At 43.1% G+C, this 72,089-nt stretch overlaps 1 long non-coding RNA gene across 1 annotated transcript; it reads right to left on the bottom strand.

Moving 5' to 3' along the window:
* Positions 1 to 21,590: 21,590 nt before the first annotated feature.
* On the bottom strand, positions 21,591 to 48,404 carry LOC140726585 (uncharacterized). Its single transcript, XR_012098673.1, has 2 exons — positions 48,256 to 48,404; positions 21,591 to 25,483 (listed from the first exon to the last, which is right to left on the bottom strand). It is a non-coding gene; the product is annotated as an uncharacterized lncRNA (long non-coding RNA).
* Positions 48,405 to 72,089: the final 23,685 nt, after the last annotated feature.

Genomic DNA, 72,089 nt, shown 5'->3' with positions numbered 1-72,089 from the left:
GGTTAGGAGTATTTAAAGTTATATCTTCATTTGCAATAATACCAAACAAGGCAGTAAGGGGATTTGGGTCAAATTGAACCCTAAAAAGTTGTGAGAAGGTATGAAATACTTCCCGCCAAAACTTTTCAATTGTAGGGCAAAACCAAAACTTATGAATTAAAGAGGCATCAGCAGAGTTGCATTTATTACAAAGTGGAGAAACATTCGGATAAAAGCTGGACAGCTTCTGTTTAGAAATGTAAGCTCTATGAACCACTTTAAATTGTAGAAGAGAATGACGAGCACAGAAAGATGATTTATTAACCCGTTTAAGAATTTTATTCCATCTATCATCAGAAATCTGACAATTTTAGGTCATTCTCCCAAGCTTTTTTTATTTTATCTAAAAAGTCTTGTCTAGAATCAATCAACAAGTTATAGATACCAGTAATAGAACCATTAACAAAAGGTTTTAAATTTAAAAGATCGTCCAGTAAATTTTTATCAGGACCTATAGGAAAAGTAACTAATTGGAAACGTAGAAAATCTCCAATTTGAAGGTATCTGTAAAAATGTGTTTTTGGGACTGCAAATTTATTTGACAATTGGTCAAATGAAGCAAGAGATCCTGAGATAAACAGGTCCCAAAAACAGTTAATACCGAGTTCATCCAAATCTTTAAAGACTGTATCAGTCATGGAAGGGATAAAAAAAATAATTAAGGAGAATGGGAGATGAAATGAAAAATTCGCTAAACCAAAAAAATTTCTAAATTGAGACCAGATCCTTAAAGTTTGCTTAACAATTATGTTACCTTGTGGCGACCCACTTTCTGCGCAGGTGAACCGGCTCACAAATAGCCAGCGCGCGGGGGGAGACTTTAGTAATGTACCTCCGACGTCATTTCCGCCTGGAGAGGGCGGGCGCTAGGGATTTAAATACCAGCACCGCGAAGTTTGGATAAACTAGTCTCGAAACGACTTACCGACTGCGTGTAGCACATCGCTACATTGGTGACCCCGACGGTCCAAATGAGATTTGGACCAAAGATGACCGACTCTTCATCTGTTCACGCAGTTTCGCTAAAACTGCCGACTTTCTGGACGCTGCGACCAAGCGTGTGGTTTAGCCAAGTAGAAGCCCAGTTCCAGATTCGGCAGATATCCTCTGATTCCACGCGTTACTACCACGTGGTAAGCGCCCTTGACCAGCTTGGCCGCCCTGGTTGCGGATTTAATACATTCGCCCCCGGAAGAAGGCAAATATGAAGCATTCAAGGCGCTGCTCATTGGGACCTTTGGCCTCTCACGGCGTGAGCGGGGTGCCCGCCTGCTTCACCTGGATGGTTTGGGAGACAGACTGCCGTCAGCATTGATAAACGAGATGCTGTTCCTAGCTGACGGACACAAGCCCTGCCTCATGTTCGAGCAAGCGTTCCTGGAGCAACTGCCCGAGGACATACATCTGCTGCTGGCCGACGCAGATTTCAGCGACCCCCGGAAGGTGGCGGCCCGGGCAGACGTGCTGTGGAAAGCCAAGACGGAGAACGTGGCGTCCGTCGGTCAGATTACCAGACCAGGCCCAGCAGGGGGGCGCACAGAACACAGAGGCAGGAGTGAGGAGGCCAGTGAACAGTGGTGTTTCTACCACCAGCGGTGGGGCACAAAAGCCCGCCGTTGTCGCCCGCCCTGCCAGGGCCAGCTGCCGCTAATGACTATGGCGGCTGGCCACCAGGACAGCCTCTTGTACGTCTGGGACAAACAGTCGGGACGCCGCTTCTAGGTCGACACCGGAGCGGAGATCAGCGTCTTGCCCCCGACGGGGTACGACACCCGCAACAGGAAGCCAGGACCCACCCTGAGGGCCGCAAACGGCAGTACGATACGGACCTACGGCACCCGCACAGTGCAGCTGCAGTTCGGCGCCAGCCGGTTCACGTGGGACTTCACACTGGCCACGGTGGCCCAACCACTCCTGAGGGCGGACTTCTTGCGAGCTCGCAGCCTGCTGGTCGACTTGCAAGGGAAAAGACTGGTACATGCCGAGACTTTCCAGACGTTCTCCCTGGGTGAAGCCAAGTTGCCGGCCCCACACCTGGACTCCATCACGCTGTCGGACAACGAATTCACCAGAATCCTGGCGGACTTCCCATCTATTCTGGCACCGCAGTTCACGGCAGCCATGCCCAGACACGGGGTACAGCACCACATTCCGACCCAGGGACCACTCCTTCACGCCCGCGCACGAAGGCTCCTCCCGGAAAAGCTCTGCCTGACGAAGGAGGAATTCAAGCGGATGCAGGAATTGGGGATCATACGGTGGTCCGACAGCCCATGGGCCTCCCCCCTGCACATGGTGCCCAAAGCAACAGGGGGCTGGAGACCATGCGGCGACTACCGCAGTCTGAACGAGGCTACAACACCGGACCGCTACCCTGTGCCACACATTCAGGTCTTTGCAGCAAACCTGCACGGCGCACGGATGACTACAGATGCTTGATAGAGGAGGAGGCTGAAGATTATTGGAAGGCAACACTCACAGGGGTGATGGCAGAAAAGTAATGATGGGATGTTCTGGGAGCAATTTGGAAGTAAAATACGAGGGTACGCTACCCAATCATATAAAACTGGATACAAAATAGATTTTTTTGGATATATAAAAAGCAAAAGAGAAGTGGCAGTGGGCATTGAAGCACTAGAAATGTTGCTGGAGAGGTAGTAATGGTGGACAAAGAAAGGATGGATGAACTGAAAATGTATTTTCTTTCTATTTTCACAATGGAAGACAGTATAGCAGAAATTCGAGTGTCAGGGGTCAGAGTGAGTGTGGGTGCCTCAAACAGCATATATGAATTTGCCGATTGCACAGCTGTTTTTGGCAGAAGTTTAATGTTGATGAGCTGGTGCGCAGGAGTGAGGTAGAACAGCTAATTGTGTGCTACCTAAACAACAACATTGGACTTAACATCAGTAAGATGAAGGAATTGCCTGTGGACATCAGGAGGGGAAGTCAAGGGAATTCATATCAGCTTTCCCTGAGGGATCAGCAGTGGAAAGGGTGAGTAGTTTCAAGTACCTAGATGTCAAGATCTCTGAAGATCTATCCTGGGCCAAGCATTAATGAAATTGCAAAGAAGGTATTACAGTAGCTGTAATATTACAGTAGACAGACATATTGTCAGTCTGAGGAGACTTGATATGTCACCAAAGATGCACTCAAATTTATACAGTTGTACAGCAGAGAGCATTCTAACTGGCTGTAGCACCATCAGGTATAGTATTGGGGGGGGGGGGGGGCACTGTACTGGTTCAGAAAAAGCTGCAGAAAGTTGCCAACAGCCTGCTCCCTCTAAGCTGCTAGCCTCCTCAACAGGGAGGACATCTTGAACAGGCGGTGCCTCAGAAAGGCAGCATCCAGCATTAAGGACTCCATCACACAGGACATGCCTTCTCATTGCTACCACCATGGAGGAGGTACAGGAGCTTGAAGCCACACACTCAATGTTTTAGGAAAAGCTTTTTCCCCACCACCCACCAGCATCAGAGTTATGAATGGACAATGTACTCACAACTCAACTTGTTTGCTTTTTCATTTGTTTGGGCTCTTTTTTTGCATTACCATATAACAATTAGTGCACGGAAACATGCCATCTCAGCCCTCCCAGACCGTGCTGAACGCTTACTCTCACCTAGTCCCACTGACCTGCACTCAGCCCATGACTCTCCATACCTTTCCTGTCCATATACCTATCCAATATTTTTTTAAAATGACAACATCGAACCTGCCTCTACCACTTTTACTGGAAGCTCGTTCCACACAGCTACCACTCTCCGAGTAAAGAAGTTCCTCCTTGTGTTACCCCTAAACTTTTGTCCCTTAACTCTCAACTCATGTCCTCTTGTTTGAATCTTCCCTACTCTCAATGGAAAAAGCCTATCCCCGTCAACTCTATCTATCCCCCTCATAATTTTAAATATCTCTATCAAGTCCCCCTCAACCTTCTACGCTCTAAAGAATAAAGACCTAACTTGTTCAACCTTTCTCTGTAACTTAGGTGCTGAAACCCAGGTAACATTCTAGTAAATCTCCACTGTACTCTCTCTATTTTATTGACATCTTTCCAATCATTAGGTGACCAAAACTGTACACAATACTCCAAATCTGGCCTCACCAATGCCTTGTACAATCTTAACATTACATCCCAACTCCTATACTCAATGCTCTGATTTATAAAAGCCAGCATAATAAAAGCTTTCTTCATCACCCTATCCACATGAGAGTCCACCTTCAGGGAACTATGCACCATTATTTCTAGATCACTCTGTTCTACTGCATTCCTCAATGCCCTACCATTTACCATGTATGTCCTATTTTGATTAGTCCTACCAAAATGTAGCACCTCACACTTATTGGCATTAAACTCCATCTGCCATCTTTCAGCCCACTCTTCTAACTGGCCTAAATCTCTTTGCAAGCATTGAAAACCTACTTCATTAACCACAACACCACCTATTTTAGAATCATCTGCATACTTACGAATCCAATTTACCACCCCATCATCCAGATTATTAATGTATATGACAAACAACATTGGACCCAGCACAGATCCCTGAGGCACACCATTAGTCACCGGCCTCCAACCTGACGAACAGTTACCCACTACTACTCTTTAGCTTCTCCAAACCAGCCACTGTTGAATCCATTTTATTACTTCAATATTAATACCTAATGTTTGAAACTTCCTAACTAACCAAGAGTGTGGAACCTTGTCAAAGGCCTTACTGAATTCCATATAGACAACATCTACTGCTTTACCCTCCTCAACTTTCCTAGTAACCTCTTCAAAAAATTCATTGAGATGTCAAACATGACCTTCCATGCACAAATCCATGTTGATTGTTCCTAATCGGACCCTGTCTATCCAGATAATTATATATACCATCTCTAAGAATACTTAAGAATAAGAATTAATTTACCCACCATGGAGGTCAAACTTAATTTGCTTAATTTGCTTGGTTTACTCTTAAAACCCTTTTATAACAATGGAGCCACACGAGCAATATGCCAATCCTCCAGCACCATCCCCGTTTCTAATGACATTTGAAGTATTTCTACCAGAGCCCCTGCTATTTCTACACTAACTTCCCTCAATGTCCTAGGGAATATCCTGTCAAGAACCGGAGATTTATCCACTTTTATATTCCTTAAAAGCGCCAGTACTTCCTCCTCTTTAATCATCATAGTTTCCATAACTTCCCTACTCGTTTCCCTTATGTTACACAATTCAATATCCTTCTCCTGAGTGAATACCGAAGAAAAAAAAAAGTTCAAAATTTCCTCCATCTCTTTTGTCTCCACACATAGCTGTCCACTCTGATTCTCTAAGGGACCAATTTTATCCCTCACTATCCTTTTGCTATTAATATAACTGTAGAACCCCTTTGGATTTATTTTCACATTGCTTGCCAAAGCAACCTTATATCTTTTAGCTTTTCTAATTTCTTTCTTAAGATTCTTTTTGCATTCTTTATATTTCTCAAGCACCTCATTTACTCCATGCTGCCTATATTTATTGTAGATATCTCTCTTTTTCTGAACCAAGTTTCCAATATCCCATGAAAACCACGCCTCTCTATAACTTTTAACCTTTCTTTTCAACCTAACAGGAACATAAAGATTCTGTACCTTCAAAATTTCACCTTTAAATGACCTCCATTTCTCTATTACATCCTTCCCATAAAATAAATAGTCCCAATCCACTCCTTCCAAATCCTTTCGCACCACCTCAAAGTTAGCCTTTCTCCAATCAAAAATCTCAACCCTGGGTCCAGACCTATCCTTCTCCTGAATTATATTGAAACTAATGGCATTGTGATCACTGGACCCGAAGTGCTCCCCAACGCATACCTCTGACAAGCAATGTAACACCTCCCCCTCTTGCCCCTCCGATTCTGTCACACCTGAAGCAATGAAAGCCAGGAATATTTAGTTGCCAATCACACATCTCCTGCAACCATGTTTCACTAATAGCTCAACATCATATTTCCAGGTATCAATCCATGCTCTAAGCTCATCCACCTTTCTTACAATGCTCCTAGCATTAAAATGGATGCATTTCAGAAATTCTCTACCTCTTACTTTCTGGTTATCCCTAACGTTGCAAACAACTTTACTATCTCTTTCTTCCTTCTCCCCTACATCTTCGTTCTGAGCACTCCCCTTCTCTATCACCTGCCTATCTCCCTCACACACTGTCTACAAGCTTTCTCTATTTGTTAACTAACCTCCTCTCTCCTAGTCTCTTCAATTTGATTCCCACCCCCAACCATTCTAGTTTAAAGTCTCCCCAGTAGCCTTAGCAAATCTCCCTGCCAGGATATTGGTCCCCCACGGATTCTGTTATGGTCATGTCTGAAGTCCGCGTTCTGGTTCTTGATCCGGTCTTCGGACTCCGGGTTCTTTGACCGCCCCTTGTTTTGCCTTGAACTCAAGCAGTCACACCTGAGGATCATCTCATCTTGGTTGGGCTCAAGGAGGTGCACCTGATGCCTATCGGTTGGCTGTAAATATAAGGGGCTCTGGGAGTAAGTATAGCTGTGGGGGGTGGGGGGGGGGTCGTCTTGTCCATCCCGACTTGGAGTACCACCATTAACGACCAGTTCTGTGAGTGAGTTATGCTCTGGGCTGCTCCGTAGCCCACCTGAGTCTTCCGGCTGCAGTGAGTCTTGAAGTCAACCTGGACCGACCTCCCTTCCTATCCCTTGCCTCTGTTGGGTAAGTCAGGCCAGATTGCCATTCTCTGTCGGAGGACTCTGCCCCTTTCCTATCCCTCACCTCTGACGGGTTGTGCCGCGTGACCTGTCCAGGCCCTTGTGTCCTGCCTGAGAGTTCTGGGCCCTGCTAAGGTGTTCTGCAGCCCATCCAGAGGGCTGTCCTCCCAGCATTCCTAGTCCCAAGAACCCATCCTCAAGACCCCTGCCTCTAGCTAAGACTCAAGACCCCAGCCTCTAGCTAAGACTCAAGACCTCAGCCTCTAGCTAAGACTCAAGACCTCAGCCTCAAGCAAGCCTCAAGACAAGCCTCTAGACCCCAACCCCTAGCCAAGTCTCTAGACCCCTGCCTCTAGCCAAGCCTTGAGAGCTTCTCTGAACTCTAGGATCCTCCCTGAACTCCAGGATTCTCTTTGAACTCCACGGTATCCACGAAAGCCACAGTCTCCATTAGCGCCGTGGTCTCCTCACCTTGTCCTATCCTTTAGCTTGTCCCGTCCTGCCCCCAGTACTTCAGTGCCTGTGTCCTGCATTTGGGTCCAGTCTCACGTCCTCTTATGACAGATTCAAGTGCAACCCATCCTTTTTGTACAGGTCACACCTGCCGCAAAAGAGATCCCAATGATCCAGAAACTTGAATCCCTGATCCTTGCTCCAATCCCTCAGCCATGCATTTATCCTCCACCTCATTCCATTCCTACTCTCACTGTTGCGTGGCACAGGCAGTAATCCCGAGATTACTACCTTTGCGGTCCGTCTTCTCAACTCCCTTCCTAAATCCCTATATTCTCCTTTCAGGACATCTTCCCTTTTCCTACCTGTGTCATTGGTATTTATATGTACCACGAGCTCTGGCTCCTCACCCTCCCACTTCAGGGTATCGTGGACATGATCAGAAACATCCCGGACCCTGGCACCTGGGAGACAAACTACCATCCGGGTCTCCTGTCTGCGTCCACAGAATCACCTATCTGACCCCCTAACTATCGAGTCCCCTATTACTACTACCTTCCTCTTCCTTTCCTTACCCTTCTGAGCTATAGGGCCAGACTCTGTGCCGGAGGCACAGCCACTGTTGCATCCCCCAGGTAGGCTGTTTCCCCCCCCCCCCCAAACAGTACTCAAACAGGAGTACTTATTGTCAAGGGGTACAGCCACTGGGATACTCTCTAGTACCTGACTCTTCCCCTTCCCTCTCCTAACTGTGACCCACTTGTCTGCCTCCCGTGGCCCTGGTGTGTACACCTGCCTGTAACTCCTCTCTATCAACTTCTCACTCTCCCTGACGAGACGAAGGTCAGTTCCCTAACACGGTCCCTTAGGAGCTGCAGCTCGGTGCACCTGGCACAGATATTGACCTCTGGGAGGCTAGGAGACTCCAGCACCACCAACATCCGACTCCGAGAACAACAAGCTGCCTTCACACTCATAATTCCGCCTTTCCTCAAATAACAGAAAAAAATGAAAACTAAACCTACCTTGCCTCGCCCGTTTCTGCCTAAGCCAATTGAGCCAAAGCCCTTAAGCCTTCACTCTGTTCCTGGCTTACTCCGCTACCCGCTGTAGAAGGTTGTGTTCCTTTTAAATCTTCCGCTCTTCACTGCCCGACGTCACACGCCTGCGCAGTCCCGCCTTTCTTAACCCCCGATGAGAAGAAAAAATCAAAATGGCTCCTGCAGCTCTCCCGTTCCGATTCTCAGACCACATCCTCCAAATTAATAAATTCAATTACTGCTGTAGCATCCCACAAGATCTGAGGGACCTCTATGTATTAATTAAGGAAATACTCCTGAACACATCTGACCTATCTCATCTAGTCCTTTTGCACTAGAGGCATCCCAGTCAATATGTGGAAAGTTAAAATCACCTACTATCACAACCTTATGTTACTTGTCACAGTCTGTGATCTCTACAAATTTATTCCTTAAATCCAGTTTCCTATTGAGTAATTTGTAATCTAATCCCATTAATATGGTCACTACATTTCTTATTCCTTAGTTCCACCCATATATCCTTAGTCGTCGAACTCTCCCATCCTGTCCTGTTGGAACAGTGCCGTGATATTTTCCCTGACTAGTAATGCCACCGAGACTCTATGTGCCACCTAGGCACTAAGGGTTCAGACGACAATGATGTAAAGCCACCACTCCCCCTTAAATCCCCATTACTCTGTCCTGTCTAAAACAATAGATCCATGGAATATTGAGCAGCCTGTCCTGCCTCTCCTGCAACGAAGTCCCACTAATGGCTACAGAGTCATTATTTCACATGCTGGTCCATGTCCTGAGCTCACCTGCTTCTCCTATAGTACTTCTTGCATTGAAATTAAAATTGAAATGTATAGAACCCAGAACATCAAACTTTCATGCTGAACCTTTTTTTTCCCTGACTGCATATTGTATCCAGAGAGCCGTGCCTGTCACGTGACAGCACTGCCCTCACCTGGTCGGATGGCACACCACATGGCAGTCAACATTTTACCCCTCCCAACTAATCAATGCACATTTAACCATTGGCTACCTTAATTAGATTAACCCGTCTAGCATCAAGCCATTGGCTCCCCGGTGAATCACCTGGGCTGGACCCTGCAGCCCCCTGACCTATAAAGGATGCTACATGTGCTTGGCTCGCTCCCTTTTTGCCATCCTGCTTCACTCCAGGCTGAAGACTGCAGAACAGCGCTGGAGACACGTGGTGAGCTGAGCATTAAATAGGGTTTTGGAAGCATTTATTTTTATCCCTGTAGCAGAGAGCTGTGCCTGTCCTTAGTCAAGGGTTGGCGGGTATCGTAGTTACTTTTCCCTTGCTTGTATGTGTACCTGTACTCTGTCTCCACACCATTTTCCCATGTATTGCATGCCAACCCAACTTTTCCCATGCTTGTCTACTTTAACCGCGTTTGTGCGAATATTGTAGCCGCTTGTGTTGTTTCCAAGCTTTTCTCCCCTTGTAAATAAACTCATTATTAAAACTGTGTGTCCTAAGTCCTTGCCTTTGAGACCCAAAGAGTCTGTCTCATTTCCATCACAACACATATGTAGGCTTAACAATATCTTTCCCCACAACCTCCACTATGTGAGCCATTGTTCTGGTTCCCATCGCCCTGCAACTCGAGTTTAAACTCCAGCACCTCCACACAGCCCCTCCCCCCCCCCCCCACCTCGTGCAGAAGCACTAGCAAACTTTCCCACCATCTCATCAAATTCCGGAATGTCTCGACCTTCCCCACTCACTTCTTTTGAAATCCGTCTCCTGCTACACAACTGAACATTTCCTCAGAAACTGTGGTATGCTGAATGCCGTTAGAGGTGCAAACGCACCTGGAAATCCTTGTGGTTAAATTCCAAGTTGAACTGATGGTAAGGAACTTAAATCCAATATTAGCATTTATTTAGAGGACTAAAGTATCAAAGCAAGGATGTAACACTGAGGTTTTATAAGGTATTTATTGGACTGCATTTTGTCAGTAGCTTTGGGACCCTTACCTAAGAAAGGACGTGCTGGTATTGAAAAGTGTCCACAGAAGATTAATGAGAATGATTCTGTGAGTAAAAGGGTTCAAGTACACCAGAGGAGCATTTGTTGGCTCTATGTCCGTACTCACTGGAGTTTAGAAGAATGGAGGGGGGTTGAGGAGAAATTTATTTTGCTATGTGGTGGTAAATCTGTGGAATTCTGTGTCATAAATTGCTGGAAAGATCAAGTCTGTTGGTATAGATACAGCAGAGATTAATAGGTTGTTGATTAGTAAGGGTTCAAATGTTACAGGGAGATGCAAGAGAATGGGGTTGAAAGGGGCAAAAAATCAGCAGTGATATTATGGCAGAGCAGATCAATGAGCCAAATGGTCTAATTCTGTCTGAAAGCTTTATGGAAAAATAACAAGAGTTCAGAAGTTCCCATCAATGTAAGAACCAAATTTAACAAGTACAGGCAACCTAAGATGGTGAGGGGAATGTCAAGAGTTAGGTAGAGAGAAGAAAAAAATTTCATAGATACAGAAAGTATAAAAAGTATAGGGAGTTGCTAAAAAGGAAATTGGGATGGCAAGGAGAAAATCTAAATTTGAGAAAAACAAATTTTGATGGCATCAGACGGGATTTTCTAGATGTGGGTTTGACAGGGTAGAGAAGCCTGGCAGTTGGGAGGCTTTCAAAAGTGTATAGAATCTGTATGCTCCTATTAGAATAAAAGACAAAGCTGACAGATTTAGGGTACTTCTGTTATTGAGAGATAATGAGGGCCTGGTAAAGCAAAAGGAGACATAAATAAGGTGTACGCAGTTCAGTGTTCAAAGTTCATTGTAAATCCCTTATCAGAGTACAGATATGTTGCACATACAACCCCGAGATTCATTTTCTTGCGGGCAATCACAGTAAATACAGAAACATGATAGAATCAATGAGAGACTACACCCAATGGGTTGGTCAAAGCATGCAAATACAAAAAGATAAAAGGATCTAATGATTAATTAATTATTTATTACACAATAAATATCAAGATCATGAGATGAAGAATCCTTGAAAGGGAATCCATTGGTTGTGGGAACAGTTCATTGATGAGGCAAGGAGTAATAACTGTTCCTCAAACTGGTGAAGTGAGTCCTGAGGCTCCTGTACCTGTTTCCTGATAGCAGCAGTGAGTGGAGAAGCTAGTCTGGATGGTGGGGTTCCTTGGTGATAGATATTGCTTGCCTGTGAAAGAGGAGAGTTAGAAGAGGACATGATGTTTCTCTGCCAGACAAGGTAAAAGAGAATCCCAGTGACTTCTAAAGATACATTGAGAGTAAAAAGAGAGCAACGGCCAAAACTGGTCTTCTTAAAAATCACCGTGGTCATCTATGAATGGAGCCAGATCCAGACACAAACTCTGAAGAACTGCGGCTAAAGAGTAGTAAGGTCGTGAACGAAATCCAGATTACAGAGGAGGAGGAGGTGTTAGCTGTTTTAAGGCCTGTCAAGATGTCCCTTCAGCCTTTGTGGAAGGCTTGTGTAGAAGTTGCAGGGGTCCTGTTAGAGATTTCAAATATTCTTCGCCAAGGGAGTGTGCCAGAGGATCAGAGGATAGCTAATGATGTTCCATTGTTCAAGAAAGCCTCTAAGAATAAGCCAGGAAATTATAGGCCATTGAGCCTGACATCAGTAGTGGGTGAATTATTAGTTGATTTTGCAAAGAACAGGATATATAAGTATTTGGATAAAGAGGGTTGATTAGAGATTATCAACAAGGCTTTGTGCAAGGCAGGTCATATTTAACTGAATGTACTGGGTTTCTTGTGTAGGTTGCCAAGAGGTTGATGAAGGAAAGGTGATGGGTATTTTTTATGTGGACCTTGACAAGACTTTTTGCAACTTCCCACATTGGGAGGTTGGTCAGGAGGTTAATTTGCTTGGCATTCCAAATGACGTAGTCCATTAGACTTGACATTGTATTAGCGGGAGCGGCCAGAGAGTGGTAGTGTGTTGGTTGTCTCTCCAACTAGAAGCCTGTGGCTAGTGGTGCCAATGGGGGTCAGTGCTGAGTACGTTGTTTGTCATCTGTAACAACAATCCGGATGATAATGTGGTAAACTGGATCGCAATGTTGCCACTGACGTCAAGATTGTGGGTTTAATGGGCAACAAGAAAGGCTATCAATGCTTGCAGAAGATCTGGAGCATCTGAGAAAATGGGCTGAAAAGGGGCAGGCTGAATTTATTGCAGATAAGGGTGAAATGTTACAATTTGGGAGGACAAACCAGGATAAGACTTACATATTGAATGTTAGGGCTCTGAGCTGTATGAACCTGGAAATACAGATTCATTTCCTTGAAAGCAGCCTCACAGGCAGATACAGTTCAAAATAGAGCTTTAGGTATAATGGCCCTCATAAATCAGGGCAATGAGTACAAGACTTGTGATGTTATGTTCAGGTTGTAAATGATGTTAGTGTAGCAGATTTCAAAGTAATGTGTGCAGAAAGGAAAGATATTAAATTGAAAGAGCTGAGAGAAAATTTACGAGGATCTGAATTACAAGAAAAGTTTGAATACATTAGGAATTTATTAACTGCTGATTAGTGGGAAAGATTAAATATTTAAGAGGAACCTGAGTGCAGACTTCACTCAGAGGGTGGTGTGAGAGGAATAAGCTTCCAAGAGAAGTGGTAGAGATAAATTCAATTGTAACATTTTGGAAAAGTTTGAATAGGTGGGTGAGGTGGAAGATCATGGATGAGAGATATATGGTCTGGTGCAGGTAGATGGGACTAGGGAGAAGTCCTGGGCTGGCATGGGCTGAAGTTCCTGTTTCTATGCTGTTGTGCTCCATGACTCTTTGACCAATTCCACCCCCCCCCCCAACTCAGACAATAAATGTCAACCTGCCAGTTGCCTTCATAACTACTGCTGCCTCTTCCTGCAGTCTGAGATAAACACCCTATGGTGGACCAGTGTGACTACACTCTTACTTCTATATAAAAGTCTTTGCATCTTTCATAAAATTTTCTCTATCTCAGTTACAGGCCCTGAACACAGTCCACTCCGTGGTACTGATCCATTGCCAACCTGACTGGAGGTTTATCCCCGCGTCTACTCCCACTAATGTGTGCCGTCCATTACAGATGATATATAGCTTCCACTCAACAATACTGACCCATTATAAACTTGACAACTGTTATTCTGTGACTATTTTGTCTCCAGCACCTGCGTCCATTCCCGTTCCTCTGCTCAATACTGACCAATCACTGAACCCATGGTTGTTAGAGGAAACTGACTGACAGAGAACAATAGGCTTTTCATTGCAGAGGCTCAGAATAGATGATGCTTGTTTGCTTTGCATACTTTCCCCAAACATACATCAACTGTTGCACTGCCCAGCTCAGACTTCATTGCTTCGAGAAGCTAATGCGGGAAGTAGTCGACCTGTCGCTGAGCCTGACATCACTCACAGCAGCGAGTGAGGAGGTTGTAGGTGGTCCCATCTCTTTCCAGTCCACACCCCAACACCTCATTGGGAGTCATACGTGAGTAGACATCCCCAAACCAGCTAGAACTTGAAATTCGTCTTGTGCTCTGTTTACATATGTGTATGTTGCACACGGACAGTGTGTGGCGGTGGGGGAAGAGAGAGTGCAAATAAATTAAAGCTGATGGACCTCCTCTGTCTCATCCATCTGTGAGGTTTCAGGAAGCAATTTCTCACCTTTGTCTAGAGTCTCAATGAGGGAGATTTCAACTCTGTCCATGTGAGGGAGATCTCACCTCCACTGTGGCATCCCAGTGAGGGAGAAAAGGAGACAAAACCTCTTACTGTGGGGTCTCAGTGAAAGAGATCTCACCTTTGTCATGGAGTCTCAATGAAGGAGAAAATGAGATCCATCTCTGCTTGAGGGGTTTCAGTGAGGGAGGGATATATCTATCCCACTTCAGATGGAAACCAATTTGATCTTCATCTGTATCTACACTTTGTCCTCAGCCCTAGCGTATCATTTCTCACTGAGATAATTCCAGTCTTTCATTTCCAGAATGTTACCAGCTGAACTGATCATTTTGCTGTTGATCCTGGGTTCTCTGGGTGAGTAATGTCTTGGAGGGACAAATTGCATGCTGTGGAGGAAGTAGATGTTATTTATTGTTTCTGTAGCTGAGCAGAGACAGCCTGTATTTAATGGGGAAAAGTTTTGAAGGACATGGGGAACATTATGAATCCAATTTGACACTGGAACATATGACATTAAAGTTGGTTATCAGAGGCATCCAGATACCCAGTTCGGTAAATCAACATTAGGGAGTGGAGAGAGATGGGGAATCAGAGATCTTTCAGCAGAGAATTTCAGGCCAAGAAGGCATGGCTGACAATGCAGTGATTGTGAGAGGATGGGACTGGAGGAAGTGTTGAGGCTGGAGGATATTACCCTGGGAGGAAGTGGTGAGGCTATGTTGAATGTGAAAGCAAAGTTGAATTTTTATTACTCAAACAGACTGGTGAACATGGGGATGGTGGGAAAAGAGGCATTGGGCAATCTGAGGCGCAGCCAGCAGAGTTTGTGTAGAGAAGAGGGCAGGGCTGCAAGATGGATGGAGGTGTGACTGAGAGATGGACTGAGGGAGAGGTGGAGCAGGGTGACGTTACAGAGGCAGACTTGGGTGATGTCACAGAGGTGAGTGTCCTGGTGGGGCAGAGGTGTGACTGAAGCCAGATCAATGACAGCACCAGACCCGCTGGCTGGGGGAGAAGCCTGGGGAAGAGAGGTACCAGCGATCCTGGCCACGGTTTGAGGAAATAAAACACATTTAAATATTTGATCCTTCAAAGTTTGAAAATTCTTAAACTTCCCACTAATTTTTGCTTAATTATATGCTCTCTCTGTTGCTTTTATGCTGTTTTTAATGCTGTTGCTTTTATGCTGTTGGTACGTATCACAAGTCCTGGTTTTGCAACCATTGATGCCGAACAGGGAATCTCTGAAGAGGATTGATGCTGGCTGCGGTCAGCATCTTGTAAAGACACTGCCCAGAAGAAGGCAATGGCAAACCACTTCTGCCAAAAAAAATTGTGAATAACAATCATGGACAAACCGTGACTGGCCATGACGTACAACATGGCACACAATAATTTAAAAAATGTAATTGAAATCAGGTGTGTTTGGTAGGTATTTTTTGGTAGAAGAGGTGGTGAATGGTGCAGAAACGATAACTCCCCAAGGGTACAGTCTGAACCTGATGGGCTGAATTGTTCCCTTCTGCTATTTAGTATGTACATCAATGTGGATGATGTTTTAGAATGAGTCATACAGGGAAGTGAGAGATGTCACTTCTTTGGGGGGGAGGCAGAGTGAGGGTACAGAGAAGAGGAAACTCCCACATTCATCTGTGAGGAAATGGTGATTCACACAATAATTTGGATGGGGCAGAGGACAAATGGAGTTTCCTGTGATCTGATCAGAGCTGGCAGCGTCTGGATATAATAGACTACAGCTCCTGGTCTGGGACTGACTCTCTGATCTTTGTTTCAGTCATGGCAATGTCAAAATTTGCGAGACTACGGTTCCATTCTTTCACTGCACTGCGTGGAGGCCAGGCTGGTTAAAAAGTAGGTTTACAAGAACTTGGCACAGTGATTATTGAGTCTGGTAGGATTTAGAATCTCAGTCTCAAAGAGCTATGTTGGCTGGAGTCAGGGCTTTAGTTGGCTGCAGTAGGGTAAGCAGGAAGCTCGTGCAGACACAGACAGGAGTTCACGGAGGGGCTTCTTTACAGTCTTCAGTCAGTGTGCAGTCCACTCGTAGATGTTCATGGAGTTCAGACAAGGGGCGGGTTTGCAGGAGTATTCTGGCAGTTGTGCTGTGGATCAGCCTACTGAGCCCCTTACAGTTGGAATATAGCTCCTCTTCCCAAAGTGCTTCTTTGGTTCTTTTTTGCCCATCATGCCACTAGTGTTTAGGGCAGCAATGAAGGCTGTCCATCACCACACATGTAGGATTCTTCATTGCAGGATGGTTAGCTCTGAGCTATTCTCCTGAACCTGGATGACCAGTGGACCACCTTATTCTGGCCTCTGCCGTTTGACCTGTCAGGCATGGGTCACCCTACCAAGAGCCAAAACATAAAGCCCTGACTCCAGCCAAAGAGGCTCTCTGGGTCATTGCAGTATTCCAGCCTACAAGCCACGGCAGGTTTGTGGTCCTCATGGAGCTATTAATTGCAAGTGTATTGATAGTACTTTGTATACTAGAACTAACAGGAATGTTAGATGACTTTAGCCCTCGAGTCTAAGAGATGTGGCACATGTCCATGAGCATGTGAATGACTGGAAGATTTAGTCAGTCAGAATGTTACAGCAAATTTAAATTTAAAAAACTGCAGATACTGTAAACCTAAGATAAAGCATTCTAGTTATGTGACAGTTCCCCACACAACTCCATTCTCCGACCTTTCACAAGTTTATCACCTTTTAATAATTCCATTTCTCCAGAATTCCCAAACCCCTGGAGTAGATAATTCGGTGTAATCACTGCCTTCGGTAAGAAGAGGGAAAAAAGTCTTCTTGAACAGCTCTGTAGCAGGTCAAACAGCACGAGCCTTTCCATCCTCACCTGAGCCTTTCCCGGCTTGTCTGACATGTTGTCTCCTCTCCTTCCCTCCCCAAACCCTCTCTTTGATTTTAGAGCCTGCTGCTCTGCTCTCTCTACACCCACAACTGTATGGCCTGTCAGAGATACAGTCTGGGCTCGGTGCCTCACTTGAGCTGGAACAGACAAACTAAAACCTGCCCAGTTCTCACACCCACTCCTCCTGCTGTATTGTCATGCCTTGAGATGACATTGAACAGCACGGTGCACATGTCCGGGCATTTGTGGCCACTGAAGGAGCACTGTGGATATGTTCCAGCCTGGGAACCAGATGGTTAACAGCATTCCCACCATCTGTAAACTGTGTGGAGCCTTTATTGTCCTTTATGCATACTTGTTCCTTTCCCATTCAGCTAACAGCTTCTTCCACTGGAAATAAAAACTGCTCTCACTTTGAGTCAGAATGATTCCACTTTTACCCCAGTCTGAGCCCTTAGCCTCCCTCTAAGGCCTTGCCATGCCGCCTTTCACCTCTTTCAGTGTCCCACTGATGCCTTGTGCCACAGTCATCCCTTCCTTCTCCACAGACCCAGCGTCACCCCCTCCTTAATGTTGCCTCTTGCTGAAGTAACATCTGCTCACTGAAAATCAACAGTGGAGCACCTGAAGGATGTGTGCATAACCCACTGTTCGACTCTCTCTGCACCATCGACTGAATGGCTAGGCACAGCTGAAGCACCAAGGCAGAATTTCAGATGGTGACGAAGGGGTGTATAAGAGTGAGATATGTTTGCTGGTTGAGTGGTGTTGCAGCAACAACCTTGCACCCAATGCCACTAAGAACAAGGAATTGATTGTAGCTCTTCAGGAAGGGCAAGGTGAGAGAACATACACCAGTCCCTTCGAGGGATCCGAAAGGGAAACTGTGATCAGTTTCAAGTCCTGAGTGTCAGCATCTCTGAAGATCTATCCTTGTCTCAATATAGAGGTAGCATCCATCATTAAGAACCTCCATCACCCAGGACATGCCCTCTTTGCATGGCATTAAGGAGGAGGTGCAGAAGCCTGAAGTTGAAGTCACACTCACCATTTCAGAAACAGAATTTTTTTTGCACCAACAGATTTCTGACTGGACATTTAACTTATGAACACTTCATCAGTATTTTATGCATTTTGGACTACTTATTTAATTTATTTGTTATACTGTTTTTTTCTTGCTGTAATTGATAGTTTTTATTACTATATATTGCAATGTGCTACAGCAGCAAAACAGCAACTTTCACAACACCTGCTGTTGATTTTAAAACTGATTGATTCCTTCATCTTGCCTCCCCTGGGGCCCAGATGTCCCGTCTTTCGCATCAACTCCACCAAGGATCCTCCATGGCCCCTATCACAACCATCCATTCCCTCAATCAAGACATCAACCATTTCCTTGCTCCACCTTGCAAAATATTCACTCTTTCCCTTCCAAGAGGTTGACATCACTCTTCTAGGTCCCAATCTGCCATCTCTTTCACTTGCTCCCCACATCCATGGTTACAAACGTTAACTTCTCTTCCATCCCCACTCAGATAGATCTCTAACAAATCTTCGTTCAGTCTCTGCACTCCATTGAAAACAACACAAATTTATCCAGCCTCTCATGATGGCACATGCCCTCTAAACTAAGCAGCAACCTGGTAAACCTCTTCTGCCCCCTCTGCAAAGCCTCAACATCGTTACTATAGTGGAGCGATCAGAACCATATGCATTACTCCAGATGTGGCCTGAACAGAGTTTTATTAATTTGCAAGATAACCTCCTGACTTTTGAACTCAATTCCTTGTCTAATGAAAGCAATCTGTCCATAAGCTACCTCAATCACCTCATTGACCTGGGTAGGGAGCTATTTTCAAGAAGTTATGAACTGAGATCGCAAGATCTGTCTGCTCAGTGACAATGCTAAGGACCTTGCCCTTAACAGTGTAATGCCAGTGCATTTTCAGTTAGTTTCTATGTTTCAGATATTGACAACTTGTGAAAAATTAAATCAAGCTGAGTTACATCAGCTTTGCTGAATTGTGTTTAACACAGTTAAAACTCTGCAAACACTCCAGCAGAAAACATCAAAGGAGGATGGTTATTTGGCAGGAAATTTGTCCTAATATCCAATGTGCACTAACAGTTACACTAGGAGAGGTTGGCTGTTCCCTACAGGGCTTCCCACATCCTACAGAGCTCCCACATTGAAACACAAAATCTGAATGCAGATCTTGTTTTCTGGTGTGGAAGATGATGGTCAGAGTGAACAGACATAATGGGAGCTAAAGCAGAGGTTGTTCTGTGAGTCTAGTGGACACTATAGGACAGTAAGATATAGGAACAGAAATAGGCAATTTGATCTGTCGAATGTACTCCATAATTTTATCATGGCTGATCCATATCTCTCTCAGCTGCAATCTCCTTTCTTCATGTTCTAACTAATAATCTATCACCCTCTGCCTAAAACCCTCCACAGCCATCTTAGGCACCAAATTGCTCAGATTCACCACTTTCTAGGCTAAAGAATTTGCTCCCCCTCTCCATTCTAAATTGATTTCCCTGTATTCTGAGGCTGTGTCCTCTAATCCAGACTCCCCACCACAGAAAACATCTTGTTTGCATCCACTGCACACCCTCAGTGAGACAGGGGATATGGTGACATTACTGGCAATGTTTACTTTACTGTTTCAGCATTGTTATAGTTCTCTTTTATTGACGAGCGGTGGGTTGCTATGGTGCATTTGAACACTAATTACATTGACGAGTTATAGAGTCATGTGGAAGGGACACTGGCCTTTTGGTCTATTCAGAAAGAACAGCCCCATTCTCACTAATGCTACAGAGAATGGCTGGGGCTGTTCTTTCTGTTATCCATCAGTTTATAAATGGTGTGAGTTTGTGGGCCTGGTGGACTAAGTGCAATGGAGCCAGGGTTTGGAATGAGGCAAAGTTTCAGAACAAGACTGTTGCTCATCCTCTGGGGATGGTGGAAACGGGCTGGGTATATAAGAGGTTGCATGGTATCAGGTGATGCTTAAATTAATCCTCGTCACCCTGTCCCTCAGTTATAGACTCCACACTGGGTGCTCCTTGTGTAAATTACAACATCTTGGATCAGCCCTGGAGGAGTACGAATTCGCCCAGCACAAGTGGACAATGTACGTCTGACACAAGTCTTGAACAAGGATGGTACAGATTCAGCAGGTAATGAGGAAATAATGACTTCAAACCAAGCATGAAGGGAGATTGAGGGTGTGGGAAGGGGAAATACTGGGTGACCAGTATAAAATACTGGGTGCAACAAATGGGTTTCAGATTGTCATCACAATGGGACAGCGGACAACTGTAGGGATAAGTTGCTGACACATTCTGCACAGTGCCTGAGTGACAGAGAAAGAGAGAAAAGGAAGATAGAAATGGAGAATAACAAAAGAAAATTAGCTGGCATTGGGAGAAGATTGAAAGCAGACAGGCTGCAAATAGGGTTCAATTCTCTCAGTGAATAAGTTGCCTCAGTTTACGAAGCTGTTCTCCAATTGTTATTTCAGTTACAGCAAATGGAAGATTCCCAAAGAAGAGGTTCCAGTGGGTTGCTGCTGCGGAAAGAGCCCAGGTTGGTTAGAAGGTAGGCTTAGTGTTCACAATAGTAAGGATTTCCTTTCTTTTTAAGTAGGGTCAGACTGATGACCCAGGTCCCTGCACAACATGGACACTAATCTCCAAGTCCATGAAAGATGCTTCCCACAGTCACTGAAACCATACACTGGCTCTGAACCCTCATTGAGTCTGGCAGTGGAGTGCCACGTTTCTGGGCTGTGGTGCTGTGGGCCTGCCTGCTGACCACACTGAGGCTATGGACTGCAACAAATGAGTTCCTGATTCGGCTGAGGACTCACTTTTGTGAACTGCGGGTCTCAGTGCTTTCTACTTACTCTGATTGTTTGCACAATTTTTTTTCAATTACAAGCTGGACATTCAGAATTACTTTAAGTACTGCAGGTCTATTTCATCAGCATGTTGATGCTTCGTGGAGGAGCTGAACTTGTTGAGGTCCGTGTAACTGCCTGCTACAGAAAGCTGTTGGAGTTGGTGTGCGAAGGTGGTGTGCAGTCTAACAACCTGTGACTGTTTTGGTCATTTCCCTTAATGATCGCAAGGCCCTATTGGACATTGGTAATATAGTCTCCTACAAGTCTGGTTCACTGGTTTTATTGGTGGTATCAAAGGTGGTGGGGCTGCATAGCCTCAGCTGGTATGGTTGAATGACTATTAAACTTATTCCAATTTCCCATCCCACTGTGACAGAGGGGGAGGTGAAGAAAAGGGTTTGCTTCACCAGGAATGGAAACATCATACCTGGATCTGGCATGAGGACAAATGGTGTAAGTCAAAGCAACACCACGTGCCTGGATATCAAGATCAAAAATTGCATTGGCTACTTTGTGTATCTGTTGAAGCCGACACCTAGTGATCACGCTGTGTACTGTACAGGTATGTCACTGCTCTCATTCACACAGGTATAAGGGGTGAGGGGAAATTCCGGGATGTCCTGAATCATCAGTACCAGTAGTGCATCTGTCCCTCTGAAGCAAACTGCCCAGCATGTGGTTCTGAAGCCAGATGCAGTGCATTGTCTGCACATGTGGCTTGATCCTTACAAGTTACATGGTCACAATATTATACAGAGTTTTACCATTGCATCTTTTCTTTGGTAGAGTGACTCGTATAGTTCCAATGCAAATACTGAACACTTGCACTCTGTGGATGTCATATCAGAATCAAGTTTATTATCACTAGCATATGTTGTGGAGTTTGTTAACTTAGCAGCAGCGGGGCACTTCCAGTGGCTGTAATGGAGTAGGTTGCAGTAGCTACGTGCTCCGAAATTATTCACTTACTTTACTGTTTAAACCTATGCCGGTGAGAGCACCATGAGTAGAAAACACTTTTTTTTTAAAAAAAAAAAGAGGTTACATTAGAGACTTTGACTGAACTGTTTCAACAAATGTCAGAGAGACTGATTCGGAGAGAGAGCAACAAACAGCTTATGGGTCACCATGGTAACTGAGGGAAGTGTTATTTGATGGACAGTTGGTGTTCAACATATTTGGATAAATACAAGGTCAGCTGGTTGCTAGCCAGACACACGGTTTTGGACACTGGATGAATTCTTTGTGCCCACAAAAATGTGGATTTTGGATGATCGATCAGTAGAATCAATCAGTGTGGAAAAGGGGTGGCCGGTGGGAAGTTATCAGTGTGTCCAACCCTTGCCTGGGTTGATAGTTTCATCACAGAAGACGAACTCCTTCTTGTAGTCACATTCGGTGACTTTAAAGGATTCTGGAGGACAATGGAGGATCAACAGTTTCAGCTTACCTGTTGAATTACACACCTCTCTCTCTCTCCCTAATTCTACTCAACTCAATATCATGAGCTGAACTGAGTTAATTTGCCTACCATCATAAGACAGTATCAATTACCTCATAAGTTTGAAGAAGCTTGGGTTCAATAGCTACACACCTGCTAACCTGGTTGGTTTATCTGGTTTTATATTCTTATCACGTAGTTACTAATAAAATAGTGTTTATTAACAGCAATACCAGACTCCAGGTGTTTTCCATTTCTGATGGTTCTTTTAACCTGTTACTGGATACGTAACGTTATGTCTACAAGATATAACAACAAAAACGGAAGAGAGGGGAGAGTGGGAGAGCAAAAAATGGATGGCGGGTGTCACTGAATCGTGGCTGAAAGAAGACCATATTTGGGTGCTTACATCCAAGGATAAATATTTAATTGAAAGGATAGACAGGTAGGTGAAAGGGGTTGGATTGACTCTGTTGTCATGAAAAATGAAAAGTCCTTAAAAGAGGTGATATCAGATTGAACTGCACGTACATGTAATGAGAGCTGTATAACTCATCTCCTACCTTAGGCCACAAACTTATCAATCACCCCCCATAGATGATCAGAAATTGCATGGTTAAAATGACCCTGATGGAAATTATATACAGGCCTCTTAACAGTAACCAAGATGTGGGCTACAAATTACAATGGGAGACAGAAGAGGCATGTAAGAAGCTCAATGCTAAAATAGTCGTGGGGAATTTCAATATGCAGGTAGCTTTTGGAAAATCAGGTCAGTGCTGAATCCCAAGTGAGGGAATTTATAGAATGTCTGTGAGATGGCTTTTGAGAGAAGCTTATGGTTGATCACACTATAGGTATTTGACAAGGTATTGCATAGGAGGGTTGTCAAGAAAGTTCAGTTGCTCAGCATTCAAGGTAACAGATAAATTGAATTGGACATTGGATTTTTGGTAGACAACAGAGTGGTCATGGACTGTTGCATCTCTGACTGGGACTTTGCAACACATGCAGTGCCACAGGGATTGGTGTTGCTTCTGTTGTTGTGTGTCATCAATGTCTGGTTGAAAATGTGGTTAACTGGATCAGCAAATTTGCAGATGACACCAAGAGTGGGAACATATAGTGGAGAGTGAGGAAGACTACCAAAGCTTGCAGTGGTGTCTAAACCAGCTGAGAAATGTGCTGAAAAGTGGCAGATGCAATTTAATGCAAACAGGTGCGACGTGTTGAACTTTGGAAGGACCAAGCGGGGTTGGTCTTATACAGTGGCCAGTAGGGCACTGAGGGGTATGGTAGAGCAAAGTGATCTGGGAAGACAGATCCATAATTCATTAAAAGTGGCAGTAAAGGCAGATAGATTGGAAAGAAATGATTTGGCACACTCGACTTCATAAATGAAAATATTGAGTACTGGAGATGAGATATGATGTTGAACATGTATAAAATGTTGGTGAGGCCTAGTCTTCAGTATTGTATGCAGATCCAATCACCTACTTATAGGACAGATGTAAAGCAGGTGGAAAGAGTACAGAGAAAATTTACAAGAATGTTGCCGGGACTGGAGGACCTGAGGTATAAGAAAAGATGGAACAGGTTAGGACTTTATGCCGTGGAACGTAGAAGATTAAAGGGTAATTTGATAGTGGTACACAAAATTGAGGTGTATAGATAGGGTAAATGCAAGCAGGCATTTTGCACTGAGGTTGAGAGGTACTGTGCTGCCTTTATGGCAGTTATTTAGTTTATAATATTTTCGCGTAGTAATTTGTTAGCATTTTTAGTTAAAGTTAGGATTGTTTAAATCAATTGATTTGTCTGTAATACATCGCGGCTGCGATGACGTCACATCCGGGTTCGCCGCGTCTTGTGGGGAATTACCGGTTTGAGATTCACGCAAGGGTGGGGGTCACTCACATGTGCGACCATAACGCTGACTAGGGTCTCTCTATGCACCAAAGACACAGTGAAAGCAACGCTGTAAGTCATTAGATAATCGGTATTTTGAGTTTAAATGTTAACGCCGATTCTGTTAAAAGTAACGACGGTCGGTAAGGTTTACCTTTTCGTCAGTTAAAGAGTCGGGATAGTTTGTATTGAAGTGTATCTAAAGCAGCCAATGGAGCAGCTAGATTCTGACTGTATGCTGCACTTTAATGTAATGTAGTTATTGTAGTTTTACCTTTGCAAGTATTCACAATGTAAATGTGATATTTAGAAGGGAACAAACACTGTACCAATCTTGTATTGTTTTTCAACAGTTTTCACCATGCGTTAATGTGAAGAGTGAACAGTAAATGGTTAATCTTACTGCGGTCTCGTTTGCATTGATTCTGGTTTATCTCGACGTTTACCTCGGCGTTGCTTCACACCCGAGCGAGAACGTTACAGGTACTACAACAAGAAGTCATTAGTAAAGGATGAAAGGTGAAAAGTTCAAGGTGTACATGAGGGGTAACTTCTTCACTTAGAGGGTGTTGAGAGCGTGGAATGAGCTAGCAGTGCAAGTGGTACAAGCGGTTAAGAGAAGTCTGGATAGATACATGAATGGTAAGGGTATAGAGCACCAGGGCCCAGTGCAGGTCAATGGGAATAGGCAGTTTCAGTAGTCCAGCATGGAATACATGGGCCAAAGAGCCTGTTTCTGTGCTGCTCTTTTCTATGACTCTGACAAGTCAGCCAGTCATTGTTCGGGAACTCAGATGGAGACCACACCAGCTGTGGTTAGCAGGTTTCCTTCCCTCAAGTACAGCAGTGAAGCCGGTTGGCCCAATTTACAATCTGACAATTTAATATTTATCCTGGATTCATGAGCTCAGGTGAATTTGACCGAAGGTCCTGTAAAGATGTGAAATTAATTTTAGACTGAATGCCTGCTCAATAGTCCAGATATGCAGCCACTGCACTTATATCGCAATGATAAATACAGCAGGTGTGAGAGGGAGCGGTGACACTGAACCTGTAGTTCCCAATGCTCCCCACCTTAACAGCTGAAACCAGATCTGCTGAAGACAATCTAAGATCAAAGTCTCCATTGCCATGTAGAACTAGAACTTGCAGGAGATTAATATTGATCAATATTCCCTCTGATACCAGCAGTTCGGTGACAATACACTAAGTACACTCATCTCATTTTCTTCTCTACTGAAATGTCCCTCCTTTTTCAACATCCAGCAGAGTCTTTCAACCTTTTCTTCAATCGCTTGTTTGAGTTTGTCTGTAGAACTTTGTCAGTTGGTACAGTCAAGATTTGTCCCATCGTGCCAGGTGGTCAGAGATTATAAACGGCTCTGTAAATATAAAAGAGAATGTAGTCACAAACTCAAATATCCTTTGCCTCCACCACTCTCACCCAACTCAACAAATCAGTCATGCTTGAACCTCAGTGTTCACCTGCTTTCAGCGGGAAACTTGTATTTTGCCCTAATCTCTAACACTGGCCTTACATCTGACCCATCAATGCGCTGGGCATTACATTACCAGAAGGACCACATTTACTAGAAACCTGTCTCTCTCACCGTCCCACCCACTCACCTATTTAAGATGGGTAATAAATGATGGGACTGTCAATGATAGCGGCTTCTCAGAGATACTCTAAATTCTGGTGAATATATTTCCCATAATTCATATCCTAGAAATACTCTATTGTCCGGATAGCTGAATTTCCTCCAATACACATCCTGGAAATCATCAGAGCAGGTAGTACACTTCCTGTAGTGCGGTATCGAGTGCCCCACTACACCACATGCGCCACACCTACACACTTCCCTTTCTGTCCAACCCTCCCAAGGAATCACATTTACCCACTTTCATGCCTCATTCTGCGAACACATCACCCTCATATTTCACTCTCCTGCTCCTTGTTGGGAACTTGACAATTCCGTGTTCAATAAGCTTCCAAGCTGACAGGCAGTCTCCTCACTTGTGCTGGTTCCTGCGTCCTGCTCAGTGTCTCTGACATCACTGTCACTGAGCTGAATTTGCTCCACTTCTGCTGCGGCCAGACTGCATTCCATTGGGACATTGCTCTCAATCTGAACCCACTTTGGTACCTTGCTTCCCATGTCCCAATCATCTTCCCTTGGTGATTTGTCTGGTAAAAACCACTTGAGTACTTTCCGTGCTCGATTTAATTTCCCACCTTGCAGGTTTGGAGTGATTTACACTCAACGAAGGATTCAAGGTGGCTGCAATGGAGCCGACAATCTGGCTGACCAGATTTGGATTGGGACTGTGCTGGTGAATGTGAACCTACCAGGTGACCATTCTGATAATTTTGAGGAGGTTACAAAGAAAGTAGATGATGGAAAGGCTCTGGATGTTGTCTACGTGGACTTTAGTTATAGGCCTTTGACAAGGTCCCACATTGGCGGTTAGTTCAGAAGGTTCAGACACTAGGTATCCATGGAAATGTTGTAAACTGGATTTTAAATTGGCTGTGTGTGAGAAGACAGAGTGGTAGTGGATAATTGCTTCTTATGGGCCCCTCGCAGTCGATCTGGTACTGGAGACCCCTGTCCCGACGGCGGGCATCTGGACGTGTATGCCGGATGGTCGTCGATGATTCAGGGGGTGGAAGGGGTTCGATCGGAGAGCACAAGGGGCTGACAGAAACCGGTTTTAACTGGAAGAAGTGAAATGTAAGATGGATCTGCATAGACATAGGTAGTTTGAGCCAGATTGTCGTGGGATTGATAATGCTCTCAATCTCGAAAGCTCCCAGGAAGCGGGGGGCAAGCTTCTTGGCCTCATTCTTGAGAGGAATGTCTCTAGACGAGAGCCACACCATCTTCCCAGGTCGAGACTCAGGACCAGGGGTACGACAGCAGTTGGCAATGTTTCGGTTGCAGTTGGCTGAGCGAAGCAGGGCCATGCGTGTGTCTTCCCAGATTTTTCAGCACCTGTGTATGTGGGCCTGGACTGATGGGACCGCAGTCTCCTCTTCTTGGGTGGGAAAGAGCGGGGGTTGATAACCAAGAGAGCATTCAAAAAGAGATTTTCCGGTAGCGGTGCTGACCAGTGAGTTGTGGGTGTATTCTACCCCATGTGAGATGGTTGCTCCAGGTAGACAGGTTGTTGGCTGTTATACAATGTAAAGCCGCCTCCAACCCCTTGTTGACCCGTTCTGTTTGCCCATTCGTCTGTGGGTGAAACCAGGATGACAGGCTAACTGAGGCACTAGATAGTGTGGATGAGGAGAGGCCTTTTCGTGTGGTGGGGGAAGTCACAACAGAGGGGACAGCCTCAAAACTGAAAAGCAACATTTTAGATTAGTTAAGGAGGATTTTATTTAGTCAGAATGCAGTGAATCTGTGGAATTCTCTGACACAGATGGCGGTGGGGGCCAAATATGTGGGTACAGTTAAGGCAGAAGCTAATAGCTTGTTGATCAGTCAGGGCATTACAGGATATGCTGAGGAGGCAGATGCATAGGGTTGAGTGAACACCGGGATCAGCCATGATAGAACGGCCACAATTACTTTGGTCACTAACTCACCAGCATCATCTTCCAGCGCTACAATGTCAACTCTTGCCTCTCTTCTGCTCTTTATGTATCTGAAGAACTTTTGATACTTGGTATTATTGACTCACTTACCTTAATTTTTCATCTTGTCTCTCCTATGTGTCTTTTTTTTAGTTGTCTCCTTTAGGTTATGTAAAAGTTTTCTAATCCTCTAACTTCCCACTATATTCTTGCTATATTTTATGTCCCCACTTTTGCTTTTATCAAGCACAGGAGAAAATCTGTGGATGCTGGAAATCCAAGCAACACATACACAAAATGCATGAGGAACCTAGGAGGCCAGGCAGCATATATGGGAAATAGTAAACAGTCGACGTTTTGGGCTGAGACCCTTCATCAGAACTGGGGGAGAAAGATGAGATGTCAGAGGAAGAAGTGTGGGGGTGAAAGGGGTGAAAGAAGTGGTAGGTGATAGGTGAAGCTGGGAGCGGGGGAGTAGTGAAAGGAAAATAAATTCTTAGGATATAATTTTCTCAATGATTCTTGAAAGATCATTGCTAATGCCTCCACATCTTTTCAGCCACCTCTTTCAGATCTCTGGGGTGTACACCATCTGGTCCAGATGACCTATTTACCTTCAGACCATTTGTTTCCCAAGAACCTTCTCCCGAGCAATGTAACTTTACACATCCTGGCCACTGACATTTGGGGCTGCCAATGTCTTTGACAGATAAGAGTGATGTACAATACTTAGTCAGTTCATCTGCCATCAACTTGCACCTCCACCCCATTACTACCTCTCCAGCGTCATTTTTTAGTGGTCCGATATCCACTTCTGCCTCTCTTTTACACTATATGTACCTGAAGAAAAATTAGTTATCCTCTTGAGTATTACTGACTAGCTCACCTATGTATTCCATCTTTCCCTTCTTAATTAATTTAGTTGTATTCTGTTGTTTTTTAAAACCTTCCCAATCCTCTAACTTCCTAGTAATTTTTGTTCTATGCCCTCTCTTTGGTTTTTATGTTGTCTTTGGTTTCTCTTACCAGCCATGGTTTTGTCACTTTACCTTTAGAATACTACATCCTCTTTGATGTATATATATCCTGTGCCTTCCGAATTGTTTCAAGAAATTCTAGCTATATCTGCTCTGTTTTCATCCCTGCCCGTGTTCTTTTCAAATCAATTTTGACCAATATTTCTCTCATGCCTTTCTAATCCTCTTTATTCCACATCTGACTTTAGCTTCTCCTTCTCTAATGTCAGGGTGAATTTGATCACTTGCCCCTCAGGGTTCTTTGAACTTAAGTGACCTAATTAATTCCGGTTCATTACAACACCCAATCCAGAATAGATGATCCCCAAGTGGGCTCAACCACAAGCTACTCTAAAAAAGGCATCTTGTAGACATTCAGGGAATTCCTCCTGTTGAGACCAATACCATCCTAATTTTCCTGATCAGCTGCATGACAATCCCCCATGACTATTGTAACATTGCCCTTTTGGCATGCATTTTCTATCTCCCATTATAATTTGTGGACCACATACTTACTACTGTTTGGAGGTCTCTATACAATTCCCATCAGGAATTTTTTTTTTTACATTTGCTGTTCCTTAATTCTACCCAGATTCTACACCTTCCAACCCTATGCCACTTCTTGATAAAGATTTTATTTAATATTTTACCAACAGAGCCACACCAGCCCACTACCAGCTTGTTCTTGGTTTGTTCTTTCAAGAAACATAAATATCTGGGAAACAAGAGGAACTGCAGATGCTAGAAATCTAGAGAATGACATACAAAGTGCTGGAGGAGCTCAGAATGTCAGGCAGCATCTATGGATGGGAATCAACATTTCGGGCCAGACCCTTTATTGAAACTCTTGATACCCACGTATCTAGAATATCAACAAGCAAAGAAAATACAAAGTAGTGTGAAATAGGGAAAACCTTTGTCAAAATTTAGTTCAAGGCTTAAAAAAAAACCTGCCAAGCAGAGCTCAATATTTAACAAATACAATAAAGGAAATAAACACTTTCATCTATACCGACATTGACCTTGTTTTTATAAAAATGTCTTGGTCCCATTTCAATCAGTAAAATTTACAAAGAAAAATAAGAACTTTAGAAAACTTTAGAAAGGTCTATTTACACTCAAACCCACTTTAACACTACCTTGGAGTCTCAAGATGGCGCTTATGGAGTAAACCGCTTTTAGGCTTTGCTCCAAACCTTTTACGTCTTTTTAACCTACAAACACCCCTTAAAGGATCTTTTTATACTTATTCTAAAGGGGTCTAAACATACAGAATTTTTCTTTTTAACTATTTGAATTATTCTCAACTTGCTGAAATGTCTAGAGCAAAAGAATCGAAACAGACGAAAGAACCGATAACTTTAGAAACAATTGTGAAGCTTATAGAAGACAAATTTGAAGAACTGGAGAGAAAAATAACCGTAAGGCTTTTTCAGTTTGATGAGCGTTTAAAGTTATTCGAAGAAAAACTCCAAACACTTACACTGGAATCACAAAAACAACAAGCAAGTATTTTGGCTCTTGAAGAAGCCGCTCGCAAGAAAGATCGTATAATTGAAACTTTACAAGAAGAGCAAACTTCAACTTCTCAACAGATGGATCGTTATAAATTTAAAATTACTGATTTGGAAAATCACTCTCGAAGACAAAATCTTCAGTTAATTGGGATTCTGGAAAAATTTGAGAACGGTGATCTTACCGTTTTCTTCTCTAAATTTCTAATGGATGTCTTTGGTCCAGAGGTACTGGACTCTCCTCCGATAATCGACCGGGCACACCGTGTCTCCCGTTTTTGGTCTGATTCAAGTTTGAAACCACGACATGTAATTCTCCATTACCCTCATACCAAAGAGCGTCTGATTCGGGCGGCCCGGAAAAAGGGTATGATCAGTTTTCAAGAGTTTAAATTTCACATTCTGGAAGATTATAGCCCTGAAGTCTTAAGGGCAAGAATGGCTTTTAGATCGGTTATGTCGAAAATTCACCAGAAAGACTGCAAGCAAGCGCTGCTATTTCCAGCACACTTGAGAGTTACTCTTGATGACGGAACTCCAGTAAATCTCCAGCGGATGCTCAAAGTTTTTTGGACCAATGACATTCTATCAGGTTGACTAATGTAATAATTAGTCTATAGATTTGGATCTTTTACAGAACGATGTTTGGTTTTTTTTGGGTATGGCTTACATGTATTTTTTATACACGGTTAAAGCTCTTTTTTCTTGGCTTATTTTGACTTTATTATTTTTCCATATTATTAATCTATTAGCTTTGAAAATAACTTATTAGGGTTTTTTTCTTTTTTGTTTTTCTTTTTAAGCTGGTATACGCTTTTTTATATTTTTAACATTTAAATATTAAGATTTTTTAAAAAATAAAATGTCGTTTCTTCTTCCCGACAGACTTTAGTGCTTGGAACGTCATATCCGTTTTGATGTGCTTGAAAGTTCTAAACTCTCATTTAAAATACCAATCCAGTATTAGTCATTTATGGGTTTTATCGTTTTAATTTTTTTTAAACCCTTTTGTTTATATACATTTATAATACTAATTTTATATTTTAACTTTTGTTATACCAACCCTCTCTTATAATGTGGGTTGTTTGTATTTTTTTTAACTTTGTTTTGTCTGAGTTGCCGTCTTGAGACATGGGGGTAATTTTAGTGTTAGATTGCCTGCTTGCCTCTTTTTGGCTTTTTTCCTGGGGTTTTGAGGGTGGAGGGAGGGGGATTTTTCTTTTTTCTTTTCTTTTTGCTTGCTTTTTGCTTAGTTTTATTTCATGGGCTTATATGAAACTACAAAAATGGTCGCAGTGCCGTGACTTCCGGTTTCTCCTTGAACTTATTTCCTTCTTCCGGGTTCATGAGTTCACTTTTTTTTAAACTTATGTGTTAACTGTAATAAATATTGTCAATATGGATAGGACTATTAATTTTGTTTCTTGGAATACTAATGGTTTAAATCATCCGATCAAACGAAAAAAAAACATTCAAAGTATTCCATAGAATGAATGCCAATGTTATTTTTGTGCAAGAGACTCATGTAAGGAAGTGTTATGACCCCAGCCCCCTCCTTTGTGAGAATCGCAAGAGAGAGAGAGAAAGAAGCCTTACGGTTTGGAATGTAGGCAGGCCTCTCAGTCAGACAAAAGCCATGGACATAGCCATTGTCTTGGGAGACACCTTTGTGGCAACGTGGGCTGGGTGATGGGGGAAAGATTGCCTCACCCCCACCCTGACTGACATCTACAACCCTGCCAGTCCAGATAAAAGGTGGGCTGCCGAGGCGGGGCCTCAGACGCACCAAGGAGACACACGAAGAAGACACGATAGCGCTTCCCGTCGGAGCGGGAAGCTATTTTGAAGGAAGCCACGTGCGTTAGATTCCGGATCGGGAGTCTGTGGCTGAAACCAAAGGAAAACCATTTTAACTAACAACCGGGATTTTCTTTGTAAAGACGACGGGCAAGTGTTCCTTCTTTCTCACCACTCTCTCTCTCCAACACGTGAAATGCCAGCGGTTCCCAAACGGAAAAGCCTGCAGATTTATGAGTGACTTTTATATTCCATTGGACTCAGTATTCCCCTAGACAACGATAGAGCTTATTTCTGATTGATTATTACTATACCTGTGCTTTAGATTGAGTTTTGATGATGTATATGATCTGAATGTTTTGTATTAACCATACGTTTGTGCCCCTTTATAAATAAAAACGTTTGAAAATAGTACCATCAGACTTTAGTACCATCAGACTTCAGCGGACCTCTCTATCTTTGCTGGTAAGTCACCCAGTTACTGGGAACGTAACAGGAAGGTGGATAGTCAACGTTTGTTTAGGTTTTGGAAGGGCCAACAATATCACTCAAATTCGCAAGCCAAAGTAAGAGGTGTTTCCATCTTTATAGATTCATCAACTTCTTTTATACATCATGAAACAATTTCAGATCTGCAAGGTACATTTTTGCTTATTACTGGTCTACTTTTTAATCAAAAAGTTGTTTTAGTTAATGTTTATGCTCCAAATACTGATTGTCCTGAATTTTTTAAATGTTTATTTACATCCTTTCCTAATTTGAATCAATATAGATTGATAATGGGTGGGGATTTTAACTGTTGTTTAAACCCTTTGATGGATAGATCCAAGCCCACCCAAACTCTTCCGAATAAATCGGCTTCTCTCATTAACTCTTTTATGATTGATTCAGCTATTTGTGAAATTTGGCGTTTTCTACACCCTAATGACAAAGAGTTCTCATACTTTTCCCATGTTTATCATAATTACTCAAGAATTGATTACTTTTTCATTGATCACCATTTACTTACAGATGTTATTGATTGTAAATCAATGTTGGTGTCATTCAATGTTTGTAGTGAGATGCTGAAGATGTTCTATAGGTCAGTTGTGGAGAGCGCCCTCTTTGTGGTGGTGTGTTGGGGAGGCAGCATTAAGAAGAGGGATGCCTCACGTCTTAATAAGCTGGTAAGGAAGGCGGGCTCTGTCGTGGGCAAAGTACTGGAGAGTATAACATTGGTAGCAGAGCGAAGGGCGCTGAGTAGGCTACGGTCTATTATGGAAAACCCTGAACATCCTCTACATAGCACCATCCAGAGACAGAGAAGCAGCTTCAGCGACAGGTTGCTATCGATGCAATGCTCCTCAGACAGGAAGAAGAGATCAATACTCCCCAATGCCATTCGGCTTTACAATTCAACCGCCAGGAGTAAGATATGTTAAAGTGCCGGGGTTAGGACTCAATGTATTTAAGTAAACTACTTAAGAACTTTTTAAAAGCTATTATTAATGCTTTTTGCGAGGGTGATTTTAGATGCATATCATATTTTTACTGAGTTTTGTATGTAATTAGTTTTGCTACAATAAGTGTATGGGACATTGGAAAAAATGTTGAATTTCCCCATGGGGATGAATAAAGTATCTATCTATCTAAATATGACTCTATTACCATATCTGATTATGCACCTCTGAAGTTATCTATTAAGATAACGGATTCATATATTAATGCTAAAGTTTGGAGGTTCAATCCTGTTTTATTGCAGGATTCTGACTTTGTTAACTTTGTTAAACAGCAAATTGATTTGTTTTTCTCAACAAATTCTACAGTAGAGATCTCTAGTGGAATTTTATGGGATACTTTTAAAGCATATATTCGTGGACAGATTATTTCATATTCTGCTGGAGTTAGGAAATGAACTAATTCTAAAATATTAACATTAGTTGATAAAATCAAAGCAATTGATAGATTTATTCAATGACCCCTAGCAAAGAACTTTATAAAGAAAGAGTGGAACTTCAAAGGGAGCATAGCTTATTACTATCCTCCTCGATTGAAAGTCAGTTAATTAAATCAAAAACCCAATTCTATATATATGGAGATAAGTCTGGTAAATTACTAGCTAACCAATTGAAAATTGTTTCGGATAAACGACTGATCACTAGGATTCGTAAACAAGATGGTACTTTGACGATCGATCACAAAAAGATAAATAAAGCCTTTCAAGATTTTTATAATTCTTTATATCAATCAGAATTTACTAAGGACTCTTCTATAATAAATGAATTTTTAAGGAAATTGAATATTCCAAAAGTAACTGTTGAGGACAGTGTATTTTTAGATACACCTATTACGGAATCTGAAATAGAAAAGGCTATTTTTTTCAATGAATTCGGGTAAAGCTTCTGGTCCAGATGGTTTCTCTGCAAAATTTTTAAAATCTTTTTCTTCCATACTTTCTCCTTGGCCTTGTAAAATTTTTAAAGATGCATTAAGTATAGGCAAATTACCACAATCTTTTTATGAAGCTTCTATTTCTTTAATTCTTAAAAAAGATAAAGACCCTACTGAATGCGTATCCTATCGGCCTATATCCTTGTTGAATACGGATTTTAAGATTTTTAGTAAAATTTTGGCTATTAGATTAGAAAATATATTACCTCGAATTACTTCTGAAGATCAGACTGGATTTATTAAAAATCGCTATTCATCTTTTAACATTATAAAATTAATTAATATTATTTGTACCTCTTCATCTAAAATACCAGAATGTGTCATTTCTTTAGATGCCGAAAAAGCATTTGATAGAGTCGAATGGCCATATTTATTTAATACAATGCAACATTTTAATTTTAGTTCAAAATTTATATCATGGATTAAATTAATATACCATAAACCCTTAGCTTCGGTTTTTACCAATAATCAAAGATCCCCTTTTTTTCAGCTATTTCGTGGTACAAGGCAAGGTTGTCCTTTAAGTCCTTTACTATTTGACATTGCTTTAGAACCTTTGGCTATAGCTATTCGTGAATCACCCAATATTTTGGGTATTACCCATGGGGAGACGACGTATAAGGTATCATTATATGCGGATGATTTGTTATTTTATATATATCTGACCCTGAAAGATCTATTCCTGCTATTTCTTCTTTGCTCGCTCAATTTAGTAACTTTTCTGGTTATAAATTGAATTTTAATAAGAGTGAACTATTTCCATTAAATATGCATGTTCCAATTTATAAACATTTACCATATAAAATTGTTACAGATTATTTAACTTATTTAGGTATTAAAATTACTAAAAAACATAAAGATTTATTTAAAATTAATTTTCTACCTTTAATTGACCAAATTAAGCAACTTGCTATTAGGTGGTCTCCACTATCTTTGTCATTGGTAGACAGAGTTAATGCTATTAAGATGATGATACTACCTAAATTTTTATATTTATTTCAAGCATTACCAATTTTTATTCCTAAATCTTTTTTTGATACTGTTGACTCTAAAATATCTTATTTGTAGCAGAACAAAAATCCTAGACTAGGCAAAACATATTTACAGAAGCCTAAGAAGAGGGCGGCTTGGCTCTACCAAACTTAAGATTTTACTATTGGGCAGTTAATATACGGTATTTAATATTCTGGACACAAGAATCGACTATAGCTGCTTGCCCACAATGGGTAAATTTGGAATGTAAATCTGTGCAAGATTTTTCACTGATTTCAATCTTAGGATCTTCACTTCCTTTTTCTGTATTCAAAATGAATAAACAGATAACTAATCCCATAGTCAAATATACATTACGAATTTGGTTTCAATTTCGTAAATTTTTTGGCTTGAATAAGTTTATGCTGTCATGTCCTATAATATCTAACTACTTCTTTCGGCCTTCATCTATAGATCAAGCTTTTCTTTTCTAGAAAACGAAAGGTATAACATGTTTTCGTGATCTGTTTTTGGATGATAACATTATGTCCTTTGAACAGCTATCTAATAAATATAATTTACCTAAAACCCATTTTTTTTAGATATTTGCAAGTCAGAAATTTCTTGTATAATGAATTAAAGTCTTTTTCGAAAGAATGTCCATTGGACATTACAGAAAGAATTTTAGCCCTCAATCCTTGTCAAAAGGGTTTAGTAGCTATCATTTATAATATGATTATGAGTATACAGCCAGATGTATCAGAAAAAATTAAGAAGGAATGGCAAGAAGAATTGCATTGTCCTATATCCACTGAGCAATGGGAAAATTTTTTATCATTGGTAAATTCGTCCTCTATTTGTGCTAAACATGCCCTAATACAATTTACATAGAGCTCACATGTCTAAAGATAAACTTGCTCGATTTTATTCTCATGTTAATTCAACCTGTGACAGATGTCATTCTGATGTTGCTTCATTGACTCATATGTTCTGGTCTTGTCCTTGTTTACAAAATTATTGGAAAGATATTTTTAATATTATTTCAAGAGTTTTAAATATCAATTTCCAACCGCATCCTTTTACTGCAATTTTCGGTTTACCAATGATAGATAATAATCGTCTATCCGCTTCATCTCAACGAATGATTGCATTTGTTACATTAATGGCTAGAAGATCTATTTTACTGAATTGGAAAGAAATTAACCCTCCAACTGTATTTCAGTGGTTTTCTCAAACTATCTCTTGTTTGAGTTTAGAAAAAATTAGAAGCGTGGTTTTTGATTCTTCAGTTAAATTTGAAGAAACTTGGAGACCATTTATTCAACATTTTCATATGAGTTAAATGGTCTTATCCTAAACCTTACTTTTATTATCCTTAATTATTTGGATGGAGGTTCGGAGTTATTGGCACTACTGTATGTATTTAACATTATATAATGGCACATGTTGGTTAGTTTTTTTTTTCTCTTTTTTTTGGGTTTTTTTTTCTTTTTCGGTTTCTTACATAAATACTATGAGTTTGGGAGGCCTTATATATTGATTATTATATATCTGATTGTCTATTTAAACTATTAATTATGTACTCTCAAATGCTTTGTATTCATATTTCATCTATGTTTTTCTTAAAATTAATAAAAAGATTTAAAAAGAAAGAAAGAAAGAACACTACCTTGGACAGAAAGAGGAAGAGAATTTTTTTTTAAATCACACAATTGTCTTATAAAATAAATAGTAAAAATGAGACAATGTTTTTCAGGACCACGGTGTTATATGACACAGTAAAAAAACTAGACTGACCTATGTAATTAAAAAAACAACACAGAGAAGGCTACACTAGACTACAGACCTACACAGGACTGCATAAAGTGCACAAAAAAGTGCAGAGATTTACAATAAATAATAAACAGGACTGTAGGGCAAGGTGTCAGTCCAGGCTTTGGGTATTGAGGAGTCTGATAGCTTGGGGGAAGAAACTATTACATTAGTCTGGTCGCAAGAGCCCGAATGCTTCAGAGCCTTTTCCCAGACGGCAGGAGGGAGAAGAGGTTGTATGAGGGGTGCATGGGGGCCTTCATAATGCTGTTACCTTTGTGGATGCAGCATGTAGTGTAAATGTCCGTAATGGCTGGAAGAAAGACCCCGATGATCATCTCAGCTAACCTCACTATCCACTGCAGGGTCTTGCAATCTGATTTGGTACAATTTCCAAACCAGGCAGTGATGCAGCTGCTCAGGATGCTCTCAATACAACCCCTGTAGAATGTGATGAGGATGGGGGGTGGGAGATGGACTTTCCTCAGCCTTTACAGAAAGTAGAGACGCTGCTGGGCTTTCTTTGCTATGGAGCTGGTGTTGTGGGACCAGGTGAGATTCTCTGTCAGGTGAACACCAAGAAATTTGGTGCTCTTTACGATCTCTACCAAGGAGCCGTCGATGTTCAGTGGGGAGTGGTTGCTCCGTGCCCTCCTGAAGTCAACAACCATCTCTTTTGTTTTGTTCACATTAAGAGACAGGTTGTTGGCTCTGCACCAGTCCGTTAGCTGCTGCACCTCCTCTCTGTAAGCTGACTCGTCGTCTTGCTGATGAGACTCACCACAGTCATGTCATCGGCGAACTTGATGATATGGTTCGAGCTGTGTGTTGCAGCACAGTCATGGGTCAGCAGAATGAACAGCAGTGGACTCAGCACACAACTCTGTGGAGCCCCCGTGCTCAGTGTGATGGTGTTGGAGATGCTGTTCCCAGTCAGGAAGTCTAGGATCCAGTTGCAGAGGGAGGTGTTCAGGCTCAGTAAGCTTAACTTTCCAATCAGTTTCTGAGGGATGATTGTGTTGAATGCTGAACTGAAGTCTATGAACAGCATCCGAACGTATGTGTCTTTTTTGTCCAAGTGGGTTAGGGCCAGATGGAGGGTGGTGGCAATGGCGTCATCTGTTGAGTGGTTGGGATGGTACACAAACTGCAGGGGTCCAGTGAGGGGGGCAGCAGGATCTTGATATGCCTCATGACGAGCCTCTCAAAAAACTTCATGATGATGTATGTAAGTGCAACGGGACAGTAGTCATTTAGGCAGGACACTGAAGACTTACAGAAATACTTGAAAAAATACAGACCAGAAAACTTCAATGAGAGGCCAACTCAGAAAAATTATTCATCACTATGGAAGAAAACATTAGCCGGTGGAATGAGTATAACCCTCCATGGGAAACACCTCAGTGATCTGAGATGGTAACAAGGAAGCATTGAGCACCTGACTAAGACTGGGAGACCTCTTCCCAAGGACAGAGGGGATCCTTGCAGAAAGGTGGTTAACAAAGGGAAAAAAATATAAAATACATAAAATACAAACAAACAAGGTAATAAGTGCTGAAAATGCCAAGAGAAACCAGACACAATCCAACACATTCCAGGATCCTGCAGCAGTTTAACTCAATTTGATTACTTACAAAGGTACAATCAAGTGGCAAATATCATTCACCAAAATTTTGCTTTAAAATACAAACCCATGAATGCCTTCCATCACTTCATAAAGGCACCATAAATTCAAGCCTGATCCAGTTTTAGAGTCAAAATCTGACAAATTATATGCTAATCAATACATTATTACAGATAGGGCAATTCATAATAACCATCCGGATATAATATTACAGGATAAACAAGCAGGAACAACTCCCTCATAGATAAAACCATTTCCAACTCCCACATGTTCCTCAACCAGTGGAGCACCTCACCACAGGCATTGTTTGTGTCATCGTTCAGACAGCTGAATGATTTTCTCTGTCAATCAGCTTCCAAATGATGCTACTCTGTCATTCGTTACCACGCCCCACTGCTGATTCCCTTCTCCTCATCATACGTTCTTACCCCAACCATCATCCAGAGCCCCAAACTCTGCCCTGTGCAGACCCACCTCTGGTTTCAGAGCTGTCTGTGGTTTCTGTCCGTGCTCCGTTGAACATCCAACTAACGGTTTCCCATTCTGCTTTCAGTCATTAGAGGACAGTGGTGTTTTCAACAACCTTTCAGAAAAAGGGAAAATAACCCATAATGTGGAAATGAGCCCTGAATAAGGAGGTTAACTCCCAATGTCATTCTTCCTCAGCCCAGAGATTTGAGGGAGGAAGAACATGTCAGACAGAACTGCAGTCAGCTCGACTTCTTCAGTCTGCAGAAAATTCAAGAGAAACCTCTTCACCCACAGAGTGGTGACTGTTTGGAAGCCATCACCACAGGGAGAGCGAGAGATGAACAACAGGGGAAGTTTAAATGGACCATCGTGGAACAGAATCTCTGGCCAGGTCCAGCTGGCCTGAGAAGACATTCTATTGTATACTAATGGTGTTATAAATCCACTAAGTACCGGAGTCAGAGTTTAAGATAGAAATGATTTATTTATCTCAAATCCAGAAGATTAAACTCCACTCCCATTAAAGGTGAATATGCAGCAGAAGAAACTCCTCCGATGCCCAGTGACCAGGTGCAGAACTGGGTATAGTGAGCAGCAATAATGGCAGAGTTCAGCACCGACAGTCGCTCTGGAAATTGTATTCAGTAACGGTGATGGATAAATATCCAGCACGCAGCTTATTGAAACTTTTTCCCCAGTGTGACACCGGTAGTGTGCCATAACTGTAACATGCTATAAGGTTTCACTGCTAATGTAATGACCTCTCTGTAATGTTTCACTGCTGAGGTAATGGTTTCTCTGTAGCAGCAATGTTTAGGTTACAAATAGAGATAACTGGGTTTTGGAATGCGGGGCTATGCAATGAGAGAAATGTTCCTTCTTGCAAGTCTAGAAGGGAGATTTTCGTGGTCTTTTGCTGGGGAGAGATGAGAAGACGTGAATGGAGAGAGTGGGCCCTTTTTCTTTTTTTTGTTTTCTTTACTCACCCTATAGTCAATGTAAGAATTAGAAATCTCAATCGTTTAATCACATACTGTGTACTGTTTGTTATTTCGGGGTACTGATTTGTAACAGCATCCACCCAAACGAGATTTCTTAAGTTTGGCTGGGCTGGGGGTCTATCACCTCCTATATTAAGCTGCTAGCAAAAGCAAGAGTTACATAAGGTTAGATGACTGAGTGAATCGCTTCCCACATTCACAGCAGGTGAACAGCCGCTCCTTAGTTTGAACTGACTGGTGTCTCAGTAGGGAGGATGATTCAGTGAATCTCTTCCCACAGACTGAGCAGGTGAATGGCCACTCTCCGGTGTGAACTGACTGGTGTCTCAGTAGGTACGATGACAAAGTGAATTCCTTCCCACAGACTGAGCAGGTGAACGGCCTTTCTCCAGTGTGAAATGACTGGTGTGCTTGTAGATTAGATGAGCAATTGAATCCCTTCCCACAGTCCGAGCAGGTGAACGGCCTTTCTCCAGTGTGAAATGACTGGTGTGCTTGTAGATTAGATGAGCAATTGAATCCCTTTCCACAGTCGTAGCAGGTGAACGGCCGCTCACTGGTGTGAACTCGCTGGTGAGCCATTAGGTCAGATGACCGAGTGAATCCTTACCCACAAATTCAGCAGATGACCAGCCTCTGCTCAATGTGAACTGACTGGTGTGTTCACAGGTGGGAAGACTGACTGAATCCCTTCTCACCCACAGAACAGGTGAATGCTTTGTCCCAGTGTGAACTTGCTGATGTACCTTCATGAGATGACCTTGAATCCCCACAGTCTGTAAAGGTAAATGGCTCTCCCCTGTGTAAACTGACAGGCATGCCAGTCGGTCAGATGATTGAGTGAATCCCTCCCCACAGTCTCAGCAGGAAGGATGGTTGAATGAATCCCTTGCTCCACTTATATATGTGTACAGAGACAGCAAAACTGGTGTGTTGTGTTCAAGATTCGCGTAGATAAATGATAAATTCCTTGTCATTTTTAACCTGAGAAAAGATTTATAAAATCCATCAATCCATCAACATTTCAGATGAGATCACTTTAGTTGCCAAGGTGTGATCTGACATCACACTGTTACTGTGAGGTTCAACCCAAGTTGGAGAGAGAAATCATCTTCTAACTGGGCACAGTGCTGGTATCTGGAATGACCATCAAACTCTCTGATGCTCTTCCTGTCTCTACAAGAATGGGGCATTTCTGCCATCTCCAATCTGTGACCTGGCTCAGTTTGACTCTCTCCATTGGTATTATTCCCTGCTCCCACTGAGCTGCATGGGTGCCTGGCCCCACAGTAAATGAAACACTCTCACACAAATAGCCTTTGTTGATGTGCAGCTGGGATTTTCTTTTATCTACTGTTAAAGTGCCACAGTTTTAAAGCCATGTAAACATTTCCTGCCCAGATGAATGGTTGGTGCACAGCTGTTAAAAGGAATTAAATGAATATTAGTATTATTTAATATACTTGTCAGAGAGTCACAGAAAATAACAACACAGAAACAGACCCTTTGGCCCATCTAGTTGGTGCTGAACTATCTAAACTCTCTGCACACATAGCCCTACCATCCAGGTACCTATACAAACCTCCTAAATGTTGAAAATGAGCTCGCATGCAACACTTGTGCTGGCTGCTCATTCCACACCCGAATGACCATCTGTGTGAAGAAGTTTCCCCTCATGTTCTCCTTAATGTTTCACCTTTCACCCTTAATCCATGGCCTCTGATTGTAGTCCCACACCATCTCAGTGTTAAAAGCCAGCTTGCATTTACCCCATCCTCATAATTTTGTTACACCTCCATCAAATCTTTTACATTCCTAGGAATAAAGTCCTGACCTGGTCAAACTTTCCTTATAACCCAAGTCCTCCAGACCTGGCAACATCCTTGCAAATTTTCTCTGAACTCTATCAACCTCTTTTACATCTTCCTGTAGGTTGGTGACCAAGACTGCACACATACTCCAAATGAGGCCTCACCAATGTCTTGTACAACATCAACATAACATCCATCTCCTGTACTCAGTACTTCGGTTTATGAAGGCCAATGTGCCAAAATCTTTCTTTCCGTCCTATCGAACTGTGACACCACTTTCAGTGAATTATAGACCTACCGTAGATTCCGTACTACAGAGCGCACCTGATTAAAAGCCGCAGGCTCTAATTTAAGAAAGAAAATCAATTTTGTACTTGTACAAGCCACACCGGATTTTAAGCCGCAGGTGTCCCACGTTGTAATATGAGATATTTACACAGAAAGATATTACACGTGAGGATTTTTTAACTTTTAATTAAATCCGTATGGTAACATAAACAAATACATATTGCAAATGCTTTTTTTCGAACCATGCCTGTAACACGGCTACTTTTAAATATACATACGTATCGGTAACACACAAATTACGTTGCGTATACTTTTTTACTGAACAGTGCACGAACAACATTCCAATATCTCCTAACGACTGGTAAAAAAATATATACTGCAGCCTACCAGGAAAAGTTATTGATCGCCTTTAACTTAAAAGCAGCGTTTTCGCTCGGGTCTAATGCGCTCCCCCCCTCCTTCCCGTTTATCGCAAACCGGCATTTTCCCACAAGACGCGGTGAAACCGGATGTGACGTCATAGCATCCCGGGATGTAGTACAGAAAACAAATATACTTAAAACACTTCTAACTTTAACTAGAAAATGAATTACTAAGCGAAAATATTATAAACTAAATAACTGCCATAAAGGACGCACAATGCTTTTCTTCGAGTGTTTTCCATGTTGATGAGGGTGAGTACAAATGACTGATTTACAATAATTTAATTGTGAAAGTGCGCTTGATTTATCGTACAATTTCATTGGACCTCTGTGAACTACTCATCAATTTTATTGGTCTACTGTTATGAGGCAAAATGTTTTTGGCGGCATGAAAAAAAACCATGCATTAGCCGCACCGTAGTAAAGGCCGCAGTGTTCAAAGCTGTTCAAAGCGTGGGGAAAAAGTAGCGGCTTATAATCCGGCATCTACGGTATATTCCCAGATCCCCTTCTTCTACAACACTCCTCAGTGTCCTACCATTCACTGTGTAAGACTGAGGTCCTATCAAAATGCACCAACTCGCACCTGTCTGCATGAAATTCCATTTTGCATTTCTCCAGCTGGTCCAGATCACACTGCAAGATATTATATTATAGACAATAGGTGCAGGAATTGACCATGTGGCCCTTTGAGCCAGCACTGCCATTCAATGTGATCATGGCTGATCATCCACAATCAGTACCCCTTGCTTTCCACTACACCACCAGTCTTGGTGTCATCCACAAATTTGCTGATCCTGTTAACCACACTATCATCCAGATTACTGATATAGATGACAAACAACAACAGATCCAGCACTGGTCCCTGCGGGACACCACTAGTCACAGGCCTCCAGTCAGAAAGATACCACACTCTGGCTTCTCCCAAAGACAGTGTGTCATCTAATTTACTATCTCATCTTCAGTTCAGTTCAGTTTCAGTTTATTGTCATTTAGAAACTACAAATGCAATGCAGTTAAAAAAATGAGACAACATTCCTCCAGAATGATATTACAAAAGCACACGACAAAACAGACTACACCAGAAAATCCACACAACGTTTGGTAATCCCCAAATCCAGAGTCCGGAGAGGCTGCTGCATATTAAGATTGTGCTACCATCTTAGCGCGTTCCCCTTGAATACTTGAATCTTGAATACTGAATGATTGAACCTTCTTGACCAACCTCCCAGATGACATTTTGTCAAGTGCCTTGCTGTGGTCCATGTAGACAACATCAACTGCCTTGCCTTTATCCACTTTCCTGATAACTTCCTAGAGAAATTCTACAAGATTGGTTAGACATGACCTACCATGCACAAAGCCATGCTGCCTATCCTTAATCAGTCCACATCTATCCAAATAATTATATATCCAGTTCCTGCACACACAATCCAATAACTTTCCCCCTACTGATGTCAAGCTCACCAACATATTATTCTTAGTTTAGTTTTAGAGCCTTTCTTCAACAGCAGAACAACACTGGCTGTCCTCCAATCCGCCAGTACCTCACCTGTCACTGAGGATGATTCAAATATCTGTGCTTGGACCCCGACAATTTCTGCACTCATCTTCCGCAGGGTCCCAGGGAACAACTTGTCAGGCCCTGGGCATTTATTCATGCTAATTTGCCTTAGGACAACAAACAACTCCACCTCTGTAATCTGTCCAGGGTCCATGAAGTTGATGCTGCTTTGCCTCACTTTTATAGACTCTGTGACCACCTCCTGAGTAAATGCAAATGCAAAAATAATATCTCCCTCATCTGTTTCGTCTCCTCATATAGATTACCATTCTGATCATCCAGAGTGAGCATGTTTCTGAACTGACCTTCTTCATGTTTCTATGACAGAGAAGCTGGCCAAACGTGATTGGAAAGGGTAACTGGTATAAATGACAATGAAGCAGCAATGGCTGGAGTTTCTGGGAGCAATTCGGGATCTGAGTGATCGATACATCCCAAAGAAGTGGAAGCATTGGAAAGGCAGGAGGACAGAACTGTGGCTGAAATGAGAAGCCAAAGCCAACATAAAAACCAAAGAGAGGGCAAACAAAAGATCAAAAACTATTAGAAAGCAACAGAAGACAACTAAAAAAAATGTCAGATGAGCTCGGGGCGTGAAATTATGATATTGTAGTTATTAATGAGTCTTTGTAGCACCCAACAGTCTGAGGCATTTACAGGAACAAAATATCTGGGGCCTTGATATCTCTTGAAAACCACAATTTTGGCAGGCACATACAATCTCTGCAGCCTCAAAACTTCACTTCTGAAGGCCTCTCACTTACCAAATACTCCTTTGCCAAAAAGTTCCTTTCCCAATCCACACTTGTCAGATCCTTTCTGATACCATCAAAATTGACCTTTCTCCAATTTAGAATCTCAACCCATGGTTCAGTCCTCTCTTTTTCCATGGTAACTTGGAATCTCATGGCATAATGATCACTAGATGCAAAGTGTTCCCATACACTAATATTCTGTCACTAGCCCTGGATTATTTTCTAATAGCTTATTGCACACTTCTATGTTGGGAACTCTATGTGCTGATTAAGGGCACATTTGACAAACTCTACCCCATCTAGTCTTTTTACATATGGGAGTCACAATCTATTGAAATTTAAAATTGCTTACTATATCAAGCATTGGAGTAGTCTGCAATCTCTCTACTAATTTGTTCCTCCAAATTCCTCAGATTGTTGGGTGCAAACAAGTCCCAGTAATAGCTACAATATCACAATTCCATGCCCTGAGGTCTGAACAACATCTGACTGGTGTCAAGAAAACACCCTGTTCCTCATTGCCACAGAAACAAAGGAGCTCATTATGGACTACAGGAGGAATGGAGACAGGCTAACCCCTATTGACACCAATGGATCTGGGGTTGAAAGGGTGAACAGCTTTCAAGGATCTCACGTGGTCTGTACATACCAGCTGAGTTGTGAAAAGAACACAGTAGCACCTCTTTCACCTCAGATGGTTGAAATAGTTTGAAATGGGGAATCAAATCCTAAGGACTTTCTACAGGGGCACAATTGAGAGCATCCTAACTGGCTGTATCACTGCCTGGTATGAGAACTGTGCTTCCCTCTATCACAGACTTTGCAAAGAGTGGTGCAGACAGCCCAGCCCATCTGTAGTTGTGAACTTCCCACGATTCAGAACATTTACAAAGGCAGGAGTGTAAAAAGGCCCCAACCACAAACTGTTCCAGCTGCTACCATTTGACAAACAGTACTGCTGCATAAAAGCCAGGATCATCAGGCTCTGGGACAGCTTCTTCCATCAGGCCACCAGACTGATTAATTCATGCTGATACAAATGTATTTCTATGTTATATTCACTGTCCTGTTCTACTATAAATTACTATAAATTGCACATTTAGACAGAGATGTAACAAAGTTTTTTACCCCTCATGCACATGCATGTGAAGGATGTAAGTAATAAAGTCAATACAATTCAATTCACTCTCTCTATTATCTGTTCTGGCATTCTGGCTCCCATCTCCTCTTCAACTTTAGTTTAACAACCTCCCCCTCCACCCACCACACTAGCACTAGCAAGCCTTACCTCTAGGATGTTAGTCCCCTTCTCGTTCTGTTCCCCTAACTAGCGAATCCCCTATCACCACTTTGACTTTCCTCCGCCAGGTAATTCCCCCCCCCCCCCCCCCCCACCAACAGTTTCTAAAGTGGTAGGATACATAGAACATAGAAAACCTACAGCATAATACAGGCCCTTTGGCCCACAAAGCTGTGCTGAACATGTCCCTACCTTAGAACTACCTAGGTTTTACCCTCAGCACTCTGTTTTTCTAAGCTCCACGTACCCATCCAGGAGTCTCTTAAAATATGCTATTGTTTTTGCCTCCACCACTGCCACTGGCAGCCCATTTCATGCACTTACCACTCTCTGCATAAAAAACTTAACCCAGACATCTCCCCTGTATTTACTTCCAAGCACCTTAAACCTGTGCCCTCTTGTGCCAACCATTTCAGCCCTGGGAAAAAGCCTCTGACTATCCACATGATCAATGCCTCTCATTATCTTGTACACCTCTATCAGGTCACCTCTCACCCTCCGTCACTCCAAGGAAAAAAGACCAAGTTCACTCAACCTATTCTCATAAGGCATGCTCCCCAATCGAGGCAAAGTCCTTGTAAATCTCCTCTGCACCCATTCTCCTCAATCTGTTGTTGCAGGGGATGGCCACAAAAGTACTCTGCGATGACTATTTAACCTCATTCCCTTTCCTGACTCTCACTCAATTTCCTGTGTCCTGCACCTTGGGTGTAACTCACCTCTCTTCATGTCACATCTATCACCCCCTCTGACTCCCAGATGAAACAGAATTCATCCATTTCCAGCTCCACCTCCTTAAAGTGGTGACACGACATGTGCGCACCAAATTTTATATAGAGGTACTCATTGTAACAGTTAGCAAATCACTGTTAATAATAATTTTGATCTGCTCTGGGTTTGATTGAGTTCATCTGCACTCTCACACAACCTATGTAGCAGGCCTGGAGAGGGTTATGAAGGATTTTCTCGACAGAGCATTTGCACACTGTCTATACATGATTTGCTTGCTAAATGATGCTATAAAAAGTCATATTTTCAAATATCACTCCACTTCTTCCCACTTGCAAATTCTCCAGCAACTTTTGCATCGCCACAGTACACACAGGTAACACCACTTTCTGTATTGTACATAAATAATACCCCTGAACCCTCCCCCAGATGACTGATGGTGGTGATCTCATTGATGGCAATGCCAATGAATATGAAGGGAAGGGCAGTAGTCTGTCTCACTGGAGTCTGGCACATTAGTGATGTGAAAGCTACTTGTTGCCCAGGACAAAGGTGTTTGATATCATTATGTACCCAGAGAGAATGGGTCTAATCTTATTCTCACAGGTAGAAAAGTCCAGAACGAGAAGAGGTAGAACAAACAACACACACAAAATGCGGGAGGAACTCAGCAGGCCAGGCAGCATCTATGGAAGAGAGAACTAATGCTGCATTCCTCCAGCATTTTGTGTGTGTTGCTTGGATTTCCAGCATCTGCAGATTTTCTCTTGTTTGTGATTAGAGATAGAACAAAGGTGATTTTCTCAACTGGTGATGTAAAAGATTTTTTTTCCCTTTCTCCGAGTTCCTAATCCTTGCATTTAGATAGCTGGAGCTCAGGGCTGTCTGAGAGATCCATCAGTTCCCATTCCTTCATCAGCCGGAAGCTCCCCGGGGCCCGTGTACTGATCGTGGGGCTGAGAGAGAGGGAAGAGAGCAGGACTGTGCCAGGATTGTGGGCCACGGCATTCGAAGTTCACAGCAACTGTCCCGAAGTCAGTGTTAATTTCCTACCTGGAGAATCTCTCTTACCTGCTGCTCATACTCCCCACGCCTGTTGTGTTATGCGCGCATGAGTGATATTCGGTAATGTCACAACTCTGACGCCTGCGCATATGATCGGTGTTTCGGCGAGGGCGACATTTCTAACGCAGTTCTTTCTGGGTAATCACGGTACCATTAAGAGTTTCTGCAAGCCCCGGTTCCATGTACATACCTCTGTTTTTTTTGTGTGTATAGAAAATTCAGCAGCTGTTTTAACGCAGAAAGCGGCTCCCATAAACAATATACTCAATATCAACAGATATTCCGTGTATCTAATGCCAAAATACAACCCTCTTACAAACGCAGAGTGGTGATTACTGGAGTCTCTGCCTGGGGTGAGAGACCCCACCTGTCACATGATCCCGTTTGCCCCTCCCATTTGACCGCAGATGGGCAGCATCTGTGCGTCTATTTCCGTGGCTCTGCCCTTCGGATGATGCAACAATCACTTCGCGCATGCTCACTGTCTCCGGGTGGGTGGTGTTTTCCTTTCCACTCAGTACTGAAGCCGATTTATCTGCGGGATCAGAAAAGGATCCTCGCCCTTGAAGATATCAGTTTCCCATCAGTGAGTGTTGAGACCGATCCCGAACGGGGAGATCTACTGGCCATGAGCCAATTACTCATTTATTTTCCAATTATCTGGACTCGTCAACAATGTGTCGACTTCAGATAATCTGCATTGAACGATCCAAACCAGGAGCACAGGCTGTCTATTTCCACAGAATTGAAATGAAAGTCCCGCCAACATGTCACGTGAGGTTGATTTCACCGATCTGTCCCGTCCTCGACTTTGTGACGCAAAATCACGTGGTGTGTTTGCAGTCCCCGGATGGGTGGTGATGCTTCGTCCGTGTTGTGTTGGGAAGTCTGCTGTTGGCCACTGAGTCCCATTAACTTCCCCCAACTAGCCTCGCTTCCTGACGTTCCTCACATTTGTCCTTGAGCTTTATGGCTGTCGTGTCTTCTCCCGGATTGGAGTGGGTGAGAAAGGAGAACGTCCCAGGTTGTGGGGATCTTTGATTTCACTGCCTGCTTTACCAAGGGACTGGCAAGTCTAGGGGGGAGAATGGTATCAGTGATGTGCTGATCTGTATCCTTCTGAGCTACAGGGCCGGACTTTCTGCCGGAGTCACGGCAACTGTTGCTTCCCCCAGGTAGGCTGTTCCCCCCCCCCCCCCCAACAGTACTCAAGCAGGAGTACTTATTGTCAAGGGATACAGCCACTGGGGTACTCTCTAGTACCTGACTCTTCCCCTTCCCTCTCCTGACTGTGACACACTTGTCTGCCTCCCGTGGTCCTGGTGTGACCAACTGCCTGTAACTCCTCTCTATCAACTCCTCACTCCTCCTGACCAGAAAAAGGTCATCGAGCTGTAGCTGCAGTTCCCTAACACAGTCCCTTAGGAGCTGCAGCTCAGCGCACCTGGCGCAAGTATGGACCTCAGGGAGGCTAGGAGACTCCAGGACCTCCCACATCCGATACCGAGAACAACAAGCTGCCCTCACACTCATAATTCCCCCTTTCCTCAAATAACAGGAAAAATTGAAAACTAAACCTACCTCACCTTGCCCGTTGAATCAAAGCCCCTAAGCCTTCACACTGCTCCTGGCTCACTCCGCTGCCCGCTGTATAAGGCTGTGTTCCTTTTCACGCTTCACTGCCCGACGTCACATGTCTGCGCAGTCCCGCCTCTATTCACCCCAATGAGAAGAAAAAATCAAAATTGCTCCCGCAGCAATCCCATTCCAATTCTCAGACTTCCTTCTACATATCTGAGTACTGGGAGGATTAGGGTTCAGGGGCACTATGTGCACTTGGCCCCTGGTAAGGTGAGGATATGGCGGGTGCCCACTCCTCATCACGGTCACTGTCCTCAAACAGAGTTGATATGCAGACATGGGTTTGCCATCCCTTATCCCTATCCCTATCAGTTCCAACTTTAGACTGATGTTCCTGCCCTTCTCTGCTATCTGGGCTGGCCTCGGTTTGCTTACGTTGTTTTTCCTGCTCTCATTTTCGGTGCCCATCCACCCATTCACGCTCCACTTTTAGCGTATCCCAACCTTTGGCATTCCTTCTGTAGTACAAACCACGATCCTTTTTCTCCCACGCAATATTCCTCCTACTTGCTAATAATATGCATTTCCACTTTACATCTGCCTTTTCCTTCCAATCCTTTTTCAAAAATTTCCACTTCTTTCCACCGTTCTTTTCCATATCAAATTTACTGCTTGTTCTCATGAGGTAATATCCCACCACAGTCTGCTTGGCACTCCCTATATTGGGATCCTGTTCATGACACCAAATGTTAAAGTTGAATCTGAATATAATTGGGAGACCAGTTACTTATCATCACCACAGTTTATTGTGCATTCTCCTGTAGGAGTTTGAGACCCAGTTGTCAAAGAGAAGGCATGTAAGCACTGCCACCATTCTGACAAGTGGACTGACTTAGTCAGGTTACAGCCGTATATTTATACATAGTAAGCCCCATGCATTACTACTGCAAAATGTCAATTGAACTGGTACGCCCACCAAGTCTGTTGGTGCAAAATGTAATTAATTAGATAAGAGAGTTTGCTAAATCAAGGTTTTAACTACAGATAGATATACTGTCCAGTCCTTATCAGTTATTCTTTTTGCAAGGTCCTGACTTAATTGCAGAAAGGTGTTCATTCCTGTCTTTATTGGCAAATTCTCCTCCCTTTACTCAAACGAGGGTACCCCAACTCCCTAGCCAAGCCTCGTCATGTCCTCACCTGGGTTTGGGGGTCCGAGCCCGAGGCAAGACCCAGGTTCTGGGTCCTTGTCCAGTCTCGGGCTCAGAGTCCACCCCAGCCTCCTTGTTCCCAGTCCCTCGTCCTGGTCCTGCTTCCCCTGCCTAGACTGCATCCCGTCCCGTCCTTGGGTTCCATCTCATCCTGTTTCTGGGTCTCCAGTGTCTGTGTCCTGCAGTTGGGTCCTGATTCAACACCCAACTTATGACACACTTTGGCTTTGATGTTGGCTTTGGCTTCTCATTTTAGTCATGGTTGTGTCCTCCTGCCTTTCTAATGCTTCCACTTCTTTCGGATGTATCTATGTCGGCTCCCGAATTGCTCCCAGAAACTCCAGCCATTGCTGCTCCGCTGTTACTCCTACCTTTTCCCTTCCAAACAAGTTTGACCACATTTTCTGTCATAGAAACATGGAGAAGTTCAGGACAGAAACAGGTTGTTTGGCCCATCTGGTCAATGCCGAAAAAATATTTAAGCTGTCTAATGCAAGTACCTGCACTGGTACCCCTACCATCCAGGTACCATCAAACTTCTCTTAATTGTGAACTTGAGCTCATATTCACCACTTGTGCTGACATCTCATTCCATGCTCTCACGACCATTTCAGTAAAGAGCTTTTCCGCATGCTCCCGTTAAAATTTCACCTTCTCCACTTACCCATGACGTCTGGTTGTCATCCCACTGAACCTCAGTGGAAAAAGCTGCTTGCATTTTTTCCCAATAAATAACCTCATAATTTTGTATACTTCTAACAAATCCTCAAAGCAATGTATAATTTCATTGTTTATGTTTAGAGCCTTTTTAGGTGTATAAAATGATGAGGGGCATTGATCGTGTGGATAGCCAGAGGATTTTTTTTTCCCCAGGGTTGAAATGGATAACACGAGGGGGCATAGTTTTATGGTGCTTGGAAACAGATACTGAGGGGATGTCAGGGGTAGTTTTTTTTTACACAGAGAGTGGTGGCTGCATGTAATGCATTGTCAGCAGCGGTTGTCAAGGCGAATACAATAGTGTATTTTAACAGCCTCTTAGACAGGTATATGGAGCATAGAAAAATAAAGGGCTATGCGCTAGGGAAATTCTAGGCAGCTTCTAGAGTAAGTTACATGTTTGACACATGTAGGCTGAATGGCCTGGAATATGCTGTAGATTTCTATGTTTTGTGTTCTATGTTGAACTGCGAAATAACTGCTCTTCTTTAATCTGTACAGGGTCCACGATTTTAATGCTGCTTTTCCACACTCCCATAGAACCTTTGTCCATCTCCTGAGTAAATAGAGATGAAAAAATATTGACGATCTCCCCCAACTGCTTTGGTTCCACACGTGGATTACCATTCCAGTCTTCCAGAGGACCAACTTTGTGCCTTACAATTCTTTTGCTCTTAAGCTATCTCTAGAATCCCTGAGGATTATCCTTCATCTTTTCTGCAACGGCAACCTCATGCCTTCTTTTAACCGTCCTGATTTATTTCTTATGTGTTCTCTTGCATTTCTTATACTCTATAAGAACCTTTCTGCCTATCCCTGTTATGCAACTCCATTTTGTGCTTCATCAGGGTCTCAATATCTCTTGAAATCCAAGATACCCTACAGTTTCTGTCTTTACCTTGTATTCTGACAAACACATACCTGCTTTGTACTTTCAAAATTTCGCTTTTGAGGCCTCCCATTTATCAAGCACACCTTTGCCATAAAGCAGCCTGTCCCAATCCACAGTTACCAGATCCTAGTGTCATAATTCCAGGTGTTGACCCATGCCCTGAACACATCCGCCTTTCCTACACTGCTCCTTGTATTGAAATATACAGGGCTCAGCATATTCACTGCACCATACTCAACAGTTTTCATTCCTGACTTTGGCTGAGGACTGAACAACATCTGTCTCCACAACCCCTCCACTATCTGTTCTGTTATTCAGGCTCCCATTCACCCCACAACTTTAATTTAACCTTTAGTTTAACCTTACCCCACCTCCCACCATGCAGCTCTATCAGCCCTTTGGCTTTCCTGTCCCAGATCAATAAGAAGGAGGTGCATAGCAGGGACAGGCAGATAGGAACAAATGGGGTACCTGTGAAGTACAGGAAATTCAAGTGAACACTTATGAAAGAAATAAAAGAAGGCATGAGGTTGCCCCAGCAGACAAGGTGAAGGAGAATCCTCATGGATTCTGCAGATATGTTAAGTGCAAAAAGACTGCAAGGGAAAAATTAATCCTCTGCAAGATCAGAATGGTAATCCATATGAGGAGACAAAACAGATGTGGGAGATTTTTTTTTTGCCTTCGTATTTACTCAGGAGATGGATGCAGAGCCTATAGAAGAGAAGCAAAGCTACATCAACTTCATGGACCCGTACAGATTACAGAGGTGGAGGTGTTTGCTGTCTTAAGGCAAATTAGTGTGGATAAATCCCCAGGGCCTGACAAGTTGTTCCCTAGGACCCTGTGGAAGACAAGTGGAGAAATTGTCGGGGCCCAAGCACAGATATTTAAATCATCTTTAGTGACAGGTGAGGGACTGGAGGATTGGAGGACAGCCAGTGTTGTTCCGCTGTTCAAGAAAGGCTCTAAAAATAAACTAAGAAATTATACGTTGGTGAGCCTGACATCAGTTGTGGGAAAGTTATTGGAACGTGTGTGCAGGAACCAGATAAATAAGTATTTGGATAAGTCTGGACTGATTAAGGATAGGCAGCATGGCTTTTTGCATAGTAGGTCATGTCTAACCAGTCTTATAGAGTCTCTCGAGGAAGTTATCAGGAAAGAGGATGAAGGCAAGGCAGTGGATGTTGTCTACATGGACTTTCACAAAGCACTTGACAAAGTCTCATATAGGAGTTTGGTCAAGAAGGTTTAGTCACTCAGCGTTCAAGATGAGATAGTAAATTGGATGAAACGCTGTCTTTGGGAGAAGCCAGAGTGTGGTGGCAGATGGTTGCCTGTCTGACTGGAAGCTTGTGACTAGTGGTGTGCCACAGGGATCAGTGCTGGATCCGTTGTTGTTTGTCATCTCTATCAGTAATCTGGATGATAGTGTGGTTAACAGGATCAGCAAATTTGTGGATGACACAAAGGCTGGTGGTGCAGTGGACAACGAGGACGATTATCAAGGCATGCAATGCGATCTGGACCCGTTGGGAAAATGGGTTGAGAAATGGAAATGGAATTTAATGCAGACAAGTGTGAGTTGTTGCACTTTGGTATGGCCTACCAAAGGAGGTCTTTCACAGTGACGGGTCGGACATGGAGGAGTGTTGTAGAAGAAAGGGACCTGGGAGTACAAGTCCTTAATTCACTGAAAGTGGTATCACAGTTAGATAGGGCCGGAAAGAAAGATTTCAGCCCATTGGCCTTCATGAACCAAAGTACTGACAATAATAGATTGATGTTATGTTGACTTGTAGAAAACATTGGTGAGGCCTAATTTGGAATATTGTGTGGAGTTTGGTCACCTACCTACAGGAAAGATGTAAAAGAGGTTCAGAGAGTTCAGAAAAAATTCACAAGGATGCTTCCAGGTCTGGGGGACTTGGGTATAAGGAAAAATTGAACATGTCAGGACTTTATTCCTTGGAGTGTGGGAGATTGAGGGGAGATCTGATAGTGATAGAGGTAAATGCAAGTTGGCTTTCTCCACTGAGATTGGGTGGGACGACAATCAGAGGCCATGGGTTATAGGTGAAAGGTGAAATGTTAAGGGGAACATTAGGGGAAACTTCTTCACACAGACGGTCATCCAGGTGTGGAATGAGCAGCCAGCACACGTGGTGCAAGCGAGCTCGATTTCAACATTTAAGAGGTTTGTATAGGTACCTGGATGGTAGGGGTATGAGAGTGGGCAGTTTAAATAGTTCAGCACAAACTAGATGGCCCAAAGGGTCTGTTTCAGTGTTGTAGTTTTCTATGAATGTGACAAGAACCTGAAATAATACAAAAATTACTCTAAGTCCTTTTTAACAGCTGTGCAGACCAACCATTCATCTCAGCAGGAATTTTCTACATGGCGTTAAAACTGTGGCATTTTAAGTTAATAATACATAAAAGAAAATTCCTGCAGCACGTCAAGAAAGACTATTTGTGTGAGACTGTTTCAGTTGTGTGGGTCAGGCACCCATACAGCTCAGCAGGAACAGGGAGTAATACCAATGGAGCCAAGGTCACAGATTGGAGATGGCAGAAATGTCCCATTCTTGTAGAGACAGGAAGAGCATCAGGGAATTGATGGTCATTCTAGATACCAGCACTGTGCCCAGTCAGAAGATGATTTCTCTGTCCAACTTGGGCTAAACCTCACTGTAATCGTGTGATGCAAGATCACACCTTGGCAACCAAAGTGATCTCATCTGAAATGTTGTCCTACACCCACTGATAGATTTTGTAAATCTTTTTACAGGTTAAAAACGAGAAGGAATTTGTCTCCGGGAATCTCAAACACAGCATGCCAGTTTTGCTGTCTCTGTCTAGATATTTAAGAAGAGGAGCAAGGGATTCAATCGACCATCCTTCCTGCTCAGACTGTGGGGAGGGATTCACTCGGTCATTTAACCAACTAGTACACCCGTCATTTTACACAGGAGAAAGGCCGTTCACCTGCTCAGACAGTGGGAATGGATTCACTCGGTCATCTCAACTGAAGGCACATCAGCAAGTTCACATTGGGCAAGGCCATTCATCTGTTCTGTGTGTGAGAAGGGATTCAGTCGGTCTTCCCATATGTGGACACACCAGTCAGTTCACACTAGGCAGAGGCTGGTCATCTGCTGAATTTCTGGGAAAGGATTCTCTCGGTCATCTGACCTAGTGGCTCACCAGCGAGTTCACACCGGGGAGCGGCCGTTCACATGCTTGGACTATGGGAAGGGATTCACTTTGTCATCTCAACTACTGACACACCAGAGAGTTCACACTGGAGAGAAGCCGTTCACCTGCTCAGAATGTGGGAAGGGATTCACTCGGTCATCCACCCTGCAGAGACATCAGCAAGTTCACATTGGGGAGAAGCCGTTCACTTGCTCAGAATGTGGGAAAGGATTCACTCAATCCCAATTACTGGCACGCCAGTCAGTTCACAGTGGGGAACAGCCATTGTTAGGAATCCCTTGGTTTCGTTTGCCGTGGACATTCATTTTAAGAGAGAGAGAGAGATAAAGAAGGCGAATCAGTCTGACTTGCAGCTTGTTTAGTTTTAACCAAGGACACAGACACTCAGAGTCAGATGGAGACGAAGGAGGAAAAATAGAAGGATCTAAATAAGGGAACTAGTGGCCAAGGGTCACTGTTTAGAGCTTTTCTATACCCACAATGGTGGGTTAATCCTCGATTCAGCGGACATCGAATGTGTGGTTTTCACCTTGTTTGATCCATAGGAGTGTATCGGATTTGGGGTATCGTATGAAGGCCAATTATGTGTTAACCCTTGCTTGGCTGCGATGTGGTAATTCACTTGAAGATGATACCGTTTGTGACAAGTCACTGTCGGTGATAATTCATATGTGGATTTGGAACGACGACGGATAAAATCTACAGCAACTGTTCTCTCGTTTTACCACCGTGGAATCTGTGGAATACGACATTACGGCCTTCTCTCAACATTTACCCTGGATTACAAATATCTCTCTCTCATCACTTATTCCGTGGATGAATTGAACTTTCATACTTTAGCATCTCAAGACTCTAAGCCTTGTTTTCCCTGTGCTCAATAGATTGAAAGTTATATTTACACACATGCATGTAACAATTAACTTTTGTTTATCTTGCTTAAGTTACTATATTATAAGTAGATACTAATAAAGATAGTGGTTTTCACATCAAAACCAGACTCCAGGAGTAGTCTACTGCTGCTAGTTTGTTTCTAAAGCATTACGATTCGGAACAAAATTAGGGCCTGCGTCTGGGATATGGACAAATTTGAGAGCGTATTGATTGCTTAATTATCGATTTCTTTGGTGAAATCCCTTTTGATTTATTTGTGTGTGGAAAATCAGCATCAATGGATGTTGATAGATTTCTGGAAACGTCAACCTCTGAGGCATTAGAGGACGCCAGAAGGATTGAGTTGTTGAGTATTACTAAAAGGTTAAAACTTGCTAAGGTGAAATCGACAATAAGGAGGACACAGATGCAGAGGATAACAGCTGAACATTATGTATCTGAGGGTGTGTTTAACGTGGAGGAGTTGGAGGTGTTTCATGAAAGTAAACCTAGTGAGCTTGAGCTCCCATACAAGTTAGAAAAATTATAGATGAAGACAGAGGCAGTTAGAGGCTAGAAAGGCAGAAAAACAGAGGAAGGAAGCAGAAAGACAGGCTGTTCGAGCTAGAAAAGATAAGAGATTGCAGCAAAGGGGTCCAGCATTAGATTCTGGTGATAAGTTTGAGGCCAGTCGGGAAGTTAAATTGTGTTTCATACCCCGTAACTGGGTGTCTAACCAGCAGAGAAAGAAGAATTTGTTCGAGTCTGGTGGTACTATACTAAAGGTATTTATTAATAAAGATAAGCAAAACCATATCAATAATGCAAATATACATATAAAACCAGTTAGCAGTAATAAACCTAAAAGTGTGGGAATAATAATAATCAATAATAAACAAGCTCTATTGATGTCTAGGGGTAAATAAATTGTCATAGAAAAGTATAAAGTTCAGTTCAGTTCATGAGTGCTGATGTAGTTATAGCTGTTGTATTGTAATCGTTGGGGAGAGAGAGAGAGAGCGAGCAAGATGTAACAGCTACAGTCAGGCAAACCTTCCTTTGCTTTCTTAATCTGTCGTGTCGGTGTGGTCATTCAGTTATGACCTCTCCGTCCTTCTGCTAGACCGTTCTTCTGTGGTGGACTTGTCACTCTGGCATGAGTGGACACACACACGAGTCCCCACCGGCCCTGCTTTTACACTGATAGCCTTAATGACCAACCTCCTGGTTCGGTCTTTGAAGCCCCCACCTTTCTTGTGGGTTCCAACATTCAATCAGTGTCCACTGGCATGTCTGGAGGGTGTCTCTCCAGACCTGTCTTTTATCCCTATTCACGGGGATTCAGCTATCCATCACTCCTGAATGACTGTGTCCATCAAATAAGGCCACTCCTTCAGTCCACTGAGGAATATTTATGAGCAAACTATTGTCCTTGCAGCGAAACAGTAAATAATTCAAAAAGGAGTCACAATATGGTTAATCAGCGATTTCCCCCTCTCTCTTATCTGTCGCCGATGTTCTTACTTGTTTTTCCGTCTCTCTTTCATAGCATAGCAACAGTAATAGTTCATGTTTCTCAGGAGGGGAATAGTTAACTCTGTACCCCATTGTCCATCAGGTCTATTCATCACTCGTAACAATTGGTACCCCCATTTGACGAGGCAGAGGTTGATAAATACTTTCAGCATTTTGCGATGGTTGCTCAGAGTTTAAAGTGGCCGAAAGAGGGTTGGCCTATTTTCTTACAAAGTGTAATTAAGGGCAAGGCTCGGCAAGCCTATTCTGCTTTGACAGTTGATGAAGCAGCTCATTATGATATAGTGAAACAGGCTGTGCTCAAAGCTTACGAGTTGGTCCCAGAAGCAGACAGGCAAAACTTTAAAAATTTGAGGAAATCTGTGAACCAGATTATATGGAATTGGCTTATGAGAAGTTTGTGTGTATTGACCACTGGTGCACATCTAAACATGTGATTGATGATTTTAACAGCTTGAAAGAGTTGGTTTTAATTGAAGAATTCAAAAGGTGTGTCCCTGATGACATAAAGACGTATTTAGATGAAAAGGGTGCTGCCACTTTGTAGGAGTGTGTTAGATTAGCAGATGAGTTTGCTTTAACTCATAAGGTTAAGTTTACCCTGAACAAGAGTTTGCAAAGGAGTAGCAGGGATAAACAGGATAAACCATAAATTAAAGATGGGATTAGTGACAAGAGTAAGGATGAAGGGAAGCAGTTGAAGGAGAAATATTCTGGTATTTCTTTTTACTATCATGCTTGTCATATGATGACTAATTGTTCTGTCCTGAAGAAGAAGAAGGAAAAAGAGGCAGTCCCAAATGCCTGTGTTCAGTATGTTGAAGCACCTATGAACCCATAGGGTTCTGAACATTCTTTTGAGGCTCAGTTAAACACTGAGGGGTATGACCGAGTTAAGAAGGGATTCGATCATTTTATGCCAGATGGGTTTGTATTATTAAAGGAAGGGTCAACGCTGGTACCAGTGAAAATTCTTTGAGATACTGGGGCTTCTCAGTCACTTATATTAAACAGCATTCTAAAGCTTGGTGATGAGACTGACACTGGTGAGGTAAATCTTATTAAAGGCATTGGGGGGCAGCATGATTTCTGTGCCATTGCACAAGGTAACTTTAGTCAGGGTTGGTTTCGGGACCTGTTAAAATTGGATTATGCTCCAGTTTACAGGTGGAAGAAGTTACTTTGCTGTCAGGGAATGACCTGGCATATGGTAGGGTTGTTCCAACAGTGCAGTTGACAACTAAGCCAACCACTGATGAGCCACAGATGGATTTTAACATTTATCCTTCCTGCACAGTAACTCAAAGTATGGCTAAAAAATCTGCTGACACAGACGGTTCTGTGCAACATAATTCTGATACCCATGATAGCCAAACTCGGGATTCAGGTTATGATGACTTGTCAGGGGATTTCTGCCTTCATTGTTTCAACAGGATTCAGGTAGTAAGTCTGATGAGAAAGATTTATCCCTGTCCAGGAAGGAGTTTATAGCAGAAGAGAACCAAGACCCCGATATAGAAGCTTTAAAAGAAACAGCTCTTTTAGATGATGAGATTAAGAAAGTGCCAATAGGGTATTATCTCAAGGATGGACTGTTAATGAGGAAGTGGAGGCCTGCATTCGGTGAACCCTTTTCCAAAGTTACAATGGATTATGTTGACCCATTGCTGGCCATCAGTATTTGCTAACTATTATGTGTACTGCATCCAGATTCCCAGAGGCAATACCTCTCAGGAATATTAAAGCTAAAACTGTGGAAAAGGCTCTTACCAAGTTCTTTACTTTATTTGATTTGCCTAAAGAAATCCAGTCTAATCAAGGAAGTAATTTTACAGCTGGATTATTACAGCAGGTCGTTTATGAACTGGGAGCTACACAAATTACATCGTCTGCATACCATCCGGAATCACAAGGGGCTTTAGAAAGATTTCATTCTACCCTCAAAACAATGATTAAGACATATTGTGTTGAAAATGGAAAAAAACTGGGCTGAAGAAATATATTTGCTTTTGTTCGCAGTAAGAGAGTCGGTACAGGATTCACTGGGCTTTAGTCCATTTGAACTTGTATTTGGTCAGAGAGTGTGGGGACCTTTGACCTCATTAAAGAAACAGTAGATTGATGGGGATGTACATATTAACTTGTTAGACTATGTTTTGAAGTTCAAAAATAAACTACTCCAGGCCTGTAGTCTAGTGAGACAAAACTTAAAGATTTCTCAAAACAAAATGAAGTGTTGGTTTGATAAGCGGACTTGCGAAAGAAAATACCAGATGGGGGATAAGGTGCTTGCCTTATTTCCAATGTTGATGAATCCACTTGAAATTCAATGGACTGTATGAAATAGTCTCTCAAATTAATGATGTGAACTATGTTATTAGAACACCCAACTGATGTAAACTAACACAGATGGTTCACATAAATATGACAAAGCCTTATTTTGATAAGCAGACACCATCTGTTAGCGTTGTTGTCAAAGCATATGCATCTGGCAACCCTGAGAATGAAACAATTGACTCATCTGTGACTTTTCACAAGCCAAACATGGTCCCAGTCAGGCTAATGAACTCGGTTGTTCAAGAAAACATTGATAACAAGTTGGCTCATCTGCAGCCAAAGCATCAACAACAGCTGAAGTAGGTAGCTCTGAAGTTTAAAGATTTCTTTTCCGGTGTTCCCAAGCAAACCACGGTGCAGTACATGACATAGATATTGATCAAGCCAAACTGATTAAACAACACACATATCGCATGAACATAGAGAAGTGTAAATTGGCTGAGCAAGAAATTGAATATACGCTGAAAATGGTATTTGGCCTTCATCATCAGATTGGAGCTCACCCTGTGTTATTAGATAGATAGATAGATACTTTATTCATCCCCATGGGGAAATTCAACTTTTTTCCAATGTCCCATACACTTGTTGTAGCAAAACTAATTACATACAATACTTAACTCAGTAAAAAAATATGATATGCATCTAAATCACTATCTCAAAAAGCATTAATAATAGCTTTTAAAAAGTTCTTAAGTCCTGGCGGTAGAATTGTAAAGCCTAATGGCATTGGGGAGTATTGACCTCTTCATCCTGTCTGAGGAGCATTGCATCGATAGTAACCTGTCGCTGAAACTGCTTCTCTGTCTCTGGATGGTGCTATGTAGAGGATGTTCAGAGTTATCCATAATTGACCGTAGCCTACTCAGCGCCCTTCGCTCAGCTACCGATGTTAAACTCTCCAGTACTTTGCCCACGACAGAGCCCGCCTTCCTTACCAGCTTATTAAGACGTGAGGCGTCCCTCTTCTTAATGCTTCCTCCCCAACACGCCACCACAAAGAAGAGGGCGCTCTCCACAACTGACCTATAGAACATCTTCAGCATCTCACTACAGACATTGAATGACGCCAACCTTCTTAGGAAGTACAGTCGACTCTGTGCCTTCCTGCACAGGGCATCTGTGTTGGCAGTCCAGTCTAGCTTCTCGTCTAACTGTACTCCCAGATACTTGTAGGTCTTAACCTGCTCCACACATTCTCCATTAATGATCCATTAATTATTGTGCCCAAACCTGATGGTAGTGTTATATTTTGCACTAATTATAGGAAGGTAAATGCATTAACAAAAACAGATGCCTATCCTATCCCTAGAGTGGATGATTGCATCGATAAGGATAGAAAAGCTAAATTTCTTACAAAGATTGATCTGTTAAAAGGGTATTGGTGTGTTCCATTGACAGACAAAGATAGAGAAATTTCTGCATTTGTGACACTTTCTGGGTTGTATGAATACAATGTTTTGCCATTTGGAATGAAAAATTCTCCAGGAACATTCCAGAGAATGATTGATTCTGTAATTTGATGTTTAGAACACACGGATGTCTATATTGATGACATAGTCACAGGGAGTGACACTTGGGAAGAGCATATATCAGCAGTAGAAAAGCTGTTTGACAGGATTTCCCAGGACAACCTCACAGTTAACTCAGCTAAGAGTGAACTTGGCCATGCCAATATGACCTGTCTTGGCTATGTTGTAGGTCAAGGCATGTTGGCTCCTGTTCAGGCAAAAATCCAGACAATTTCTGAAGTTTCTATTCTGACTGATAAGAAGGCTCTTAGAAGGTGTCTGGGAATGGTAGGTTATTATTTTACGTTCTGTAAAAACTTTGCTGATATCACCCTTCCGCTGACTAATGTCCTGAAGAAGGTTGAAAAGTTTGTTTGGACTGAGCCTTGTCAGGAGGCATATGATTGATTGAAAGTTATTATTTGAGATTAGGCCAATCAATGTAGTGTCATCAGCAAATTTGATTAGCAGATTGGAGTTGTGGGTGGTGACACAAGACATGGGTGCACAGAGAGTAAAGGAGGGGGGCAAAGAGACAACCCTGTGGGGTATGTGTGCTGAGGGTCAGAGAGACAGAGGTGAGGGAGGCCACTCTTACCATCTGCCGGCGATCTGACAGGAAGTCCAGGATCCAGCTACACAAGGCAGGGTGAGGCTGAGGTCTCCTGAGATTCTTGTCGATACTTCACACCTTCGTATGGCTACTGCTCTGCCCATGACTGCAAGGAACTGCAGAGATCTTTGGAGAGTAGAGAACATCAGGGAAACAAGCCTCCACTCCATGGACTCTTCCTACTATTTCCCCTGCCTCAGAAAAGCAGGCCGTGTACTCAAAGATCTTCACAACCTGGACATTCTTGCTGCAAACCCGCTCCCCCATCAGGGAAGAGATACAAAAACCTTAAAGCGCGTACCACCAGGCTCAAGGACAGCTTTCTGTTTGCAGTTATAAGCCAAATGAATGATAAAATGGACTCAACCTCACAATGTAACTCGACGTGACCCTGCACCATATGTCTATCTGCACTGTACTTGCTCTGCAGCCATAATGCTTTGTTACAGTTATTGTTTCGACGTATATCAGTGTTGGGAATGGACCCAAATGCAAGACACAGACACCGAACTACCAGGAACAGGACTAGGCGTGAGAAGGAAGCAAGGAAAGTAGAGAAGAAAGGATGCTGGTCATGACACAGGCCCTGGACAAGATAATGATTCCGGGCCTGGGCTAGGACTTGACTAGAATAGCGGAACCAGGACATAGAACTGGGAACTAGGAGCCTGGGCTATGATTCCAAGCTAGAGACTGGACAAGGACCCAGAACCTGGGTCTTGACTCAGGCTCGGACCCCGGAACTAAGTGAGGACATGATGTGGCAACAGGATTGGATGTGAGACTGCTGGACAGGACAAGGGAACTCCAGCACAGGACGAGGGAAACCCAGCACCAGGTTGGGTGAGGCACATAGACAAGACGAGAACACAAAGCCGTGGCTTGGACAGGACAAGGTGCTAGGAAGTGGCTAGGACTGGATGAGACCCCGAAGCCTTGACTTGGTCAAGGAAGGGACAAAAACATGAAACACAGAGCCAGGAGCCCTCCTTGGGTACAGGACGTAGGGCCGGGAGTCATTACACAGAATGCAGAATACGATTAGATGGTTTGCAACACAAGGTAGCGGCAAACGGCCGGACCTACCTAGTTAAGGTGTGGACTCAGAGACAGTTCAAAATAACGAAACACAGTTTCTTACCTTGCTCCAGTGTTTGAACTTGAGAGCAATGAAGGCAAGGGTTATAGGCGAGGTAAGGCTCCAGGAGGAAGGTGAAGGGAAGGGATACAGACAGGAGGATATGGACAGGAACAATCTAGCAGCCAGAGGCTGAATCCTGAAGCCAGACCAAACGAGAATCAGCTGCCTCAACAGAAACTGGGGAAAACCAGAAAACCTGGAATAAGGAACATGGGCCAGACCGTGAACCGGAATGCGGATTTCATGGACCGGACCATGACACAATGTCATGTTGCAGTGTATTGATCTGTGTGGATGGTACGTCAGGCAAGATTTTCACTGTAGCTCAGTACGTGATGATAATAAACAAATTCCCCATTTTAATTGTGTGGAGATATTAGACAGACTGAGCTTCTGCTTTGGAACCACAGAAGGAAACTTAACTGTTGTCATTTCTGAGGAATGCAAATAAATGGAAAAGGCTTCAATCTTGGATTACGATCTGCGGTAACTGGGATCAGGTGACAGGTGGTGGGTATCCTATATCAATATCAGAATCAAGTTTAATAGCACCGGCATATGTCATGAAATCTGTTGTCTCTGCAGCAGCAGTAGAACCTAATTCAGAACAATAGATTTTAACAACTACGAATTACAATAATATACATATTAAATAGTTAAATTATATAAGTAGTACAAAAAATGTAAAACTATTTTAATTGTGTGGAACTATTTCACTGACTGGGTTGTTGCTTTGGAAATTCTGGTATGAAGCTCAACTAAACTTTACACATTTATGAGAAGCTCAGATAAATACCGAAGGCTAAATTCTCACCTAAATGGGTCATACATCCAGAAACATTGGCTGCACTTCAGCAGGTAAAATCTGTGGAATGAAACATGCTGAAAATATTGCAGAAAAAAAAACTGTCCACCCACTACGAGAGGAGGTGACAGATCCGGATCTCACTGCCTTGACTGAACGGGTGAAAGATGAAGCTACACGTACACATAGAGTAGTGATCTGCAGATGCTGCAGGTCTGCAGAAAATTGTGAACAGGAAACGGGATCAGGTGACAGGTGGAGGGTCTCCCACCTGAACCGGTGACCCCATTCCTTCCCCTCACACGCTGCCTGACACATCCTCCACATTTCCCACATTGTTCCATATTTACACAAGATACGTATTCTGCCGACCTCCAGGCAGAATACTTTCCTCCCACAACTATCCTCTGCTTTCTTCCTTTAAGCCATTTTTTTATCCAAACAGCCAAGGTTCCACTTATCCCATGCCTAATGACTTTCTGGATGAGTCTCTCGTGAGGAACCTTGTCAAATGTTTTACTAAAGTACATATAGACCACATCCACTGCCCTACCTTCATCAGTTTCTTTTGTTACCTCTTCAAAAACCTCAATCAGGCTCGTGAGGAACGATCTTCCCTTCACAAAGCCATGTAGACTATCCATGAGTAGACTGTACTTCTCCAAATGCTCATAGATCCTATCCTTAAGAATCCTTTCCAGTAGTTTGCATACCACTGACGTAAGACTCACGGGTCTATAGTTCCCAGGTTTCTCCCTATTACCTTTTTTAAATAAGGGAACTACATTTGCCATTCTCCAGTCCTCCAGCACTTCCCCTGCAGCCAAAGAGGATTCAAAGATCATGGCTAATGCTCCTGCCATCTCTTCTCTCAATTCCCACTACAACCTGGGGTGTATCATATCCGGCCCTTGGGATTTATCAATCTTATTGTTTTTAAGAAGATCCAGCACTTCTTCTTCCTTAATCTCCACATTGTCCAGCACACAGGCCTGCTCTACTTTGACCTTATCCTGATCAAGATCCTTTTCAGTTGTGAATACTGAAGCAAAATATTCATTTAGGAGCTCCCCAACCTCCTCCACCTCCAGGCACATGTGGCCCTCTTTATCCTTTAACTGTCCCACCTTCATTCTCGTCATCCTCCTATTCTTCACGTATGCATAGAATGCCTTGGGGTGCTCCTTAATCCTACATGCCAAGGCCTTCTCATGCCCCCTTTGAGCTCTCCTAAGTCCTTTCTTTAGGTCCTTCCTGGCTACCCTATATTTCTCATAAGCCCCTCCTACTTCCTGCTTTTTATATCTAACAAATGCTTCCTTTTTCCTGTTGACAAGTTGCCTCACATGTTTCATCAGCCACTGTTCCCTTTTCCACCATTTTTTCCTTGCCTCAGTGGGACAAACCTATCCTGAACCCAGCTCAAGTGGTCCCTAAACTTCTCCCACATTACTTCTGTGCTTTCCCCTTTGAACATCTGTTTCCAATTTACACTCGCTAGTTCCTGCCTCATCCCTTCAAAGTTAGCCCTTCCCCAGTTAAGCACTTTACCATTTTGTCTGATTTTATCCTTTTCCATAGCTATGCTGAAGCTAAGGGAGTTGTGGTCACTCTCACCTAAATGCTCCCCCACCAAAAAGTCTTTCACCTGACCAGATTCATTACCCAGAACTAGATCCAGTATAGCCTCTCCTCTCATCAGCCGGTCCACATACTATGTCAAGAATCCTTCTTGAACACACCTGACAAATTCAGCCCCATCTATTCCCCTTGCACTCAGGAGGTGCCAGTCAACATGAGGGAAGTTGAAATCACCCATAACTGCTACCCTGTATTCCCTGCTCCATTCTAAAATCTGCCTGCTTATCTGCTCCTCGGTGTCCCGAGGGCTATTTGGGGGCCTATAGATTATTCCCAGCACAGTGATTGATCCCTTCCTATTTCTGACTTCCACCCAGACTGACTCCGTGGATACTCCTTCTGCAGCGTCCTCCCTTTCTGTAGCCTGTTCTACTTTGACCTCATCCTGATCAAGATCCTTTTCACTTGTGAATACTGAAGCAAAGGATTTAGGACCGACCCAACCTCCTCCGCCTCCAGGCACATGTTGCCCTCTTTATCCTTTTGTGGTCCCAACTCCGTTCTCATCATCCTCCTATTCTTCACATACGCATAGAACGCCTTGAGGTTCTCCTTAATCCTACATGCCAAGGCATTCTCATGCCCCCTTCGAGCTATTTAAATTGCTGAGATTTAAATCGCAGCAACAGGCGGAGAGAAAAGAGGTAAAAGAAGCTTGGAGAAGCTTTTATTTTAACTGATTGGGGCAAAGAGGCTAGACTGTGCAGGCACATAATGTAGCACGCCAAAGGTTTAAAAAGAAGAGGAAGTTTTCAACGGTTATTTAAATCGCAGCAAGAGACGGAGATGGAAGAGGTAATAGAAGCTCGGAGAGAAGCTATTTTTTTTTAACTGATCAGGGCAAAGAGGCTAGACTGCGCAGGCGCGTGACATAGCATGCCAAAGGTTTAAAAAGAAAGACCGCCATATACAGCGGCCATCGTCCAAGTGGACTGAGGCAGAGTGGGATGGATTTGGCTCAATCAGTCTTCGGCGAGAACAGGCAGAGGCAAGGTTGAACGGGGCACGACTGCGCAAGCGCATGGAAGTCGGCCTCTGAGATCAACTGGGGGGGGGGGGGGGAATTTAAAAAGCAAGCAGAGGCTGAGGACGAGCTTCACTCCAGGTGAGGGAAGGCCAGGTAAGCTCCTTTAATTAATCTAATTAGCTTAGGAGTAGGTAATGGAGGCAGCAGTTAGGGCAGTTGAGTGCTCCGTTTGCAGTATGTGGGAAGACAGGGCGAGCACAGCTGTCCCTGAAGACTACACCTGCAAAAGGTGCACCCAGCTGCAGTTCCTGACAAATCGTGTTAGGGAACTGGAGCTGGAGCTGGATGAACTTCAGATCATTCGGGAGGCAGAGGCAGAAATAGACAGGAGTTTCAGGGAGATAGTCACCCCTAGGAGTCAGGAGACAGGTAGTTGGGTGACTGTCAGGAGAGGAAAGGGGAGTAGACAGGAAAAGCAGAAACCCCCTGAGGCCATTCCCATCAATAATAAGTATACCATTTTGGATACTGTTGATGGGGACGACCTACCAGGGACAAGTTGCAGTGGTTGCATCTCTGGCACTGAGACTGAACCCTCAGTCAGAAGGGAAGGAGGGAAAAGAAGAGAGCAGTAGTGATAGGGGATTCGATAGTTAGTGGGACAGATAGGAGGTTCTGTGGAAGAGATCGAGAATCCCGGATGGTCTGTTGCCTCCCTGGTGCCAGGGTTCGTGATATCTTGGATCGAGTTCTCAGTATTCTCAAGAGGGAGGGTGAGCAGCTGGATGTCGTGGTCCATGTAGTGGGTAGGCAGAGTGAGGAGGTCCTGAAAGGTGAGTTTAGGGAGCTAGGTGCCAAGTTAAAGGACAGGACCTCCAGGATAGCAATCTCAGGATTGCTACCAGTGCCACTTGCAGGTGGGTTTAGAAATAGTAAGACAGTGCAGATCCACACGTGGTTGAAGACTTCAGATTTGGAGAGAGGGCTTCAGATTTATAGATAATTGGGCAGTTTTCCAGGGAAGGTGGGACCTGTTCCGGTGGGACGGTTTACATCTGAACTGGAGGGGGACAAATATTCTTGCAGGTAGGTTTGCTAGAGAGGCTCCAGTGGATTTAAACTAGATACGAGGGGGGGGGAGGGGAACCAGAGTGTAGGAACAGATGTATGGGAGAAGGAAGAAAAAGAAGACAGTAAAGTTCTTTGTACTGTTAGAGATAAACAGAGAGGAAGAGGTGGAGAATTTCTTAAATGCATTTATTTTAATGCTAGGAGCATTGTAAGAAAGGTGGATGAGCTTAGAGCATGGATTGATACCTGGAAATATGATGTTGTAGCTATTAGTGAAACATGGTTGCAAGAGGGTTGTGATTGGCAACTAAATATTCCTGGATTTTGTTGCTTTAGGTGTGATAGAATCGGAGGGACAAGAGGGGGAGGTGTTGCGTTGATTGTCAGAGAAAACATTACAGCTGTGCTCTGCAGGATAGATTAGAGGAGTCGTCTAGGGAGACTATTTGGGTGGAATTGAGGAATGGGAAAGGTGTAGTAACACTTCTAGGGGTGTATTATAGACCACCTAATGGGAGCAAGAATTGGAGGAGCAAATTTGCAAGGAGATAGCAGACATTTGTAGTAAGCGCAGGGTTGTAATTGTGGGAGAGTTTAATTTTCCACACATCAACTGGGAAGCCTATACTGTAAAAGGGATGGATGGTTTGGAGTTTCTAAAATGTGTGCAGGATAGATTTTTGCAGCAATACATAGAGGTACCGACTAGAGAAGGGGCAGTGTTGGATCCTCTGTTAGGGAATGAAATAGGTCAGGTGACGGAGGTATGTGTTGGGGAGCAATTCGGGTCCAGTGATCACACTGCCATTAGTTTCAATATAATTATGGAGAAGGATAGGACTGGACCCAGGGTTGAGATTTTTGATTGGAGAAAGGCTAACTTTGAGGAGATGCAAAAGGATTTGGAAGGAGTGGATTGGGACTATTTATTTTATGGGAAGGATGTAATAGAGAAATGGAGGTCATTTAAAGGTGAAATTTGGAGGGTACAGAATCTTTATGTTCCTGTTAGGTTGAAAGGAAAGGTTAAAAGTTTGAGAGAGCCATGGTTTTCAAGGGATATTGGAAACTTGGTTAGGAAAAAGAGAGATATCTACAATAAATATAGGCAGCATGAAGTAAATGAGGTGCTCGAGGAATATAAAGAATGTAAGAAGAATCTTAAGAAAGAAATTAGAAAAGCTAAAAGATACGAGGTTGCTTTGGGAAGTAAGGTGAAAATAAATCCGAAGGGTTTCTACAGTTATATTAATAGCAAAAGGATAGTGAGGGATAAAATTGGTCCCTTAGAGAATCAGAGTGGACAGCTATGTGTGGAGCCAGAAGAAATGGGGCAGATTTTGAACAATTTCTTTTCTTCGGTATTCACTAAGGAGAAGGATATTGAATTGTGTAAGGTAAGGGAAACAAGTAGGGAAGTTATGGAAACTATGACGATTAAAGAGAAGGAAGTACTGGCACTTTTAAGGAATATAAAAGTGGATAAATCACCGGGTCCTGACAGGATATTCCCTAGGACTTGAGGGATGTTAGTGTGGAAATAGCTGGGGCTCTGACAGAAATATTTCAAATGTCATTAGAAACCTGGATGGTGCTGGAGGATTGGCGTATTGCTCATGTGGTTCCATTGTTTAAAAAGGGTTCTAAGAGTAAACCTAGCAATTATAGGACTGTCAGTTTGACGTCAGTGGTGGGAAAATTAATGGAAGGTATTCTTAGAGATAGTATATATAATTATCTGTATAGACAGGGTCTGATTAGGAACAGTCAACATGTATTTGTGCGTGGAAGTTCATATTTGACAAATCATATTGAATTTTTTGAAGAGGTTACTGGGAAAGCTGATGAGAGTAAAGCAGTGAATGTTGTCTGTATGGACTTCAGTAAGGCCTTTGACAAAGTTCCGCACAGTAGGTTAGTTAGGAAGGTTCAATCGTTAGGTATTAATATTGAAGTAGTAAAATGGATTCAACAGTGGCTGGATGGGAGATGCCAGAGAGTAGTGGTGGATAACTGTTTGTCAGGTTGGAGGCCGGTGACTAGTGGTGTGCCTCAGAGATCTGTACTGGGTCAAAAGTTGTTTGTCATATACATTAATGATCTGGATGTTGGGGTGGTAAATTGGATTACTAAGTATGCAGATGATACTAAGGTAGGTGGCGTTATGGATAATGAAGTAAGTTTTCAAAGTTTGCAGAGAGATTTAGGCCAGTTAGAAGAGTATGCTGAATGATGGCAGATGGAGTTTAATGCTGATAAGTGTGAGGTACTACATTTTGGTAGGAATAATCCAAATAGGACATACATGGTAAATGGTTGGGCATTGAAGAATGCAGTAGAACAGAGTGATCTAGGAATAATGGTGCATAGTTCCCTGAAGGTGGAATCTCATGTGGATAGGGTGGTGAAGAAAGCTTTTGGTATGCTGGCATTTAAAATATAATCAGAGCATTACAATTATGTTCTGTCCCCTGCCTGTCCTTCCTCATCAACTCAGAACTCTTAGCATCATGCCCTTGTCATTCTACCTTAATCCCTGCACTCACATTCTGATTCCCACCCCCCTGCCAAACTAGTTTAAACGATCCCCAACAGCTCTATCAAACCTGCCCACCAGGATATTGGTCCCCCTGGGATTCAAGTGCAACCCGACCTTTTTGTACAGGTCACACCCGCCCCAAAAGAGGTCCCAATGATCCTGAAATCTGAATCCCTGCCCCCTGCTCCAATCCCTCAGCCATGCATTTATCCTCCACCTCATTCTATTCTGATTCTCACTGTCGCATGGCTCAGGTCCTGCTTTTCAGCTTCCTCCCTAACTCACTGTAGTCTTCTTTCAGGACCTCTTCCCTTTTCCTACCTGTGTCCTTGGTACCAATATGTACCACGGCCTCTGGCTGTTCTCCCTTCCACCGCAGGATATCTTGGATGTGATCAGAAACATCCTGGACCCTGGCACCTGGGAGGCAAACTACCATCCGAGTTTCTTTCCTGTGTCCATAGGATCGCCTGTCTGAACCTCTGACTATAGGGTCCCCTATCACTACTGCCTTCCTCTTCCTTTCCCTACCCTTCTGAGCCACAGGGCCAGACTCTGTGCCAGAGGCACAGCCACTGTCGCTTCCCCCAGGTAGGCTGCCCCCCCCACCCCCAACAGTACTCAAACAGGAGTACTTATTGTGAAGGGGTACAGCCACAGGGGTACTCTCTAGTACCTGACTCTTCCCCTTCCCTCTCCTGACTGTGACCACCTGTTTGTAACTCCTTGTTATCACCTCCTGATATCACATCAAGTGAGAATCAGCACGAGGAGGCCATTCAGCCCCTCTATCCATCAACAAGATGACGTTTGCACTCTCATCTCAGTCACATGCTTCTGCCAGATCCTCATTTCCTCAATTCGTTCAGTCTCCACACATCTGCCAGCCTCTGTTTTATGTGTGGATGATCACTGAGTCTTCACTGTGGTGGGGATTTACAGACATTCACCAACCTCAGAGTGGAGACATTTCTCCTCATCTCAGTTCCGGACAGTCTTTTTCAGAGGCTGGGATCCCTGGTTCGACCGGTAATGATGTTTTGCATTTCAGTGTGCTCACCTCTCAGTCCTTGATTCTCTAAATGAAAGGATTATCCCATTTGATCTGTCTTCATATGATGACCCCACCACTCCAGGGATCAGTCTGGTGAATCTTCATTGCACTCTCTATAACAAATATCCTCTT

The sequence above is a fragment of the Hemitrygon akajei genome, chromosome 4 (assembly GCF_048418815.1).
Source record: "Hemitrygon akajei chromosome 4, sHemAka1.3, whole genome shotgun sequence".
Taxonomy (NCBI): domain Eukaryota; kingdom Metazoa; phylum Chordata; class Chondrichthyes; order Myliobatiformes; family Dasyatidae; genus Hemitrygon; species Hemitrygon akajei.
Note: the sequence above shows the minus strand (reverse complement) of the source record. Positions and strands in the feature narration are given on the sequence as shown.